Source organism: Prionailurus viverrinus, chromosome A3 (genome assembly GCF_022837055.1).
Source record: "Prionailurus viverrinus isolate Anna chromosome A3, UM_Priviv_1.0, whole genome shotgun sequence".
Classification (NCBI taxonomy): domain Eukaryota; kingdom Metazoa; phylum Chordata; class Mammalia; order Carnivora; family Felidae; genus Prionailurus; species Prionailurus viverrinus.
In genome coordinates this window covers 101524040-101596128 of record NC_062563.1, presented here as the reverse complement: position 1 = coordinate 101596128, position 72089 = coordinate 101524040, and the positions used below count along the sequence as shown (strand labels likewise).

The window sequence follows — 72089 nt, the reverse complement described above, 5'->3', positions numbered from 1 at the left end:
CTACATGCTAAAAAATTGGAAAAACCTAGGTAAAATGGGAAAAGCCTCAGTAACACAGAAACTACTAAGACTGAGGAACTGAAAAACTGAAAATGTATATAGACCTGTAAAACAAGGAACAATCAGGAATCAAAAAACAAACAAAAAACCCCCAACAAAGAACACTTCAGGACCAGATGACTTCACTGGTGAATTTTACCAAATATTTAAAAAAGGATGGGCACCAATCATGAAACTCTCCCCCAAGAATGGAACAGGAGAGAACACTACATAACTCATACTATAAGGCCAGCAATACCCCAATACTAAAGCCAGACAAAGACACTACAAGAAGACTACAAGTATCCTCTGTGGATATAGCTGCAAAAATCCTCAACAAAATACTGGGAAACTAAATCCAGTGGCATATTAAAAAGATTCTATACCATGATCAAGAGAGATTTATTCCAGGAATGCAAGGGTGGTTCAACATAAGAAAATCAAGATAATACACCATATTAACAGAATGAAGGAAGAAAACCATGTGGTCATCTCAATTGACACCGAAAAGGCATTTTACAAAATCGAATACATTTTCAGAACAGAAAACATTTCAATGAACTAGAAACATCATAAAGACCATATATGAAAAATGTACAGCTAACATCGTACCCAACAGTAAAAAACAGCTTTCCCCTTAAAATCATAAAAAAGCCAAGAATATACAATGGGGAAAGGACAGTCTCTTTAATAAATGGTGTTATGAATACTGGACAGAATGAAACTGGCAAAAGGCAAAAGAAAGAAACTGAACAACTATCTTACACCAGACACAAAACCTAACTCAAAATGGATTAAAGATTTGAACATAAGACCAGAAGCCATAAAATGTTTAGAAGAGAACATAAGTAGTAAGCACCTCAGCATAGATTTTGCCAAGGATTCTTCTGAAACTGACCTCAAAAGTAAAAGGAACAAAAGCAAAAATAAACAAAACAAGTGATGAGGGACTTTTTAAAAACCTTGGTATTGATTTCACTCAACCCAGTTAGTATCTGAACTAGTATCTTAGTATCTTAACTAGGTTACTCACCTTGCATCTTCACACTTAAGTCATGAAACCTAGTTTTTCCTTCAGAGGAAGGAAAATAGAAAAAAATCCCAGTCTCAAGTCCTAGAGAAAGAAAAAGAAATCATTGTTGAACCAGACACTGAAAATAAAAAAAGATGGTAAAGAGGGAAACTGTAAGTCTGGGGTAAAAAAGAAGCCTGTCGGATTACAAAGTTAAGTGCAAGAGGAGTCCAGAATTAATCCTCCAGGGGCAACAGCCTTCCTAATTGTCTGAAATGGATAAGAAAGTGTGTCATGAAAATGCAGGGAAATGAGCAAGGGAAGAGCTGTTTGGATTTATTTTAATATACAAGCATGACCAGGCAAGCAAAAAAAGATCACAGTCAAGACAAGGGTTCCTGCATTGAGGTATTTTTATTCAACATGGAACTGGAAGCGCTGACATGAGCAACTGGTAAGAGTAAAAAAGTAAAGGTACCCAGATTGAAAAGGAAGATCTAAAATTATCTTTACTCATATGATCTTTCATGTAGAAAACTCTTAAGTATTCTACACACACACACACACACACACACACACACGCCTGTCAGAACTGATAAATTCGGCAGAATTGCAGGATACGGAATCATGCAAAAATTGGTTGAAAGAAAAATCAGTTGCATTTGTATATATCAGCAAGGAACAATCCAAAAAGAAAATTACAAAAACAATTCCCCTTTCAATAACATCAAACAGAATAAAATACTTAGGAATAAATTTAACGAAGGAGGCACGAGACTTGTACACTGAAAACTGGAAAACAGTGCTGAAAGAAATTGAAGACACCACTAGGTAATCACTTAGGAATATGTAAATTTATCAGATCAACACCTTGTACATCTTAGACAATATATCAATTATGTCTCAATAGAGCTAGGAGGAGAAAAAAAGACACCAATAAATTGAAAGACTTCTCATGTTCATGAATTACAAAGCTTAACATTGTGAAGATACTACTACTCGAACCCATAAAGGTAGTTTCAGTGTAATCTCTTTCAAAACCCAGATGGGTTTTATTTTTTATAAACAGACCCAACTCAACACTCATGTGGAATTTAAAGGGACCCTGAATATTAAAAAAATAATAATAATCTTAACAAAGAACAACAAAGAGGGCTTATGGTTCTTGATTTTAAAACTTGTTACACAAAGCTACAAGAATCAAGAGTGCACCCCTGGCATAAGGACAGATATATAGTCTAATAGATTGGAAGTCTAGTTAGTAAATCCTCACATCTATAGTCAACTGTTTTCAATGGGGAAAGAACAATCTCTTCAACAAATGGTGTTAGAAAACTGAAATACCATATTCAAAAGAATGAATTTTGAACCTTACTTTACTCAAAATAGATCAAACCTAAATCTAAGAGTTAAACTATAAAACTCCTAGAAGAAATCATAAGACCTTGAATTTGGCAATGTTCTCCTAAATATAACACCAAAAGCACAGCCAAAGAAAGTAAAAAATAGGTAACTCAGACTACTAAAATTAAAAATTTAAGAATTTTTTTACATCATAGGACACTAGCAAGAGAGTGAAAAGACAACACAGAATGGGAGAAAATATGTACAAATATTATGTTTGTTAATGGCTTAATATCCAGAATATATAAAGAATTCATAACCACAAAAAGACAACCCAACCCAGTTTAAAAAAAAAAATGGGCAAGGGACTTAAGTAGACATTTCTCCAAAGAAGATACTCAAGTGACCAATATGTATACCCAAAGATACCATCATTAGGGAGATGCAAATCAAACAATGGGATGACATTTTATACCTATGAAGATGGCTACACTTTGACAAAAATGGAAAACAGCACACGTTGGTGATGACATGGATGAATTGGAACTACACCAAGCAGTGCTGGCAGGAATGTAAAGTGGTACCGCCATTGTGGAATGTGGAAAATAGCTTGGTGATACCTCAAAAAGTTAAATATATGATTACCATTTGACTCAGAAATTACACTTTCAGGTTATATTCTCCAAAGGATTGAGAACAGGGACTCAGATACTTGTACATAAGTGCTCATAGCAGCATTATTCACAGTAGCTAAAAGGTGGAAACAACTCAAGTATCCATCATCAAGTGAATGGATTAACACAATGTGTTATACACTGAAATATTATTCAGCCATAAAAAAGTATGAAGTTTGGAAACATGTTACAAATGGATGCATCTTGAAAGCATTACCCTGCAAGTTAAATAAGCTACACACAAAAGCATAGATATTTATAAGAAATATCTAAAATATACAAATTCATAAAAAAATATCTAAAATATACAAATTCATAGATAGAAACTGATTAGAGGTTACCAAGGGCTGGAGGTAGGGAAGAAAATGGTTATTGCTTAATAGGTTCAGAGTTTCTGTTTGGGGTGATGAAATATTTTGGAAATGGATAATGGTGCTGGTTACAGAGATTTGTGAATGCCACTCACTTGTACACTTAAATATAAATCTATGTTGAATTTTACTACATGATTCTTTTGTATATTTGAGATGATCACATGGATTTTTTGCCTTCTTCTGTTAAAAGTGATGAGTTAATGTCTAAATATTCTGATATTAAACCAGATTTTTATTCCTTAATCTTTTCTTGGTAGTGACACACCATTTTTAATTCATGCTAGATTTGAACTTGCCAGTAATTTATCTAGGATTTTTGCCAGTATGTTTATAAATAATATTGGCCTGTAATTTCCTTTTCTTGTCAGATTTTGGTATCAAGTATACTAGCCTTATAAAATCCACTAAATAGTTCTCTCTGTTATCTATCCTCTTGGCTAATTTTGCATAAAATAAGGATTATTTTCTAACCTTGATACAAACTCACTTAAAAAACTGTCTATGCCTGCCGCCTTTTGGGGGTATGGATTGTGCAAAATTTTTAATTAACGATTTAGTTATTTTAATACTATTTATCCAGATTTTCAAGAGTCAATTTTGATAATTTTTCTAGAATACTGTCCAGATTCCATGTTTTAAATAAATTAACAATGATTCATTTAAAAAGATTTTTAAAATCTCTGCCATATTTGTAGTTACATTTTCATTTTCATTCTTAATATTATTCATTTGTACTTTTTCTTCATCAGTCTTGCCAGAAGTTTGTCTATTTTACTGATTTTTTCAGATTCAGCTTTAATTTTGTTGATCATTTCCATTTCATAAATTTCTTTTATTAATCTTTTCCTTTTGTGTACTGTGAGAGTACTTTATTTTTCTAGTTTTTTGAGTTAAATGTTTCTTTTTTCTGGTCTTTGTTTTCTCATAAATGCTTTAAGCTACACTTTTGTGTAATTCTTCAGGTGCATTCTACAAGTATCTTACTCTATGTACAAGCTAACAAATTAGCCTGCCACATTTTCATGGTTGCTAGTAAAGAATTTGAGACTCAATATTCACATATTTGGCCAGTGCCTCAAGCCCCAATTCCCACAGTGATGTTAAGAGGGCCAAATGATACCTCCATCTACAGAGGTTATATTATAGTAGAGGGATACTGGGCTCAGGGAACCCAAATGTTTTGGAATGGGCAGTTTTCCTCCACAGGGATGCAGTATCTCTTGTAAGACTGTTTACTATCAAACAGCTTTGAGAAGATAGTCCAAAACAAAGGGTAGTCAGTGCCTCACTCACAGTGTATGCAAAAACATGAAAGAACCAGAAAGAGTTGTTTTCTAACAATCTATAAATCTACATTGGGGAAACTTATCTGAACAATATTGAGCCTTCTAACCCAGGAGCATGGTGTATTTTCCTTATATACACATCTTTCATTTTGCAGTTGTAGTTTTCAATGTAAAAGTCTTGCATGTCTTTCAATTAAATTTCCTCTGAGCAATTTTACTTTTTTTGCTATTGTAAATGTTATTTTAAAATTTCATTCTAAACTTGTTTATTGCTAATATTTAGAAATACAACTGATTTTTATACATTGTTATTGTGATCTTGCTAAATTAATTTATTCTGGTACTTTATAGATTCTTTTGGATTTTTCATGTACACAATCATGCCATCCAGGAATAAAGACAATTTTACTTCTTACTTTCAAATATTTTTCTCCCCTCATTGAACTGGTTAGGGTCTTCAGTATAATGTTGAGTGGATGTGGTTAGAGTGAGAACATCATTGATTTGTTCCTGACCTTTAGGAGAAAGTACAAAATATTTTACCATTATGTATCATTTTAGCTGTAGCTTTTAATAAATGCCCTTTATCGTATCTAGTTTATTGAGAATTTTTATCAAAAAAGGCTGTTGAATTTTATCAAAAGCTTTTTCTGATCTACTGACAGTTAAGTTTTTCCTCTTTATTCTGTTAATGCACTGAAATACTTGGACTTATTTCTTTTACTTGTTTTAAGTTTTATTTATTTTGAGAGACAGAGAGCAAAATTGTTGGCAGGGGAGGGACAGAGAGAGAGAATCCCAAGCAGGCTCCATCTGTCAGAACAGGATTCAAACTCACAAACTGTGAGATCAGGACCTGAGCTGAAATCAAGTCTGACATTTACCCAATTGAGCCACCCAGGCACCCCTTGGACTGATTTTCAAACATTAAACTAATCTTGCATTCTTGGAATAAATCATGGTCATATTGTCCTTTATATATATCTATATGTAACACACACATAGATTAGATATAATTAATATATGTTAGATTAATTATATAACTAGCACCTTATAAGATATAATAAAAATATTATAAGAGACAAAGAAGGACATTACATATTGATAAAGGGGTCAGTCCAACAAGAGGATATACATTGGTAAATGTTTATGCACTCAACACAAAAGCAGCTAAATATATAAAGCAAATATTAACAGACCTAAAGGGAGAAATAGATGGCAATACAATTGTAGAAGGGGACCTCAATACCCAAGTTACACCAATAGATAGACCCATATTAGACAAGATGTACTTAACAGACATATACCAGAAACTTTCCATCTAAAAGCAACAGAATATACATTCTTCTCTGTGTACATGGAATATTCTCTAGAATAGATTATATGTCAGGCCACAAGTCTTAATAAATTTAAGGTAACTGAAATCATAAGCTGCTTTTCCAGTGACAATGCTATGAAACTAGAAATCAATTGCAAGAAAAAACCTAGAAAATTCACAAATATTTGGAGATTAAGCAACATGCTATGAACAAACAGTGGGTCAAAGAAGTAATCAAAGAGAAATCAAGAATTACCTTGGGACAAATGAAAATGGAAATAAAGCATACCAGAACTTGTGGGATGCAGCAACAGCAGTTCTTTTTATTAAAAAAAAATTTTTTTTAACACTTATTCATTCCTGAGAGAGACAGAGTGCACACGGGGGAGAAGCAGAGAGAGAGGGAGGCACAGAATCCGAAGCAGGCTCCAGGCTCTCAGCTGTCAGCACCGAGCCCAAGGTGGGGCTCAAACTCACGAACTGCGAGATCATGACCTGGGCCAAAGTCGGGTGCTTAACCGACTGAGTCACCAAAGTGCCCCAGCAATAGCAGTTCTAAGAGGGAAATTCCTAGCAAGAAATGCCTACATCAAGAAACAAGAAAAATCTCAACCTGACATGGCACCTTAAGGAACTAGAAAAAGAACAACAAATAAAGCCCAAAGTTAGCAGAAGGAAGGAAATAACAAAGATGAGTGAAACTCAATGAAATAGAGACTGAAAAGACAATAGAACAAAATCAATGAAACTGAAAGCTGGTTCTTTCAAAAGACAAGCAAAATTGGTAAACCTTTAGCTAGACTCATCAAGTAAAAAGAGAAGACTCAAATAAAAATCCAAAATGAAAGAGAAAATGTTACAACGGATACTATAGAAATACAGAGGATCATAAGAGAATGCTATGAACAACTATTCACCAACAAATTTTACAACCTAGAAGAAATGGATAAATTCCTAGAAACATACAACCTACCAAGACTGAGTCATGAAGAAACAGGAAGAAATCCAAACAGACTGAATATTAGTAAGGAGATTGCATTAGTAATCAAAAACCTCCCCCCCCCCCAAAAAGAAGTCTAGGACCAGATGACTTCCCTGATAAATTCTACCAAATATTCAAATTAGAATTAATAACTATCCTTTCCAAACTCTCCCAAAAAATAGAAGAGGGAACACTTCCAAATTCATTTCACAAGGCCAGCATTACAGTGATGTCAACAACAGACAAGTCACCACAAAAAAATTATAAGCCAATATCCCCGATGAACACAGATGCAAAAATCTGAATAAAATATTAGCAAACTGAATTCAACAATACATTCAAAGAATCATACACCATAACCAAATGGATTTATCCTGAGTACAAGGATGGTTCAGCCTCTGCAGATCAATGTGATATACCACATTAACAAAATGAAGCTTAAAAATCATATGATCGGGGCGCCTGGGTGGCTCAGTCAGTTAAGCGGCCGACTTCGGCTCAGGTCATGATCTCACGGTCCGTGAGTTCGAGCCCTGCGTCGGGCTCTGTGCTGACAGCTTGGAGCCTGGAGCCTGTATCAGATTCTGTGTCTCCCTCTCTCTGACCCTCCCCCGTTCAAGCTCTGTCTCTCTGTCTCAAAAATAAATAAATGTTAAAAAAAAATTTTTTTAAAAATCATATGATCATGGGGTGCCTGGGTGGTTCAGTTAGTTAAGATCTGACTTTTGATTCCAGCTCAGGTCATGATCTCATGGTTTGTGGGATCGAGCCCTGAATCAGGCTCTGTGCTGTCAGCAGAGAGATTCTCTGTCTCCCACCCTCTCTGCCCCTCCCCCACTCTCTCTCTCTTAAAAACATATGATGTCAATAGATGCAGGAAAAGCATGTGACAACATTCAACATCTATTTATGATAAAAACTCTCAACAAAGTGTATAGGGGGAATGTACCTCAACACAATAAAAGCCATATATGACAAGCCAATAGCTAAAATAAAATAAAATAAACTAGAAATATAAAATATGAAACCTGAATAGTCCTAGATCTGTTAAAGAAATTGAATCCATAGAAGTCTCTCTAGCCTATATTTTCACTAATGAAGGGCATCTATATAAATATTCAAGAAAGAAATATTAGTAGAGCTGATCTTTGCACAACACAGAGGTTAAGGGCACTGGCCTCCTATGAAGTAAAAAATCTGCATAAAACTTTTTACTCCCCCAAAACTTAATAGCTCACTGTTGACTGGAAGCCTTACAATAATGTAAAAAGTCGATTAACATATTTTGTATATGTCTTATATAATATATTCTTACAGTAAAGTAAGCCAGAGAAATGAAAATGTTCGTAGGAAAAATCATAAGGGAAAATACACCAGCAGTTCTGTACTGTATTTATCAATACCTTAAATTTACGTCGTCTGTTTACAAGATGAATCACTTGTCAGCACCTACGTCAGTATTGTCTTATGTGACATCAAACACTGTAGACATAACTCTAACTCTAGACATAAAAGATGGAAAGAATGTAAGAAAGAAATTCATATATATTTACAAGTATAATGATGTATGCACTGATAATGAAGCAGCAGCAACAGGATTGCTTTATGGTAGCCTAGTGCAATTGATCCAAATGCTTCACAGTAACCTAGCCTATGCACTAATGAATGAATCTCTATACAATTTTTATGACCTAGAGTTAGTCATATTTACAGTACTGGAAATGTTACATTAAAAAAACCCACTTACCTGTGATGATGGGCTGATATGCAGTTTCTCAAATTATGAGAGGCATACTGTACAGTAAGAAAAAACTGTTTTCTGTTTGAAAGCAGAAAACAGTAAGAAAAGTAACCCTTATTAATTTTATGTTAAAGATCACTCACCTTATAGCTATTCTTATTTGCCATTCTTGCCATGCAATTATATTTTCAAATATAGACACATACGTACACAACAGATTAGCTTATTAACTGTATGGCATGATTACTTACTATTTATAAAGTGGATCATCATAAATGTCTTCCTTTTCATCTTCATGTTGAGTTGTCTGAGGAAGAGGAGGGAGAGGAGGAGATGGTCTTGCTGTCTCAGGGATGGAGGTGGAGGTGGAAGGGGAGGCAGGAGAGGCCTCCTGCCTCAGTGTAACTTTATGGAAATACATCATAATGTCTGACTTGTCTTTTTATGTCTCTAAAGATGTTTCTATATGATACCAATCCCTCTTCCCCCATTTGCTTTAGTTCCAGTGCCTGTATCATAGAAGGGTCCATGTTACTTCTTTTATGAAAAGAAGTCAAAAGCAGTCTTGAATGATCGGGAACCCTTCTGCCAGATTGTCTAAGGGCAATTTGTCTTCTGGCACTGCTTTGACTGCATCTTCTTCCTCATTGTCAGGCACCGTTAATTCCTATCAAGTCTTAATTTCTCTGATGCGGTGTCTGTTAGCTCTTGGATTTCTCCGATATCCATACCCTAACACTCTTCAGCCCCCACCCTTTTGCCATATTCACAATCTCTTTCATGATTTCCTTGATTGGCTGTCATAAATCCTATTAAGTCATGCACAGTATCTGAACAGTTTTCTCCAGCAAGAATTTATTTTGAGCTTGGTAGCTTTCACAGCTTTTTTCTGTAACAATGGAGGGATCTTCAACAGTTTAACCCTTCATCAGGGCTCTTTTCCATAGCGTTTACAATCCTTTCCATAGAGTACCAGGTGTAATGAGCCGTAAAGGTTTTTATGACACCCCAGATCTAGAGACCTTGTGTTTGGGGGGCATGTAGACACTCCAGTGCCTTCAATGTTACACTCATGGAGTTCTGAGTGGCAAGGGGTATTTGTCCAATTTCAAAAGAACTTCAAAACACAGTCCCTTGCTGGCAAAGTACTTCCTGACTTCGGGGGCATCAATGTAACCAACCCAGAAAAAGGTTCTCATTGTCCAGGGCTTCTTTGTGAGACCAAAAGTCTGGCGGTTGGTGTTTATCTTTTCCCTTCACCTTCCAGCTTGGAGGTTAGCAGCTTCAAAGATAAGGGCTGTCCTGATCAGAAACCCGACTGCATTTGCACTTAACAGTAAAGTTAGCCGATCTATCCCCTTCCCACCTTAAATCCTGGTACTTGCTTCTCTTCCTAATAAATGTCCTTTGAGACTTTTCCAGAATAGTGCTCTTTCATCTGCTCAGGCAGATATCCTTTCTCCTCAATGATTTTCTTAATGGCTTCTGGGAACTCGTCTACTGCTTTTGGGTCAGTAGAAACGGCTTCTCTTGTTATCTTATTTTTTAAGCCAAACCTTTCTAAAATTAAACTATCCTTTGCTGGCGTTACATTCTCCAGTTTTAGATTTTTTGACTTTTAAGTTGTCGAATGATATTAGTCTATAGATAATGCCTTTCTAATAGCAATCCTGCACCCACATAAATGCTGCATTTTCAAGAAGATAAAATATTTCACAAAAAAAAAATGTTTTGCACCTTCTGGTGTACCACGACCATGACTTCATGAATTTCCTTTTCTTTTTAACAACAGTCCTTACACTTGGGTTCGTTTGTCTTGAAATGGTAGGCATCAGCAGCAGATCTCCATCAATGGTACTCACCAAGCAATTCAACTTTTCCTTATGCCATGACTTTTCTCTGCTTCTTAGAACCTCCAGCACCATTAGTGGCACTTCATGTGGGCCCCCTGTTGTAGTGTATATGGTACTGCACTAAACACAAAAATACATGGCAACTGAAAGAGAGCAGTTTGCAATACAATATGCAATTTACTGAAGATGTGAACTGCTCATGCAGAGAGGACTAGTGTCACATGGTGTTTTACGTGAGCTCACTTCAGCAGCAGGAGGTGGTTATGAAATTATTATGGTACAATATGTACAACTGATTTTATGCAGTTACTTCACACTGCATCTTTGTTTACTTTTCTTGACTGCGAATGGCACCATGTATATAGTCTGTGTTTCTGTTCCTAAGTTTTTATTAAGTTTTAACTTTTCATAATAGTACATTTTATGTAATAAATGAAAAAAGAGCCTAGTGCCTACATATATTTTATACATTTTTGACGTTCCTTTTTCAAATTTTGAGTATTTCCAGTCTACAGGGTTTATCTGTGAGTTTTCAAATTGTTGCGGATCTCCAAAAATGTTTCCAATTATTGAAGTAAACCCATGCATAAATGAACTTCTGCAGTTCCAACCCGTGTTGTTCAAGGATCAGCTATATATAGATAGATAGATATGTATCGATCTCTCTCTCTCTCTCTCTCTCTATTTTTTTTTTCAGCAATTAGATGAAGAGAAAATACTTCCTAACTTGTTTTAGGTTATAACTTCAATATCATAACCCAACATTACAAGTACATTCAAAATTTTAGATCAATATAAAAAAAAAAGGTTTTTTTAGATCAATACCCTTCATTAACAAAAATGCAAAAATCTCCAAAATATATTTTATATTACTTATATACATAGTTTAAACCTTTTTCTCATACATTGAAAATTATACGTTCCTCTCTAAGCACTATTGTAACTGAATCTATTTTTGAAATGTATTTTTATTATTCAGTTCCAATAATTTGATTTCAATTGATGTTTTCTTTGATCAGTAGGTTACTTAGAAGTATGCTGCCTAATTTCTCAACATTTGAGAATTTTGCAGTTATCTTTTTACTGATGTTTAAATTCCACTGTCATCACATCAAGAACGTACCTTATACAATTTCAATTTACATAATCCATTGAAATGTAGAGTCTATGGCCTTTCTGGGTGAACAATCAATACGCACTTGAAAGGAATGTGTGTTTTACAGTCATTGGCTTTAGTGTTCTAATAAATGCTGATTTGGTTGATAGGTTCAATTATTTTGTACTTATACTGGTTTTATGTCTGTTTATTGTATTAATTACAGAAAGAGGTAGAATCACCAACTATGGCTGTGAGTTTCTTTTCCCCTTTAATTCTGTCAAATTTTGCTTCATATTATTTTGAAGCTCTCCTAATTAGGTATGTAGCCAGTAAGATTATTATATCTTCCAAGTTAACCCTTTTATGACCGCTAAGTTTTTTTTAGCAAGAAAAAATACTTCATGATTTCACTCATATATGAAGTCTAAAAAAACAAATGAATTAAGACACAAAAAGCAGAGCTAGACGTATAAACTGATGATCACCAGAGGGAAAGGGGGTGGAAGATGGGCAAAATGGGTGAAGGGGAGTGGGAGATATGCTTCCAGTTATAGAATAAGTCATAGGAATAAGTGATACAGCATAGGAAATATGGCCAACGATATTGTAATAGCGTTGTATGGTGACAGACAGTAGCTACACTTGTAGTGAGTGTATTATGATGTATAGAGTTGTCCAATCACTATGCTGTACGCCTGAAACTAATGTAAAATTGTGTCAACTATAAGCAAATAAAAAATTTTTTCTAAAACAAACCAGAAAAAAAAAAAAAAAACGCTTTTTCTCTCCGGTAATACTCTTTATCTTAAAATCTTAAAATTGGTATCAATATAGCCATACTTACTTTCATATGAGTAGTGTTTACATGGTATAATTCTTTTCTGTACTTTTATTTTTAATCTACAAACCATCTCTTTCATAAGCAGCATATAGTCAAGTCTTTTATTACAGTCAGACCATCTGTATCTTGCATTTGCAGTATTCAGAAAAGTCCCATTTGTTCCTTCTTTCCTGCCCTTCTAATCGGTTTTTTAAAAATAAGAATGTTGTTTTTTTATTTTGGTAAAATATACATAAGAAAAAATTGAGTATTTTAACCATTTTTAAATGTGCAATTCTGTGGTAGCAAGTACATTTACAATGTTGTGCAACCATCACCACCATCCATCCCCAGAACTTCATCAGCCCAGAGAGAAACTCTGTACCCATCAAACAGTAACTCCCACTCCCTTCCATTCCCAGCATCATTCTACTCCATCTCTATGAAATTTGACTTCTCGAAGATTATGATTATTGTTTTTAATATTTGTTTTTGAGAGAGCGAGCGAGTGAGCAAGCCAGAGAGGGGCAGGGAGGGAGACGCAGAATCCGAAGCAGGCTCCAGACTCCAAGCTGTCAGCACAGAGCCCGACGGGGAGCTCGAACTCATGAACCGCGAGATCATGACCTGAGTCGAAGCCAAACGCCTAACCAAATGAGCCACCCTGGTGCCCCTGATTATTTCTCACAGACGTGAAATCATGTATCTCTCCTTCTGTGTCTTGCTTATCTCACTTAGCATGCTTTCCAGATTCATCCATGTTATAGCATGTGCCAGAATTTCTGTCATTTTAAGACTGAAAAATATTCCATCGTATGTATTATGCCACATCTTGTTTATTCACTCATCTGTTGATGAACACCTGGGCTGTTTCCACCTTTTGGCTCTTGTGAATGATGATGCTAAGAACACGAGTGTATGGGTATCTGAATTTCAATTCTTTTAAGTAAGCCTAGGAGTGGAACTGCTGGATCATATATGTTAGTTCTGTTTAACTTTTTAAGGAAATGTATCCATACTTTAAAAAATGTTGCTTAACACTATTATTGTTTAAATTCATCCAGAAGTTTATAATTTCCCTTGTACTCTATTTTTTTCTTGCATGCTCTGGGTTTTCTTTCCTAAGGATATCAAAAGTTCCTTCAGCGAGGGCCTGAAAATAAACTCTGGTTTTCATCTGAAATTTTCCATAACGAACAGGGGAAGAATATTGCTGTGTCTGTATTTCTGTTTTTGGCTATGTTCTTCAGCACCGGAAGAATGGAATCTATTTTCTTCTGACCTCCACCGTTGCTGTTACGAAGTCAACTGTTTGTCTGTCACTTCCCTGAAGATCATGTTTTCCCCACTCTGGCTGCTTTTAATATAAAACCTACTTGTTTGAGTAGTCTTTTAATTTATTAACATACAGGTGGACTTTTAACTTATCTTGTTTGATTTAGGTGGGCTTCTCTAACCTGATGAGGTCATTAATACTGGAAAATTATCTCTGAACAGCATCTTTCTCCACCCCCCCGCCCCCGCCATTCTCTTGGCTTTCACTCACTCATTATCAAACATGTATTTTTCAGTGTCCTGCTTATCAGTTAACACTTCTTTATAGTTTCCTGTTATTCATTGCTGTATTCTTTATTTTTACCAATCTCCCAGTTCATAAAAGAATTTTTTCTGTTTAACTCATCTGCTGAATTTCTAATTTTAACCATCATGTCTCATTTCTATAAATTCTATTTAGCTTCTTTCCATATTTGGTCATTTCTGGAAATCTCATTCTTTCATCGTATTCCAATACTCTCATTTCTTTTAATGTATTAAACAGTTCAGAATATAAAATAATACTGGATCATTCCAATCTGTAAACCTTTGCAGGTTTAATACGGCAATTTGAAAGTTCTTATCGACTCTTGTTCATGGTGGCTTTCTGTTTTCACACTTGTTACAATCTATTTGATTATGAATAACAGTGGTGTAACTATCGGTGGGACTCCTTTGAGGCCTGGCTTGGAGAGAAGCCCAGGGAAATACAGAAAGGTGGCTTCCTGATGAATTCTCTTCCTTCAGAAAGGATTGTTTTAAGATCCTACTGTTCTAAAATTTCTAATAATTTCCTTTTCCTTCGTAAACTCTTATATTATGAAAGACAAGACAAAGTATTTCAATCTCTTTAAAATATTTTTTTAGAAGCATTTAACCAATCATTATTTGATTTCTTGGTTAACTTCCACTTCCAAATTTGGTTAATTGGCAGTATTTCTTTGCAAAAGTGTGACAAGGCTTCCATTTGGCTAAGAAGAAACTTATTTCCATGTTAGCATTATAAATAATCACAAATCACTATAGCATCTAATTTCTTTGCTTTTAAGAGGCATTCCCGGAGCAACCTCTTATACCTAGAACATTGCAGAAAAGTGTGCTGAATCTATAACCAGAGGATAATAATGCCAATGAGTGGAGTCAAAATATTATATGAATACTTTAATGCAAAATGCTTAACACTTAAAATTAGCAAAGCTTCATTTAAATTAAAACTCCATTTAACTAAAGATGGTTAAACCCAAGAATTGTACAGTAGTTGATTTCTGCTATATAATGCCAGTCCTAATGTAATACAGTAGGAACTGCATCGTTAGCTGTCATTTCCTCCATCGCTCATCTGAACCCTAAGGGGTAGGGGAGAGGATACTCAGACAGACACAAAACAAAATACAGCCAAATAAACCGTGCAGTGATTCCTAAGAGTTATAAATCCATTTGACTAAGCTGTCCAACCAAACAGCTGGGAATAACTGCAGGTATTGTTCCAGAGCTGGTAAGAGGTTTTGTTTTTACAGCATGGTAGAAGGTCTGCACTAGGTGAAAAGTCACAGTTTAAGGATGCATGTTCTGTAAATAGTTCCTACATATACACATTTAGTGTGTGTAAACACTAGAAATATACATTAGACAGAGTACCCTTACCAGTTGGGTACAGTTTAAAAAAGAAGATGAGGTAACATGAATCTCAAAGTCCACAGGAATCCTGCCTGAAGAATTTGAACAGCTGCCAGTAATTCACGTCCAATGTACAGGGGTTAAGGCGTCTCTTGGACCCCTACGGTTTGCTGAAACTGGATTCGCTGGCTTTCAGCATAGCAATTGCATCTTTCACTGCATGGTAGATAACATTCTTCACCTAAAAGGACAGGAGAAAACATGGTCAGTTCACCAATAAATCTAAAATCTGTCCCTAAGAGTAAACTTTTCCCTTAGCAATTTTACTACCATTCTCTCTAAATTAAAAATTTTTTTTTAATTTTTAATATTTTTTTAAATTTAGAGTCAGAGAGAGAGAGAGAGGGAGAGAGAGAACACATGAGGAGGGGCAGAAGGAGAAAGAGAATCTCAAGCAGGCTCCATGCTCAGCACAGAGCCTGACATGGGGCTTGATCCCATGAACCGGGAGATCATGACCTGGGCCAAAATCAAGAGTTGGATGCTCAACCAACTGAGCCGCTCAGGAAGCCCCTCTCTCCAAATTTAAAACTCAGTATTCAACATGTCAATACTGAAAAGGCCCCTAGACTCCATTAGGCAGTATTTCATACCTATTTTAAACCCATGCCTTTTCCCCCTCATGCAGGTTTTGATGCCACGTGGCACTGAGCCTGGTGAATACAGGGAGAGGCAAGTCCCAAGGTACAATTTTTCAAAACCTGTATGTTCCCCTAGTTTTCCAAGTATGAAATTATATTTTACATAATTCACTATTAAAAGCATCTTTGAACCCATTCTCTGGATCCTCAAGATTCTGTTCTGCTCTATTCAAGTATAACAACACAGCATTAAGAGTCTTTGTTCAAGACCAATGTCTGGCAGTTGAGCCAGGATCAGATATCAGATCTACTCATTTTCAATACTAAAGCCTTTCTCTTGGGGCACAGTATTTACAATCTAAACAACAGCAAACCAAGGTAAGGTTTCTTCTATGTTTGTTCCTCCTTGGCCTATGTAGACAGTGGAACTAGACATAAGCCAGTTCATCAACTCATGTGCCAAGTGTGATATGGCCAAGTTCACAGACTCTCTTTATAAGGTCAATAATGGGTCATGAAGCCAGAGTCAGAGAACACCAGGAATCAGTAATATTTTTACCTGTAATTTATCTTCATGATTGGTGTGAGTCTGTGACAGATAACGGAATTCCTGAGTAAGCCAGAAACAGTGTTTAACATGCTCTGGAGAAACAAAATCTTCGGCCACTTTGATACAGCTATATAAGTTATGAACCTGGAAAACACAAGCTACATCAGTAACACATATGCAAAAGTTCTTAGTGTAAGGAGAATAAAGAACAAAGTAATGTTTCTTGCCTGATGTGGAGCTCCTGCTGGGATAAATACCACATCCCCAAGAAACTGTACAATAGCCCAGCCTTGAACTCCATACTCTTGGTGAAGACGCTTTCTTAGTGATCGGTCTAAATACCAGCTCTGATCATGAATGGGATCATGGTCTGCTGGGTTTTCTTGACCTTGCTCTTCTGATACCTAGAATACATGTGAAGTATTATGAAACTGAGCAACATATTGAGGCCCAGCGAGGGCACTTCCCCCTCTGAATAGTGTGGGCAGTCAACAGATGTCAGGCCTTCCTTAACAGATACTCTGTTGGCAGAAAGAGACAAGTAATACTCAAAGACATTAATTGAATGAACCAAGAGAAAACTGAAAGAAAATGTGGCTTTCCTTCTGTTATTTCCAATAATCTCTGACTGGCAGTCTGCATATATTTGGAAATGCTATATTTGGACAACATTTTGGTCTAGACTTTTTTAACGTTTATTTTTTGAGAGAGAGAGAGAGACACAGAGTGCAAGCGGAGGAGGGGCAAAGAGAGGGAGACACAGAATCTGAAGCAGGATCTAGGGTCTGAACTGTCAGCACAGAGCCCAACACGGGGCTTGAACCTACACAGTGCGAGATCATGACCTAAGCCAAAGTCGGATGCTTAACTGAGCCACCAGGCGTCCCTAGTCTAAACTTTTGAACATAAACAGGCTCAAGTTCCTTAGAAACAGACTTGCTGTATTGCAGTTATTAAAAATCTATATTCATTTAACAATCTGAAATACAGTGTTACAGATGAGTCCCAAAGATAGCTATAGAATAAATTTGTTTATTCTAGACACAGTTATTTGGCAGCCCAGACTCAGGTTGACACAATCAAAGGAACAATATGGTGACCAGCAGGTTTTGAAAGAGTCCAATGATCCCAAGTAAGAAACAGCTTTGACTCAAACCAATGCTGGTTAAGGACCTACCTGGTACCAGGCAACAGGCTAGGAGTATTCACATTCATTCCTCACGAACTGAAGAATGTCAGTCACAGATGCCTGGGCTGCAATCAGTAGCCTCAGTGGCAAACAGGTTTAAAGACTGAGTGTGTCCATTTTGCCTAGAACTTTCCACACACAGCCCTTGCTGAACAATCTGCCTACTACTAGAAGCCTGAAATCTTAAAAACCCCTGCATCCCTTTCCAATGACCCTTCACAAGCTAATGGCCACAAGCAATGCCTGAGGCTTTCCTGACCTACTACTAGTGAGGAGACAAAACCTACAGGGACCTAAGTAACTCACTCTGAGCAAAGATATCAAGGGCCAAGGAATTTTATATGAACCTCTAAAGTACAGTACTTAGATTTTCAAGGCAATAAAAACAAACCGGTACTGGGGTGCCTGGGTGGCTCAGTCGGTTAAGCGTCCGGCTTCGGCTCAGATCATGATCTCGCGGTCCGTGAATTTGAGCCCCGCGTCGGGCTCTGTGCTGACTGCTCAGAGCCTGGAGCCTGTTTCAGATTCTGTCTCCCTCTCTCTCTGACCCTCCCCCGTTCATGCTCTGTCTCTCTCTGTCTCAAAAATAAACGTTAAAAAAAAAAATTAAAAACAAACCAGTACTAACAGATGATCAGAGGAACTAACCTGAAGGTAGAGCACAAAAATCTCCAAATCCACTATAATGTAAAACACAGTCATAAGGAAAAAGGCAAGGCCCCTCTCCTCTTTTCAAAGGTGTGAGCCTAATCACTTTGAAGTCTGTTCCTCAGCAACCAGCTTCAGCCACGTCAGTCTGACAGGCACAGGTCTAACTTTTGAGGTCGTGATGACTTCCTGGTAACCAGCTAGTCTCAACATATGGTAATTTATAATACTGCTATTCTCCACGCCTCTCTCCTCACATGCCATAGGATAAAGGGCACACCTTTTTAAGGAATTCTCGTATTTTCTCTGTGTCCTTTGCAGCGTATATATGCCAGAGGGCTCCCGGCTTCTCTTTTCCCTCGATAAATCGCTTTATTGTGAGTTCATCAGAATCTCCGTCTTGGATGGTTTTAAGGACTTCTGGAGCAAGAGAAAGCAAATATCACACCAAAGTCTCCAGCTCAGAGAGTAAGCCCAACTTTTATGCTCAGCAGCACCCTACCTTCTTCTTGGTCACACTGTCCTTTGGGAATTCCCACATACACCATGACATTAGCTGCATCAGATACGTCTAAGTGAAGATTTGTTGTTCCATATTTCCTGTCTTCCGGAGTAATCAATCCTGCCAACAGAAAACACCTTAAATTTACTGAGATGTGAAGGCTGCCATTCTCTTTCCCACTCCCTGGGAGATACTTGGTCACAAACTTAAAACCTGCCTCTCTAAATCATGTACAAGACAACAGTATTTAATATTAAATTATCCTTTCAACTTTGAAAGAAAGCAATCTCATCAAATATTTAATCATTAAGACAAAACAAAACAACAACAAGTTCTAACAGTAGGACTTCTGTTTCTAATGACAGGCAAAGTAGGTCCTTGACACACCCTCCTGTAAGAACTAAAACTACTGGATGAAATTATTGAAGAAAATTTTCTTCTAATGAAATCAGTGTGCTGGCAAAAAAAAAAAAAAAAAAAAAAAAGAAAGAAAGAAAGAAATAAGCCAAGAAATCAGAAAGCAGGACTCAGGAATGGTAAAGTGGCTCCTCCAAAAGGACATGTGCTTGACCAGGTGAATCCAAGCCCAGGTTGTCACAGCCTAGAGCACTGTGGGGTAAAACCTAAGGCCCAGGGTCCACTCAGGATGGAGAGTCTAACAGAAATCCCCTTCACATACACATAAAGCTGGGATCTCAAATGACTATACACTCAGAACAAAAGAAAACACTGCCTTGGTTCCTTCAACTGTAAAAACAAAAACAAAAACAAAAACAAAAACAAAAACAAAAACAAATAGGGAGGGTAGGGTGAGCCACAGCACAAGCTCATAGTCTGAGACTTTAATCTCCTATCCCCTGGAAAAGATCTACTTTGCTCAGCACTCACCTTGAGGCTCACCAAGCCCTGTGGTCACCCTGGACAGCCCACCCTGACATGTGGACTCTGCTTCTTGAATGGGCAGTGAAGGGAAGCCTGGCTTGTACTGGGCAAGTGGAAGTCATTTTCTAACCTGCCAGCCCCCGAAACAGCCCTGTTTTGTCTGGAGGAGGCCAAGGACTTCCCTCTGCTCTGTGAGAGCCTACGGTTCTAGGAGCCGCTCTCCACAGCAGAGGGCACCCCATAACGTCCACCTGGGACTGTGGCCCTAAAGCCCTGCTGTGCCTTCCTTTCTTTCCATTCAGTTGACCTATGAGCCCCAAGAGTGGGGAGAGAACATTAGATATTAGGGCAAAATCAAAGGATGTGCTTTAAAGGCGACACATAAAAGGAGATTTGTTTTAACATGGTAAGGGACAAACATAACGGGATTGAATAATGAAACACTCATGGTAAAAAACTGATAGCTACTGTGACTGGGTACTAAGTATATGGGGAGTCACTGTATTAGACTCTGAAGTTCTGAGTGCATTTGGGACATTTTTCTATAATAAAGAGTAAAATTAAAATTTAAGAAGAAAAAGCAATTAATAGGACACAAGAAAAATGAATGAAATGGACAGTAATAAATGATAGCATGCATGAGTATCCAAAAGCCTGATTCTATTTCTATAAAGCTCAAACACAGGTTAAATCTCAAAGAATATTCCGCGGGAATACAAATATATATGGTAGCATCACAAATATGCGGGAACGACAAACACAAATTGCAGGGCGACAGTTAACACTGTGGAAGGAAGCGTGAACAAGTAGGTCTCAGAGCTTCATCAGGCTGCTTGCTCTTGGATCAGTGCCAAATAGGGGAAAACAGCTGTGCCAACGAGGAAGGAGGTGACACCTACCCAGCCATCAGCACAAAGCCCATCCAAATGTGGCCACGGCGACTGCACACTGATAAAACAGTCTCTAAAAGGAGCCTGAACTCCAACAGACTAAAATCATAAAAACATAAAGGTCCCAGGGAAAGGATTCCCAGAAAATAGAAAATCCTGAAACACAGCACCATGGACTGTTACGAAAAGCACGTGAGCGGACACAATCCGGGCTGCTGGGGGTTGGGGGCAGAGTAGAATGGCTCTAGCCTGGAAATTAGGAGACTTGACGTCCTAGGCTCAGACCCGAGAAGGTCACTGTCCCTGCTACTGTCCTGAAGACCTGGACATCTGTAAAACTGCTGGTGGTACAGGAGCTGGAGAGATATTGACTCTCTCTCTCTCCAAAGAACCTTTTCACTCTACTCTGAGGAGTCACAGCTCGATCACTGGACGTTTGAAAATGACTGCTCTTTAATTTTATGAGAAGGTACAAGGTGTTTGAAAACGAACACATTTTCATTATTTTCAATCCCTCACTGCTTATTTTGTCACAGGTAAAGCTTTTAAAGAGTAACACTGCCATCTATCTATGGGTGTCCATGCTGCCAAGCCATTCAAACCAAGCAGACAATTTATTCTGAAAACTTCTCAGATAACCACTTCTACCCCATAAAGCTTCAGGATGTCTACAAAGCAAGGATAATCACTATGCGACATTATACCACTTCCACCATTTCCTTTTGTGGAAAAATACCTTCATTTATGTAAGTTCACCGTAAACCCCCACTGTAAACAGAGTATGCGCTGAGACTCCAACCAACTAACTGCTCCGACGGGCTTGCAGAAAGGCAACTCAACTAGGGAACATGCAACAGCCCCACAGCATATGCAGGGTTCTCTAAACTGAGACCTGGAAAGCAAAGGGAATAGGCCAGGGGACCCCTGCCTGCTGTGTCCTCTCTCCCACAGACCATTTCTCACCATCTCGGGCATCTAGACCATGGGAGCTTCCCAACATAAACTTCCTTCTCGAAATGTTCCCTGACTCCAGTCCAGGTGGATCCCTGAGCTGACTCCATCCTAATGGAAGAACTGTGGGGCTGAGATCCAAGCCCCTGCTCTTCTCCTCCCCCGACAGTCTCGGGAAAACACAGCAAAGGTGCTAAAGGACTCTGTCTTATCTTCAGGAGGGCTGTCACCCTCAGGCCTGAGAGACTGGAGTTGAGAGTAATTATAGAAGGAAAGAATAAAATCAAAGAAGTAATTTCTAGAAGGACTGGAAAAATGGGATCCAAATAGCATAAAAGGCTAAAGCAAATTCAATAAATGATCCAAGAAACTGAAACTTCATTCAACAATCAATGGGTAAATAATTCCTTCAAAACAGCCAACTATCACCAAGACCTAAATAAAGACCCAACATAAAACTACTCAAGATCAGGGGCACACGGGTGGCTCAGCTGGTTAAGCATCTGACTTCAGCTCAGGTCATGATCTCACGGTTTGTGGGTTCAAGCCCCATATTGGGCTCCGTGCAGAGCCCAGAGCCTGCTTCAGATCCTATGTCTCCCTCTCTCTCTGGCCTTCCCCCGCTTGCATTCTGTGTGTGTCTCTCTCAAAAATAAAACATTAAAAAATAAAAAAAAAACAACACTAGTTGGTGACCAAGGAAATCAATCTCTATCTTGTACAGTCTTCCTCGTTGGATAGTTTATGCAGTCATGTCTAAACAATGAAAATCCAATTCAAAAGGTGCTTCCAGGGGGCCTGGGTGGCTCAGTCAGTTGAGCAGCGACTTCGGCTCAGGTCATGATCTCACAGTTCATGGGTTTGAGCCCTGCATCAGGCTCTGGGCTGACAGCTCAGAGCCTGGAGCCTGCTTCAGGTTCTGTGTGTGTGTCTCTCTGCTCCTCCCTCACTTGCACTCCTCTCTCTCTCTCTCTCTCTCTCTCTCTCTCTCTCTCAAAAATAAACATAAAACAACAAACACAAAGTGTGCTTCCAATACTAACTTAAGCAACAAACTACTACTCACCAACATGGATTACTTGCATTTAAGTATAGCTGGTTTTAAAACAGCTGCAATGCTAGCAGACTGATTTTAAAATGAGTAACAGAATTGATTTGATGATATACCATACAATCATTTAAAAAATATCACACTAAAAACAATTAAGCACCACAAAGATTTTAAGATATAATATTAGATGTAAAAAAAAGAAAAAGTAAAAACTGCTATGTCTTACAACTGTAACTACGAAAAGGAAATATACACATGGAAAGGAATGAAAGGAAATACACAAAAATGAAGCCAAATGCAGTGTTCTTATTAGGATTATGAATGTTGTCCATCTCCATCTCCCCCAAAAGCAATTTTCCAAACATTCTGACTTAACTCTATTTCCATTATAAGGTTTTCAACTTAGCCGTTTCTTCCTTACCGTAGGCATTATACATCTTGGGACCAAGATCTGGCCTCACAAAGTAGTTTGGCAGCCTGGAAGCCAAGTTTAGTTTGCCATCTCTCCTTGTGTACTCGGGCAGTGGGATATTGGCCATCAGATCATCAAACCTAGGACAAGAGAACCAAGCGTTAGCAAAATAAGTCTGCCTTTCTAATCCAACATTGTTTGATCTGTTTTGTTCCTTCTTACCAATAGGAAGATAAAGATGGAGATAGCTTTCCTTACAATATTTAAGATGAGACTTACAGTAGTTAGGAACAAAAATGTCTTCCTCCTCTCCTACAGCACACATCTTTAACAAAATGATCTGGAATATTTCAGACAAATGATTTGAGTGATAACTTTCTGATGGTAAGAAGTGACACTCAGGGATGTATTATTAGTTCTAAGCATTCTTTTCAAAGTCCAAGCTCCAATCAGGAAAATGGACCTACCAATTCAGCAGTCTTGCTGTCTAATGCAACGGTATCATAGCACTGAACCCTGATGTGTCTGATCCCAGCACTGCCTCCAGCCCAGAGGCTGCACGCCTCAGCTGGCCTCTTTCTAGCAGAGCACTACAGTTGAAACTAGTGGACCTTTCATTAGTCAGCCAGATCTCAGAGTCAGGAACTACTTCATCTCATTTAAAACACACTTCTCCAAGACTAGAAATGAAATATCAGCACCAGTGGAACTATTCCATATTTCATCTTTCCCTTCTGAAAACTGTTTTCTCACCACCTCAAACAGAATTTATCTTATCAAGTCAAGGACAGATTCATCCCTCACCCCACCAATAATCATACCTAGAAGGCATCATATCTCTAAAATCTTCTCCTGGTGGCCAGTCCTTAAGTTTCAACACCATTGGTTCTTTTTCATTCTTCAAACGGTCTGAAAAGTAGCCAGAATTACTGAATTGTTATTATTCATAACTCAGAAACAGACCAAAATAAATGGCAAATTAGCATTTTATGCTTAACAATTCAATAAAATTTACCTCTGCAAAATCTTCACAATCCGATACGTTCAGTACACAAATATTTTTCTTTAATATTCCCCTCCTGCCAATTGCAATAAAATTGCCTATTTTATTTCCATAGGGCCAAGAAATGCATTCGTACCCAGGAGGTAACACAGGAGTAGCAAAACAAAAATTACGAACTAAGCTTTTCTAGATGCTTATTAAACTGCTGCACACTTACAGACTTCAGCCACCCCCTTTTGCCCTTTACACATAGTTGGTGTTTTGACAGCTGTCTGTTTCAGATCCAGTCTCTTCCTCCTATACAGTGTTCTGGAAGAAGTTAGTAGCTCTCCAACTAATAAACAGCAGTGCACTTTAAAAATCAGAGGCCACAGATGTTTAGTAGACCAGATTTTCTGAGGCCACCATGAAATATAAATGACTTGTTTTGCCCAGCAAGACTGAAACTACCTGATGTTCTGTCCAGGGATAACTAGGGTCAACAGCACCACAGGGTTTTAGTCAGCACTATTACCCATTGTAATGCCAAGGAACCAAGAACCAAGCTCTACTTGAAAAAGATGCTGATAATTACGATTAACAGCAATGACAACTATTATGTCATTTCTTGCTGTGTTCTAGTCTCTGCTAAGTGTTTTAACCATTTAATCCTTACAACTAAAGCCAACATCCCAGTGAGTTTAGGCACTATTTAATATTCCCATTTTGGGATGAGGAAACTGGCAGATGCCCAAGATCAACCAGTTACTAAGTGGCAGAACTGGAACTGGAGCCCAGGTTTGACTTCAGACCCTGTACTCTTGAGGACTAACATTTGTAATAATGTTTTGTAGTCAACCAAGTACTGTCCCATAACCTAGCTTAATTAAGTGCACACTACAGGAGGAAACAAAGAAAAACACAGGGTACAGCGTATGTTCAGAATACCAGCAGTATGTCAGTGTGGGTGGTGAGCTGGGGGTGTGTGCAGCAGAATCGTCAGTAAAGAAAAGGCAAGCTATAGTTGACTCTTAGCTGTTTTTACCATCTGCCGGCATGAGGAAGTTTGAGTCCCAGAAAAATGAAGTTACCAAGCTCATATGCACAAGTACATATCAAGAGTCAGGCTTTGAACTCAGGCCTAACTGGAAAGCTTCATAAGGTCTGCCCTAGCTGCACAGGGCTGCCTCGCCAGATTGTGTCCGTCCTGGGACACCAGCATTTAGAGAATAAGGGAGGCAGGGGAATAAAGACCCTGACAATTTCCAACTGCAGCCTAATCAGAGACAATGGAGGGCAATACTTGCTTCAGAACTCCCCGCAAGATTCACTGAGGCTTTGTTGAGTCTGCATTGCAACTGACTCCTTTGCCTGTTCAGTCCTGCTTCCTCTTCCTTTATTTCGCAGATGTTGATCCCTAAGTAACCATCTTATGTCTGAAACTCCATCTTAGTATGTACTTGTAGAAAACCCATCGTGCCTTGTATTAAATACTTTGTTACAAATAAAGTATGAGCCATAATCTGTAAATATGGACAAAAGGAAATAAGGAAGCAGATTCAAAGATGGAAGTGTGTCTAAAAAAGTGAGGGTGATGAATGAGTGACCTTGAGCTACTGAGAGTCTAAAGAATGAACTGGCCAAACCCTCCAGCAGGGATGGAGGCCTGGTGACAGATGCCTGTGCTGTGAATCCCCAGGGTCAAAGATGAACTTGATGTTCTTGGAAACAGTTTACTACTGATTGGCCAATACATAGAAAGGGCCAAGCCTTAACACCAGACACACAAGCTGCCTTACTGCCTCAATGCCCCCCTAGCCCAGTTACAGTAGGCAGTGACCAGGACACCCGGTGTTAAATGAATTCACATTCCCTGGCATCTTCAGGTCTTATTTGATTAATCAATAATTAAAATTTTTAAACGTAGAAAGGATGTATAAAAGTGAGATACACACAACACCACCAGCCTTGAGTCCCACGCCCTGGCTTTGTGCTCCTCTCCCGCCAGGCACAGGTGGAGGCACAGAATGTCTGTTACAGGACAGACATGGAGCCACCGTAAGAACAGGTAACTAAAACCTCACCTCTTTAAGGAACTACAAAGTGAATGGGCCTCAGGTCAAAAGCACAACCTTTGCAAAAAGAAAGGGGAGGAAGAGAGAACACACTAATTTTAAACTCTAAGATCACAGACAATGCTGTCATTGCCGCTGAAGGGCTTCAGACCCCTGCTACTCCTGTGCTCTCCCTTCACATTCTAACCCCCTTAGAAGGTCTTTAATACATACTTGGAACATCTTCAAATCCATCCCAGAAGTCTCCTACTGTGGCTCCCGTGATGATTTCATTGGTCCTACAGTTAACTAGGTCGACTTCCTGATTCCCAAACTCTTTCCTGAAGGATTCAGGTTTCCAAAGGTCACTGTTCAATTTATGATGCACTCCTGACACCATCACTGGCTAAAAGAGAACAAAGACTTTAGTTTGAACTCCCCCAGCTCTGTCCCCAAACCAGTGGCAGCCCCTTTTCAAACAGCCCCTTGTTTCTCTGTGGCTGGTCCTCAGTGTTAGATCCGAAAGTGACAGCTTAGCGCTCTGAGCTCCCGAAGCATTTGTCTTCACACAGTCCTTGCTCTAACTACATTAGTAATTGTCTACAAGCAAGAATCACATCTTCAACTCAGATCCATTACTTATAGAATATGCTTGCTACCAGGCAGGAACAGGCACCCGAAGAGGCCAAGACAAGCCCAATTTTTTTAATGTTTTGTTTTTTTTTTTTTAATTTATTTTTGATAGCAAGAGAGTGAGAGAGTGAGAGAGTGAAGGGGGGGAGGAGCAGAGAGAGGAGAGAGAATCCCAAGCAGTCAGCACAGAACCTGATGCGGGGCTTGAACTCACGAACTGCGAGATCATGACCTGAGCTGAAGAATCCGTCACCTAATGGACTGAGCCACCCAGGCACCCCCAGGAATCCCGATCTTTATGTGAAATGGTCTGACTAAAATACTGGTGAGTTCAATTTTTTTAAAAAAAATTATGTAATCTAAACAAAACATGGGTGGTGGATCGTATTCAGCCTGTCACTGCCATCATGAACAAATCTTATTAGTATATGGGGTTGAATTAAAAAATTCTTGAATTTTTTTTTTGGTTAAATACAGAACTCTATTTGCCAATTCCCCAAGCCCTGGCCTTGTCCAAGAACATAGCGTTCCTGTAGTGAGGACTCCATTTGGCCCAGAAGAGAAGCCAAAGATCCCAAATACAAAAACCAAAACAAAAACACTGAGGAGTAGGTCTACAAAGCCATGTATCTCCTAAACCATCAACCAAAACCTAAGATTGAACAAGGCTGCCCTTTAAAAACAGGCCCCTGGGAGACTACACACCAATTCCAAGATGATACCACATGGCTCTGGCCCACCTAAAATTGCCTTCAGCATAAGAGTTTTAACTCTGGGAAGAGGGACACATGATTTGCATAGTATTTTGTCTAATCTTCTAAACCCCATCCGCCTATTAGTCATGCTCTCACTTCTTCTGTTGAGAATCAACACCCAAGAATCACTGAGCCCAGAAAGCACTCATCAAAAACCCAGTGATAACTGGTTTGGAAGCAAGCAAAACCTCACTAGTAGAGCGCTCAGGAATGTCCACTGCAAAAAATAAGACTCACAGCTACAGTGCCCTAATTATATTCACCCCAAACAATAAAGTACAAAAGTAGTAGATAAAGTATATACCACTCACAATTGAGAGGTACAGGCCGGGGCGGGGGGGGGGGGGGGGGGGGAGCAGGGCTGTCAGAAGCCTGCCAAAAGACCTCCAAAAGGGGGTCTGAACTGAGTTGGAGGAGTAGAGGCCCCTCTTACCTGTCCTTGTTTCCAGCACTCCCTAAACACATTCCAGTTGCTCTTGTTGTTGGGATCCTGGAGGCATAGCAAGCGATTATCACACAGCCAATAGTGAGGAGTGTCAAAGCCCAGAATGCTAGGCTTAATAGTCAGTCCTTGAGGCCTCTTAGATAAATCAGTGGAAGTCTTATTTTGCACCAAAGAGGCAAAGATGTCATCAAGGATTTTTGGTGTATTCTTGAGTCCATTTTCTGTCTGAATTTGAGAAAGAACACAAGTCTTAAATATTCCCTACCATCAAAAGACCCATTCCTATAATAGTAGGATGGCCATTACATATCCAGAAAAGATTCCAAGTCAGGACCCTGAGACAAACAGGTAAGTCCCCTTCCCTCACTTGACATTACAACTCACAGGAAGCAGGTATAGAAAAAAGTTTACCCAGGAGAAAATGGCCCAGCCCAGTACTACAACCCTGTGAAGCCTGCCTGCCAATGAAACCTGCACCCATGAAGGAAAGCCTAAGATTCAAATCCTTCTTTCTACTTTCTGTTTCAGTTTCTCTAGTCTCTTCCTGCTCTGACTGTATTCATCTTTGTAAGGTGGAATACAAACAATAAAACAAATGCATACCTTTCCTGTAGAGGAATTCAAGAGATTTCGGAGGAAACCAGAATTGTTGTTGCTTACAGGTGTTAAAATTGTGCTGTTAAAGGTGTGGAGGACTGTGCTGGATTTGCTCAAAGGGGGGAGGGGTGGAAGGCATTTGATTTCATTCTTTAGAATTGGCATTGTTGGTTGTTTTTCTAGAAACAAAACGAAAAACATCCATATGAAAAAGCATTCCAAAAGGCAAATCCCTTATTTGTCTTCTATTAGAATTACTTTCGAACTTGGCTTTCATTTACTTTAGAACCAAAAAACTTAAGAGGATAAATACTAATGAAATTACTGATTTAGACAAGGATTTCCAACTTGTATTAAAATAATAAATATCCAACATTCAAGGTGATATTATGTTAAAAAAAATTTTTTTTGAGTATAGTTGACACATAGTATTACTTTAGTTTCAGATGTAGCTACCATCTGTCACCATACAACAGTATTACAACATCAATGACTATATTCCCTATTGCTGTGCCTTTTATTCCTGTGACTTATCCATTCCATAAATGGAAGCCTGTATCTCCTACTCCCCTTCACCCATTTTGCCCACCCCCTCTCCCCTCTTGCAATTATAGATCTGATTCTACTTTTTGTTTATTCATTTGTTTTTTTAGATTCCACATGAGTGAGGGACGCCTGGGTGCCTCAGTCGGTTGAGCATATGACTTCAGCTCAGGTCATGATCTCATGGTGCGTGGGTTCGAGCCCTACATTGGGCTCTGTGCTGGCAGCTCAAAGCCTAGAGCCTGCTTTGGATTCTGTGTCTCCCTCTCTCTCTGCACCCCCTCCCCCAACCCCACCGCTCACACTGTCTCTCAAAAATAAATAAATGTAAAAAAAAACCACTCAGATTCCACATGAGTGAACTCACATGGCGCAAATGGTATTTTTTAGACTTCCCTCTTCTATTTGTGTGTTCCTGATATACAAAATATAATGGATTTATGTAAATTAACACTGTAACTAACAATCTTGGTAGGTATGTTTATTAAATACGGATACTTTTAGATTTTTCACACATATAATCAGATTGTCTAAAATATCGACAACTTTAAAAAAATATATATCGACAGCTTTATCTTTCTTTCCAATCCTTATATCTTTTTGTTTGCCTTTGCAATAGCCAGGACTTCCAGTACAATGTTTAATAAAATAGTGATGGCAGGTATTCTCTTATTCCTGAGCAGAGGAAAACTGTTAAAAAAATGTCAATTAAAAAAACCAATCATTATATTTGCTGTCAGTTTTATTATAGAAACTCATTAGATTGAGGATATTCCCTTTGTTCCTATTTAAGCGTTGTTTTAATCATGAATAGCTATTGAATTATACTACTTTGTGTCTTGTCACATGACTTTTCTCCCACATTTTCAATGTTAAACTACAGCTGCATTTCTGAAGCCCTACTTGGTCATGCTGTAGAATTCCTTTATTCATAGTGTTGAATTTTTTTTAATGTTTATTTACTTATTTTTGCAAGAGATAGAGAGATAGCAAGCAGGGGAAGGGCAGAGAGAGAGAGAGAGACAGAGAATCCCAAGCAGGCTCTGCATTGTGAGCACAGAGCCCAATGTGGGGCTTGAACCCACGAACCATGAGATAATGACCTGAGCCGAAATCAAGAATCAGACACTTAACCAACTGAGCCACCCAGGCACCCCTGTGTTGAATTCTATTCACTGAAATTTTGATTAGGATCTTTGCACAAAAGAAATTAACCTGCAATTTTTCTTTCTTAAAACATGGCTAAAAAGCATAATAGCCTAAACCTAACGAACTACCTGAATCCAAAGCCCATGTTCTTTATACTGTCGTCAAGCATCCTGAGACAAAGCACAGATGAGAAAAATAAAACTGAAGCCAGAACATTCTAATTAGACAAAACAGAAAAAACACACAGGGTAAGGATAGAAAGATGGAAAATCGCCTATTAAAACAAACAAGTCTCAGCCCCCTCCTTTCTTGCCAAACACAATCTCAACCTACAGTTCTACAGTCAGCAAAAGTTCTCCCCTTTGGGGTTGCATTTTAAAAATACTTGCATTTGTACCAGGACTCAAGAGAACTACAGGGAACCAATACTTTCCATTCCACACACTTCTAATTACTCTGTTCTCACAACAACTGAGGTTGCCAATTCCTCCCGTGAATGGACTAAGGTTCTCAGGAACCCACAGGAAAGCAGAAAACACTCACCCTTGTTTTCCTTGTTGACATTCCCGCTGGTCAGATCTGCCAGCCAGTTTAAAGGAGATGTGCTGGCTGGACAGGTGGGCTTCATGCTGCTGGCTGGCTTGGAAGCAGCCTCCCCAGCCACAGGCACTGGCTCCAACACCAAGGGATTCTGCTGGAACCCGGCACCAAGAGTAGGTTTTTCTCCAGCAAAGGAAGTCTGTGTTGAGTATAAAAGAATTTTCCACAAGCTAAAACATTACATTTCCTTTTTCTTATCCTCTTCCCTAACAGCTCACCAGTAAGAGATAAATACCCCAAACAAAACCACCTAATAGTCCTGGACATCACCACAGCTGCAGTAACCTTGCAATAATAGGGCAGAACTATACAAGATAAAAGAGATTTTAATTTTCTTATAGCTTCTAAGTATTACTGGTGAAAACAAAAGACATGTTTCCCTCTCTACCCCTTTACCACCCATCTCTTGCTCATACAAATCCTTATCACTCCCCTTACCATGCTGCTTTAAAATGACTAGTTTGTGTCTATCTTCCCTGTGAGCTCATAATATCTTGAATAGGCACTCACAGCATGGCTGATGAATGAATGAGTGAATGAATGAATGAGTGAATGAATGAAGCAGGGTAGGAAAGGTACAGCTGTGATTTCAGAAGGAAATGGGATGCAGAATACAAAATGCTCTTTTGTTTTAGCATAGCACAGTAGGCTTTAAAATGTGATCAACAGCTCTTAAAAGAACTCAAACATTTAAAAAACTGGACAGAGCATACCACTTATTTTTCTGTTACTTAAAAACTGCCTTGACTCAGCTAATGAGTTTATACAAACATAAGGAGGGAAACAACAAATTCCTGCTGTGGTCCTGATCTTTCTTTTACGTGTGATGGATTTCTGTGATACCCAATTATCAGTATTATTCTTCTTCTGCTATTGATGAGGAAGTGGAACTCCTCATGTGAAACCGTCCATGTGAGCCAAAGTCATGCAACTAGAAAGTGGCAGAAAAATATTTCAAATTCAGTTCTGAATCTAAGGGGCACAGCTCTTCTAGCTGTACTGCCTCTGACACCAAAGCTTTATGAAAATGTGAAAGAACTTCTGATTATCAAACACAATGTGAGAGAATGACACACTGGGGTAAAGGGGAAGAAGAGAGAGTGGGGTAGAGGTGAAGGTGGAGATGAAAGGGATGCTACCAGGAAAAGTCACATGAGCACCACAGAAATGTACATTTTTTGAGGTGAGAAATGGGGATATAAAGGTTCATTTCAATATTATTTCCTTCAACCCCTCAAATATATAGGTAAAACATATTCAGTAATTTTAAAAGATTGTAAAGAATATCTAAATAATCTTAACTCTATAAAGCACAAAGTTTTTTTAAAAACCCACATAAAATTCAATAGCAACTCATTAAGTAGACTACAACAGATAGACGTTTTTGCTTTTTCAAGGAACAAAAATTAAAACCTACTAAAAGAGACTACAGATGAGGTCCACAAAAATAATGTGGAAAGGGAGAATGGGTCTATGAAGTGTCACATGAAATACATGACTTGCCTCTTTCCACGGACCACTGTCCCCATGTTCCTTTCAAATACACTATAGGAATCCTTGGGTTATTTGAAAAGACAGACAACAATCTCAAGGTTGGTGAATCTAGCATAAACAGTAATACCTGTTTTATGTCTTCCTTTGAGGCCGGCTTTGAAAAGAGTTTGAATTGCCTGTTTGAACAGGGACAATTTGCTTTTATTCCCCATTTTGCTCTCACTGAATGAACAATGTCTCCAACATCATAGAGGGCTACAAAAAAAGGGGGGGGGGCAGAGACAAACATCTGAACAAGGGTATTAGGTACTATCAACCTCAATATTACAAAGTAGAAACTGGTACTTCCAACAGAATTACTTTTTCCTTTCTTCCTTTTTTTTTTTTTTTTTTTTTTTTTTTTTAGCAGCATGGTGCTTGTATTTCCTCCTTTTCATCCTAAGTATGCCTTCCCCCACAAAAGCATTATTTTCCTTCCTTCTACAAAATGATTCACAAGACCTTAATCAAAACGTTTTGAGGGCATTACTTAACACATTTTTGGACAATTTACGATACACACTAAAGTGAGTTAGCAGGTAATTATACTACAGAAAGTAAAACCAATCACCAGCCCCCGAGTTAACCAGAACAAGGGGAAAAGAAAACCACTGCATTGCACGAAATACCTTTTCCAGGAATGATCTGTGTAGGCATCAGGTTCTCTGGTTCATGTATCTGACTCTTCACACATCTTAGCCAAGAGAAAGTCTTGTAGGCAGCACCTACAAAGAAATGATTTGTAGTAACTGCTCCCCATGGACTCTGGCTCCCCATGGACTCTGGCCCTCAGAAATCCATCAATCACAAATCAATAAACGGCTTAATTTGTGTAAGGGGTGCTTGAAGGAGAGAATCAAGTCATTTCTAACCTTGTTGGCAATTCTTCCTCTTCATCCGGTAGCAATCCACACACACTCCAAACCCACACCTAGGACACACCCAGTGCAGGTTGAAGATGGTGGTGTCACATACGTCACACATTTCCCGAACACCTTTGACAGCTCGCTTCCAAGCAACCTGTCCTACAAAAATCAATAAATCACTTAGTCCTGGGGAGGAGAGTGCTTCTGAAGTAAAACATGAAAGGGGAGAGAAGTTGACATCATTCCTCCCTCTCACTGGAGTTCTCATCAACTTTGTTTAGCCTTCAAACACCATCTCAAATGCCCCCCCAACCTCTCCACCCTCCACCATGACGCTCTCCTGGATTCCTTCAGCACTCCCATCAACTTGTATTTGTATTTCAGACTCAAGCTTCTTCACACTGTATACAGTCAAGTGTAGTTTTACCTCCTCCTAGGAGACTAAACTCTGTCCATGCAGAATCCCTGCTTGGACTGTGCCTTATACCAAACCCACTCTGCATACCGCTAGCACATAAGTACTGCTGAATAAATCAACGGAAAAAGCATGAGTAATTACAGAAGCTGCAATAAGACACAGGTATACAGAGCAGTGGTTCTTTCACCTTTTGTTTGGATCATGAGCCCCTTTCCGAATCTGAAGACAGCATGGACAATACTTTCTCCAAAGGAAACAAGAATGACTCAGATCCGCCAGCCCAACATAGATTGTCAGGTTATTCACACAGGCCCTGAATCCACTCATACAGCCTAGAAAAAGCCCCAAGGTCTTAGGGAACCTGTTCCTTAGGGAACATTAACTTGAAGGGGGCACAACAGTACACAGTTGGTTCCTTCATTGGCCAGAATCAGAAACTTGATGTTTTTAGTGCCAGTAGTGATGCAGGCATCCAGGTCTGACTCACACTAACCAAATATCCAACAGGTTGATGCATAATCCAAGATTCTACAAACTAGTATTTTCTGTTGCAGTGGCCAAGCCCTGATAACTGGATGGGGCAGCCTTACAGGACTGAGCAGACCATCATTCCCCTCCCCTAGTAAGGAGGAGTGCCAAATCAGGTACCAGAAAGCTTCAGGAGTATATGCAAAAGGAGGACATTTTCCTGGATCACACAAAAGCCCAATGTCTGTTAATCAGAAAACTTTTCTGTCTGTCTCTCTCTTCTGAATAAGATTGGATCAATACTGCCATGTTCTTATTTTATGGAAAATATCTTTTTCCTAATCCAATCTGTGGTTTATTCATTCTTGCTTCTGATGGGCCAAAACATAAATGATCAACTTCAGCTTTTACCAAATTAATCCAATTGCTAAGTGAACTTCTGCCATTTCATTATAATGTCATAGTTCAGTGCACGATACACAGAGCCTTAGGCGTTTTACAAATGAGGTTTTATGAACTTCACCTTGGTCATTCAGGTAGACTGTTTTATTACAGAGTATTCTTACATTTCTCAGCCACCCATTTAATGATTATTTGTCATTGAAGAGACAGGATTAAATGTATAAAGGTTGAGACCTGCTTCCCAATCTCAGGATCAGAGGGTAACCCTTTTTGGAACACCTTGTGGTCCATCTGTCAGTATCACTCACAGTGAGTTCCTCTCTCCAACTGACCAACTTGTCACAGAGAAGAACAGGATGATCAAAAAGGCAAGGAGGAAAGGTTAATCATATTTAAATCTTCAAGGACAGAGACTCTTAGTTATGCTCTTAAAAGAAAACTATCTGTACCTTTTTCTATACATTGTTCAAATGACTTCTCTTGAGCAAAGAAAAAAACATCAGTTGCTTATAACAGTCCTGCTAATTCATGAGTGAAGCTACTAATATATTCCAAAAAAGTGTTTCTATATTCCAATCGTTTATATAATACTTCTAGACTACTAACAATTTTTCTTGGGGCACCTGGGTGGCTCAGTTGGTTAAGTGACTGACTCTTGATTTCGGCTCACGTCATGATCTCACAATTTGTGGGATTAGAGCCCCATTTCAGGCTCTGTGTTGACAGCCTGGACCCTGCTTTGGATTTGCTCTCACCCTCTCTCTCTCTCTACCTGTCCCCATGCATGCACTCTCTCTCTCTCAAAATAAACATTTTAAAATAAAATAAAACATGTTGGGGCGCCTGGGTGGCGCAGTCGGTTAAGCATCCGACTTCAGCCAGGTCACGATCTCGCGGTCCGGGAGTTCGAGCCCCGCGTCGGGCTCTGGGCTGATGGCTCGGAGCCTGGAGCCTGCTTCCCATTCTGTGTCTCCCTCTCTCTCTGCCCCTCCCCCGTTCATGCTCTGTCTCTCTCTGTCCCAAAAATAAATAAACGTTGAAAAAAAAATTAAAAAAAAAATAAAAAAAAAATAAAATAAAATAAAATAAAACATGTAAAAAAAAAAAGACTTTTTCTTTAACCCCACTTTTACTTAAATGTATTTAATAAGGAAACCCCGTTATCTCTACTAAAAATGGAAACCAGTGTCACTTGTCCTAAATAGAAGATTATAGGAAAAACAACTTTAATAAGATCCTTGACTCATAAGAGTCTCTATTATTTCAACAGAACGGAGTCTACAGCTCTCTTTAGTGTGACTTTGGCTTCCTCCTGGAACCCACAATCCTATTCTCCTTCTAGCTCTGAATTCCTCCTGCTTCTTGGAATGCCTCAGTTCCATTCCTTGGACTTGGCAATTTAACAGTATCTGTACCTATCCAACAAACTACTTTGGTGCTGAAACCAGTAGCTTTAGTTTCTGGTAGCTAGAACCAAAATTCTTAAGGCTGGTATATGTGGATGCCAGTACTGAAACATATTTGGTTATGCAAAGTTTGAAAAGATATCTACAGAGAAACAGAAAGGCTTCACTTTTAAACTGCAACCATTTGGGGAAGACAAAATGATGGAAGAAAGTGTGAGACTTAAATAAAATAGCTGCTTCTTGGTGTTTCTGGCGGGATGTCTCACTTCTACAGAGGCATAAAAAAGGGAGGATGTGCTGCTGTTCTCCCAGACATTTTATCTTGAGACATCATGAGGGAGGTCTGGCTCTCATGTCACCCACACCGATCCCTGTGATTTATTGGGCCGCCAGATCAGTGTGAGAGTGCTCTCAGAGAGTGGAAGACACTGGCACTCATCCAGCTGGAACCTCCATATATTCTGTTAAAACCCTGACTCTAACAGAATCCTTTTCATCTGAACTTGTTCCCATTCTCATGCCTGGGACCCAGCTCCCCAGACTCTGATTTTTCAGTCAAGTCTATTTTCTTTGAAATGAATTCCTGATTAAGAATCTTTGCCTTAGGGACGCTTCGGCCGCTCAGTCGGTTAAGTGCCCGACTCGATTTCAGCTCAGGTCATGATCCCACAGTTAAGATCGAGCCTCATGTTGGGCTGTGCATTTGCTGTGTGGATCCCGCTTGGAATTCTCGCTCTCTCTCATCCTCTACCCCTCCCTGCTTGTGCACATGCACTCTATCTCAAAACAAACTTAAAAACAAAGAAGAGCCTTCGTCAGAAAAATAACCCAACCAGAGAGGCCTCATCATCTTTTGATGAGCCCACACTGCTGATAAGGCTGTGCAAATTCCACCACTATTTCACCTTCCTTAACAAAGAGTTCCACTCCTTTGGTAACTACTCCAAAACCAACCCCAACGACAAGTGACTGACTCTGACCAACAGGCAGAACCTTATAAAAATTATAAAAGGGAAAACGCAACCTCACTATACCAAAGTCATCTAAACCTCTGGATGAAAATGAAACCCATGCAAATTAGAACTTAGGTGTCATTTAGGAACAAATCAAGTTGGACTCAAAAATCCTACCCCCTAAGAGATGCTCTTACTGTGTGGCTCAATAGTTGACATAGCTTCCTTTTCAGAAATCACCATTTGACAGAAGTGGTCTCCAATGTTGGCCAGGATATACTTTGCAGTGTCCAAATCAGTCCCCACAACGTTTTTGGTTAAAGGCAACCACAAGCCAATTGCTTCACTGTCGTACTTGTTTGGTGTTAAGAACCCTTCCACCCGCAATACACCATGTTTGTTGAATTGTAACCTAGAGGAAATGGAGGGGGGAAAAGCATGTTACACACATACAAAGAAATGATTTACGCCTTATAGTTACTATTTAAATCAAATTCCTTCCCAGTTTTCTATAATCTCCATGGCTAATTACAGCCAATTGTTACTTAGCAACATCAGTGGAAAGATTTAAAAAATTTTTAAATTTCTAAGTTTTCTCTCAGAAGATGCGGAGAGGGAGGTGGGGGAGAAGTGCTATTTACTTCAACCAAGATATAATCATACTGCCTCCAGAGGCAGGTGTTGAACCTTCCAGACTTGGGACTTAATAGCAAGGACCATCACAAGTCACCACAGAAGAAAACGGAAACCAAACAGCAGGTGACAGATAATCTGATCAGATTTGAATACAAACACTGCTTCAAGAATAATGCTCAGCAAAGGAAGGCTAACTCTAGACAGTCACTGAAGCCATGCCCACATAGATCCTTGAGGAATTCAGCACCCATATGAATACGAGCTACAAATTATTATGTAAGCTTCTGGAATGAGAGGCAGTGTTAAGACAGACCTAAGTACCTGAAGGTGAAGCAAAAGGCAGACTACATTCTCAGGATTTTCTTTCAATATCTTTAGCACCCGAGTGTGTTTCCTAAGTGTTAGTTTTGAATTTTTCAAAATTTATTCAAAATGACATTCTACATCAATTGAGTTGGAGACACAGAAGTAGACATAATATACACAGAGAAGTAGGATATGTTAGGTATCATAACAATCATTAAATCTTATAGGAGCCAGGGAAGGAAGTACTGACTGGGAGTTTTGTGGGGCTAATATTAAGACTTTGTGGTAGGGATAGTGATTAACATTGGCCTTTAAGAACAGGTGGATATTAGGTAAGAGAAAGCACGTCAAAGAAACTATATTTCATACAAAAGAAAAAAAAAATGAAGGATCTTGATTTCTCCACTGATCACTGGGCACCTATCAAAAATCTCTGAGTCCATGATACATACCTAATGTTGTATTTTAGAAAAACCATTTGTCCAGAAGAGTGTAGAATGAACTGGAAGGACACTGAGAGTCGCTTAACAGAGGCAAATTTATTTCAAGCAGTCCAAAGGAGAGATGCAAATTTTTAATTGATCGCCCAAATTACAGATAGTCATAATACTAAAAAATGAATCTGAAAAGCTCTTCAAAGGGGGAGATGGCAAACAGGATTTGGCAACTGGGCCTTACTACTGTAACTCTAACCCTCCTATTTTATCTGCAGGAAAATTTAATGAGAAACAAACTTGATGAGGAAGCTAATGACAGCCTCAACTTCTCTCTAAACATCAGCGGGGGGGGGGGTCGCCTGGGTGGCGCAGTCGGTTAAGCGTCCGACTTCAGCCAGGTCACGATCTCGCGGTCCGTGAGTTCAAGCCCCGCATCGGGCTCTGGGCTGATGGCTCAGAGCCTGGAGCCTGTTTCCGATTCTGTGTCTCCCTCTCTCTCTGCCCCTCCCCCGTTCATGCTCTGTCTCTCTCTGTGCCCCAAAAAATAAATAAACGTTGAAAAAAAAAAATAAATAAATAAACATCAGGGGGAAAAAAGACTCTGTTCTCTAAAGTATGATACTCTTTCTAGCAAAGAGGTGGGTTTGTTCTAATTTCTACTAGACTGGCTTCTACCATGCAACATTAAGCAAAGGCACTTTCCCCTTCAAAGAGGTCAAAAATAGGAAAACAGCTAAGTCATAAAATGAGTGATTTCTAGATGGTTACAAAACAGTGGTTACAAAAAAGCTCCAGGGGCACCTGAGTGGATCAGTCGGTTAAACATCTGACTTTGGCTCAGGACATGATCTCACAGTTCGTGGGTTTGAGCTCCGCATCGGGCTCTGCTGACAGCTCACAGCCTGGAGCCTGCTTCAGATTCTGTGTCTCCCTCTCTCTCTTGCCCCTCCCCTGCTTGCATTCTGTCTCTGTCTCTCTCTCAAAAAATAAACAAACATTGAAAAAAAAAAAAAGCTCCAGTAATATTCAAAAGAAAAAACTATCCCCTCCCTATAAGGCCTCTGCAACTTATACCAAAACCTGGGGAGCCTGGGTGGCTCAGTCGGTTAAGCGTCCAACTTCGGCACGGTCATGATCTCATGGTTTGTGAGTTCGAGCCCTGCTTGGGGCTCTGTGCTGACAGCTCACAGCCTGGAGAGTGCTTCAGACTCTGTGTCTCCCTCTCTCCCTCTGCCCCTCCCCTGCTCACACTCTGTCTCTCTCTTAAAAGTAAACATTAAAAAAAAAAAAAAAAGGAAATACAAAGATCTGTACAATGCATATTTTGTGTTCTCTAAAAAATATATATCAGAACCCACTGCATATGCATCTTCACACACTTACTTGTATAAAAAAACTCTCCAGACAGGAAGTAGAATAGAGCTAATCTGTATTAAGAACTTATTCTGGGCCAGGTGTTATTTAAAGTATACACTAATATATGGGTATGGTAACATGCTAACAGTTATTACAATCCTAAATACTAGACACACACTTTATCATGGTGCTTTTGCAATTTACTCGGAACAAATGGGGCAAACTACCACCTAAAAAACGCTAGAGTTCATTAAATAAGACTGAATCTGAAAGTTACCAGAACAGATATAGTCAATGACCTGAAATATCTGTGCATTTAATTCAGTTATTCATCACTCTTTAATCTTGATAAAACTAAAGAGGAGGGGGTGAATAGGAAGAAATACAAGTCAACACCTGTTTAGGATCAGGACTAGTTGAGCCTAAGAGCGTCTACATTTCTGAGAAAGTGAATCCTACCTAAAGTGAATCTACATCCAGAACAACACTGCTCACTGATATATCAAGAAGAAACAGCCTTTTTCTTCACTAAGGATAGAAAAATTTAGAGAAAATTAATTTGACTTAAAAATACAATGTCAAAATAAAAGATTTTGCCTATACAATTAGAAAAGATTTTTTGAAAAGATACACCTCTTCCTGCTGGCAAAACTGCACAGAGATAGGAAATCTCAACTAATGCCATGGGGCATGGACACAGGTGCAGCCCTCTTGTAGGGCAATTTGGCAGAACATACCTATCAAAGTCTTAAACACACACTGCTTCTGACCCAGTAATGCCACTTCCAGTAATCCTTCCAAAGTAAACAGTGAGAAATGGGGCCAAGGAGATGATTGTTACTGTATTATTTTCAGTGGCAAAAACCACAAAATGATCTTAATGCCAATAAGAAAACTGGTTAAGTGAATTTTCAAACACTGTCACACCCACCTATTTTTTCAAAGATTTTGTAAAAAAAAAAAAAAAAAAAAAAAAAGCTAACACAATCAAGTGGTTCCTACTACATGCTGGAAAACTAAGATTCAAAACAGTATCTGCGATATACCCAAGTAGATAAGCTCAAACATATTTTATGACCACATCAAATACTAAATTGCACTGGAAAGTAACAGTGGTTACTTGTACTGGTTTTTTTTAAAAAACTTCAGCACTTTTCTATAATGTTAGTGTTAGAATAAGAATTTTTTTTTGAGTTTCTCTACTTTAAAAAAAATGGAACGGGAGATTGAGAAGGAAATAACGTTCAGTAAGATCTAGATGCTCAAACCCAAAGACTAAAAATACAATCTGCACTCTTTTTAGTTCTAGATTTACTGTATGCTATCGGGCCCAGATTATCTGAGCTTTTCTCCAAATGCCTCACCTCCTGAAGTGAAAGAAGCGACAAAACACAGGTGAGTCTTTCTGTTGCTCCTTATCCTTGCGGAGACTGTCCAAGCGACACTCCCGGCACTTAGGCAGTTGTGCAACAATGTTCACGCAGGAGTCATCCTGTACAAAGGCCTCACCACTCTGCTGCAGCTTCTTGACTTTGGCTGGGTCTGTCAAAACCGACTTCCGGGATGGGGCTAGGAAAACACAAGATTAAAAAAATGAGCCCTCAAATTTTTAAAAGTGGCCAACATTTGACTGAAATCTATTCCAAAGACCAGTTTCCCCAAATGGAGAACTCCTTAAGTTCTGGTTCAACTGTAATTTCTAAAAATGGCTTAACATAAGATAACTATCAGAATAACTGGAAAGTTTTACTATCTTTATAAAACAATCCTCAGGGCTCCAGGATGGCTCAGTCAGTTAAGCCTCCAAATCTTGGTTTCAGCTCAAGTCATGATCTCACAGTTGTGAGATCAAGCCCCACAATGGGCTCCACGCTGAGTGTGGAGCCTGTCTGGGATTCTCTCTCTCCCTCTGTCCCTCCCCCACTTACACTCTCATTCTCTCAAATGAAATAATTCTCATTTGGTAAATCAATTTGGCAAGGCAACTTAAAACCCCAAATTCACCAACTAGACTCATAATTCCAAGTTAGTGTGTACTTCTATTCACAACCCTAGATCAGAAAACTATTTTAGGAAGACTCTTCCAAATCAGATACTTAAACTCATTCCATTAGCAATGCACAGAGACAGGTTCACCTCAACAGAGGGGTCTGTGTGCAAGTCAAGTTTGTCACTTTTCACACTCAAAGACTGGTTTAAGTGTGTTTTCCAAAGCACCGTGCAAAAGCTAACCATTCTAAATATAATAACCAAACAGCTTTCCCACACAGGTCCCTGGGTCTATAAAATAGGAGCTACCTTCTAAATGCTTCCAAGGGGTGTCACTTGACCTTTGATAGGTCTTCAATTTCCTTCACGTGTATGTTCCACTCAGGATTAAGAGCAGTGACTACAAACAGGATGATGATTTTAAGTAAAAGCATTTTTTAAATTTTAACTTGTAGTGGGCAGGATAACTTAAAGGAAATGTTAACACAGTTTCTAAAGAAAAGGGGAGAGGGGCACTTGGCTGGCTCACTTGATAGAGCATGCAACTCTTGATCTTGGGGTTGTGAGCTCAAGCCCTGCGTTGGATATAAAGGTTACTTAAATAAACAACCACCATAAAGAAAAAAGGGAGAAAAAGTAGAGATTTGACAGGAAAGAGTGATCTTTGTGTCCACTGCATCAGCCCAAACAGCACAGAAATGAACCTATTTATAAATCAAGAGCCTTGAGGAGTATTTTATATGAAACTGACAGACATGACCTTTCTGAGGGCACCTGGGTAGCTCAGTCAGTTAAGTAAGCATCCGACTTCAGCTCAAGTCATGATTTCAAGGTTTGTGGGTTCGAGGCCCTCGTCGGTCTCTGTGCTGACAGCTCAGAGCCTGGAGTCTGCTTCGGATTTTGGGTCTCCCTCTCTCTGCCCCTCCCCTGCTCACACTCTAAAAAATTAAAATAAAATTAAAAAAAAAAAAAGAAAGAAAAGACCTTTCCTCAGGATCCAAGGGAGCAGGGAAGTAGATTCTTTGGCAAACAAACAAAAAACAAAAACCAAGAGACAACTTATGGGGAGCCAGTTGAGAGACAGCTGGGAGAAGTTAGTAGTTGTGGGAACAAACCATAAGATCTCAAAGCAAAGATGGTTTTAAATAAAATAAGCATCTCTAATAACGATCATAGAGGTGTTCCAATCTTACCTCTCTTAAAGCCGAACCAAAGCACACTGTAAAATGCTAAATGGATGCTGTCAAGCCATGATCCCTTAAGCATTCTTATTCAGTTATAGTAAAGAGAAGGTACAGCAAGGAAGGACAGAAAATAAAGAGATCAATAGTTCAAGGATGGAGTTTTAATTACTCAGATACTGAAAAAACATCATCCTTTAAATTGGGCCAGTTTTTCACAGATCATGGGCAAAGAGTCCAAAGGTTATCTGTTCTTCGCTGGCTTATGAGAGGAAATACGTAGAAATAAGCAAGATGAACTATCTATATCTAGCTCTTTAGTGAGGAGAGCAATAATAGTTGACCCAATAACTGATTTCCTCAATTCAGAGCACAGCTAAGGGAAAAAGGCAATGCCAACTTCTGAGGAGGCATATAAATATCTAACGGAAAAAAGGGAGCTGTTCTTGCACTCAGCTTGCTTTTGTTTTCTAGTCCCTAAGCGGAGAAGGAACGCAGGGGACAGAAGAACTTCCAGTCAGGTTTTTCCATACCCACAAGCAGTATCAGTGGACACAGTGGAGAGATCCTGATCACAGCCTCTCATTCGTCAACCAAGAGTTCCAGCAGACAGTATGCACTGGGACACTTAACTAGGTTTTTCATTTCTCTTAAAATCACTTTAGCTGGTGCACAGTTGTACAAATACTAAGACAAAGTGAGACTCCATAACTCATTAATATACTTACAATGTGCTTATCGATCTAGAATTGTTACTATTTCTTCACATAATATTAAAATAATTTGCCTCAAAAACTAGCTGAATGTAAGGCCTGATGACTCAAAAAGAATAAAAAAAATAGAACAGAAATATGGTTATGAATATTCACTTTCTTTGGGGAGTTACATAACTCAAGAGGAAAAGTATAATATTATGCAATTAATTTTATGCAAATCAACAGTTCTATCAACTTAAACCTCAAGAACGTGGAAGCCGGGCTAGAAGTATCATTAGTCAAAGACAGGTTTTCCCACTCCTCCAACTCGGCATCCAAAGACCAAGTCAAATCCACCCATTTTCTCTCTAGCTTCACAGACCTGAAGTAAAAGCTAAATTGTGGATATATTCATGTCTTACTTATCCAAGTGAATAGTGTTTCTCATTAAGTTTTTTTAAAGCTATCAAAAATTCATGCTCATTTTCCCACACAGCTGACAATTATCAAAGGTATTTTTAAATTGTAATAGCTCTGAACTTTCTGACATACTGAAGCCATTTAGTTCTACTAATTCTAATAAGGGAACTTCTGCTAACTACCGTCAGTGGAATGCATCCTCCAACTTAACAGAAGCTGTATGAAATACAGTGTATCATTTTCTCTAAAGAGTACAGGCATACCTTGGAGACACAGTGGGTGTGGTTCCAGACTACCTCAATAAAGCAAATTATTGCAGCAAAGCAAATCAAATGAATTTTGTTTTCCCAGTGCACATGAAAGTTATATTTACACTATACCGTAGTCTACTAAGCGTGCAACAGCCTGGATCCATTAAAAAAAAAAAAAAAAAAAAAAAAAAACATTATCTACGGCAGCTATAGCCTTACAAAATATATTACTTAAGTAAGACTTGCAAGTCAAAATTATTCCTTGATCCATGGGTTGCAGAATGGATGCTGTGTTAGCAGGCATGAAAACAACATTAATCTCATACATCTCCCATCAGAGCTCTTGGGTGAACAGGTGCATTGTCCATGAGCAGTAATATTTTGAAAGGAATCTTTTTTTTCGGAGCCGTAGGTCTCAACAATGGGCTTAAAATATTCAGTAAACCATGTTGTAAACAAATGTGCTGTCATCCAGGCTTTGTTGTTCCATTTATAGAGCACAGAGTAGATTTAGCATAATCTAAGGGCCCCAGGATTTTCAGAATGGTAAATGAGCACTGGCTTCAACTTGAAGTCATCAGCTACATTAGCCCCTAACAAAGGAGTCCGCCTGTCCTTTAAAGCTTTCAAATCAGGCATTGATTTCTCCTCCCTAGGTCTCAAAGTCCTAGATGGCATCTTCTTCCAATCTGTTTAGTCTAGCCACCTTCATTAATTATCTTAGCTAGATTTTTTGGCTAACTTGCTGCAGCTTCTACATCAGCATTTGCTGCTTCATTTTGCACTTTTATGTTATGGAAATGACTTCTTTCCTTAAGCCTCACAAACCAACCTATGATAGCTTCAAACTTTTCTGCAGCTTCCTCACACCTCTTAGCCTTCAGAGAATTGAAGAGAATAATGACCTTGCTCTGGACTTAAAGGAATGTCGTGGTTGGTTTGCTCTTCCATCCAGACCACTAAAACGGTCTCCAAGTCAGCAATAAGGTTGTTTTCCTTTCTTATCATTTGTGTTCACTGTAGTAGTACTTTTCATCGCCTTCAAGAATTTTTACTTTGCGTTCCGCAGCTTGCCTGTCTGGCACAACAGGCCTAGCTTTATCTTGGCTTTGAGCATGCCTTCCTCACTAAGCCTAACCATTTCTAGCTTTTGATTTAAATGAGAGACGTGTGACTCTTCCTTTCCCTTTAACGCTGAAGAGGCCACTGTAGGGTTATTCTTGGGCCTCATTTCACTAATTTTGTGTCTCAAAGAATATGCAGGCCTGAAGAGAGGAAGAGAGATGAGGAAATGGTTGGCTGGTGGAGCAGTCAGAACAAACGCAACATGCTGTCAACTAAGTTCGCCATCTCATATGGGTGCAGTTTGAGGTGCCCCCAAACAATTACAACAGTAACATAAAGATTACTCATCACAATCATAACAAATATGGTAATAATGAAAACGTCGGAAATACCACAAGAATTACCAAAACGTGACATAGAGACTAGAAGTGAGCAAATATTGTTGGGAAAATGGTGCCAACAGATTTCTTGACACAGGGTTGCCACAAACCTTCAATAAGTTAAAACTGCAGTATCTGCAAAGTGCAATAAAGCAAAGTACAAAAAAATAATAATAATAAATAAGGTATGCTAGCATATAGTTTTAAATTGTAGGTGCAGCAGGATTTCCCCTTAGGCAAGGAGACTGCCCAGTGTTATAGCCCTGTCCTTAAAATCTTTAACCAAAAGTCCCTTTTCTAGAGGTGCTGGTATAAATTCTGTCTTTAAAAATACATTGCAGATCTGAATTACCTGCATGAGCATAAAGTGCTATTCATCTCTAACACTCCATGTGGATGCTACCAAAAAATCAGTGATAAGCTTAAGATAAAATAATCATCAGATTACTTTGGGTTGTGTTTCAAAATTATTTTCTTACAACCAGAAATTGGGAACCGCCTAATTACCCATCTAGTAGGAACGAGTTAAGTCATCTAATAAATGCATATATAATGGAACCCTTACAGCCTCTGAAAGGTTGATAGACACTTACACTAATTCACAGGACAAAATTGTTGGTATAAACCCATTTGTGTTATAGTTTATCTGTACTTCTAATACACATGGAACCAGGTACACTAAAATATTAATAGTAATTATTTCTAAGAAGATTTTAGGATGCTACTTTTCTCCTTTAACTTTCCCAATTATATGAACTTTTGCTATAGTCACTTTCATATTATCTTCTCATAAAGTAAGGAGACATATATGTACCCACTACCATCTCTCAGCTTCTACCAATAAAGACATGTAGAAACACTCACCATTCTGGATTTTACTGTTGTTTCTTGTGCAACAGCTTTCATTATCTAGTTTTACTGAAGATTCCTTCAAATTCTGTGACCGGCATCCTAAAGTTGAAGATTCTATCTTTTTTTCCACACAACTATTAAAGCTATTACCATTGACACCTGCTTTCTCCTCTGGCTTATCTGAAAGGACATCAGATGTGGAAGGCATATATTCTAGGTGCTTCTGCAGTTCAGGAGTATTGGCAATTTCCAATTCTGCCGTAGAAGAAGGCTTTGTAGGTGAGCACTCCTTAGGAAGGCCAGTCGATGATTGAGAAACAGATTCCGACTGGTTTTCCTGATCAGTGCTAGTCTTCAGCTGGGTACAGCTACCTTTTGGTTCACTAAGGGGTTTTAAGTCTCCAGTTCCAATCTGAGAGAACTTTGAAGACAGCAATCCTACTTTGCAGACAACATCTGGTTTTGTTCTCAGTATTTCAGGCTTTGTATTTAGACAGGAAGAAAGTTCTTCTGGTAAAATCTGTTTATGACATCTGAAAAAGAGAATACAAAAAACTGGCATCTAGGTCTCTTTTATCGCTCCTCTACTGCCCAAAAACAATTGTTTGGTACCTTAAGGCAACCACTATTGAGAGAGAAAAGAAACTGCTTATTTTAGAGAATGAAGGATAGGTTTCTGTGAGCTGGAGTTAAAGGTAATCAGTCATTGGCTCTGCAAAAATATCCTAAACACTTAGAAAAATACAATCCTAAATCCTATCTGTACGTGCTCATAAATCTCCAACTACTTCAGGATAGTTCTATTTATCACAGTATAACGAAACTTAGCTTTCCCTTAAAGCACACAGTAGCTCATGGAACCAAAACCACCAGCAGCACAAAACCCAGTCCAGCTACAAACAGCATGTCACTGGCTCTGACACTGGATAATTCCATTCCTGTTTGGTTAGTGATCAAGATCCAAAGCAACTGAAAAGCCAACTAATTACGTGCTTGCTGACAAAATGATGGGGTATTTCTCCTATCCCCTACCTTAATAGGAAGCATCCTTAAAGAACTTTTGTTTCTCTGAAATTCATCTTAAAGTTTTTTCCCCAGCAAAACATAAAGTGCTTTTTTTCCTATTATACTTTTTTTTCTGTCTCTAACACAGGATTTCCTCCTTGAGAAGATTTTCTTTTCTTTAAGTAAGCTTTACGCCCAACGTGGGAATTGAACTCACGATCCTGAGATCAAGAGCCACAGGCACTACTGACTGAGCCAGCCAGGTGCCCCAAGAACTTCTTCATTTAAGTACTCACATGAGACATTTGGCTTGGGTAGCACCGAACTTCTTACTGTTCCCTTTTTCTACCCAAAGACTGTTCCTCCTTCCATCTGACTGCTCTGTGGCCACCTTCCAAGCTCATCCCAGGCAGCCCACTTTCCTCCCAAGGATGCAATGTGCTCAACCAGTCTTCCACCTTATTGCAACAGTCTTCCAAACCCACCTTTCTACATCGTTGTCTCTCTGACCTGTATCTTAGGTCTTTATCAGCTGCCTGCACAGGCCGCCACCCCTTCTAAGAGTCTTCCTTTAAAACTCTTTTCTCCGTAACCTTGTAGCCACTTCAACTCTCTGATTACACTTTACATTTCTTATTCATTTTTTTCACCTATAAACTAGTTACCTATTCCTCCTACAGCTAGCGCATCCTCATTTCTATGACTTAATATTTTATCTGCCGCCGCCTATACTTGAGGTCTGGACTGGTAAGAACTACTCTCTATCACCATGTCTCTGTGTTCTGCACACTCCCACTGACCTCAGTCTTCCACATACAACCACTCCGCTCCCTCTGCAACTGTCTACAGTATTTCAATTGACCATTCTCACTGTATCAAGTGAAGAAAGTTGCCCTTTCCTCACATCTTCACTTTTTAAAAACGTTTTCCACATTGTTCTACATGCCTATTTCCCTTTTCACCTCCAAAAAGGCACCTGACCGATTTGAAAACTCTAATGAAAAACCTCTGTGGATAACCTGAGATGTGAGGAACGGCAGGTCATGACGCCGAATGTAGCTGTACTAACACCCTATGAACCACGGAATGCAGGTTAAGTCTTGCCACCAGAGCAATGGTTAAGCTCAGACACAGCGAACTACGGCTGAAATCATTTTTCTCCTACTATGACTACACATCTTTAACAAATATCCCTACTTACCCTTGAGGAATTTTTGCTCCAAGATTGGGTGGCGAGTTGGCAGCCTGAGGAGTGCTCTGCTGCCTCGGGTCCTTACTAGGTGGGGTTGCTGCCGTACAGCCAAGCAGGATCTCCTTAAAAACCGTTGTGGGCACAGACTGTACAGGACACATACTAGGAGAAGCCTAAAAAGATAGCAAACCAACAGACATTAAAAGGAAAGTACCTAGTTGGAGAATTGTGAAGTCCTAGCAAGATTCACATTTATTTGCCTGGTTTAGTACTAAACAAGCACAACACCATTTCCAAACAAAAAGCACAAAACAGTAAAACAACTGAAAAGTCACAAAATTAAGGACTTGTATCTGAAGGCTGTTAAATCATCCCAGCTTTTCATAAAGCTAGAGTCTTCCGATAAAAGATCACCGGCTCATCTTTTACAGACCTCTGAATCATTATGTCAGGAAAATGCAGCCATGTGGCAATTACTTTAAAAATGCGATGCACAAAAGTGAGCTTTCAAGTGACAGTCTTTAAACGGTGGCAGCTTCACATGCATTCAGTTTCGCATGACTCAAGCGCCTACCACGCACTTACTGCACAGGCTGGCAGGGGACCAGACCACTAGGACTCCTGTAGGCAGTGGTGCCTACTGGGTACCAGGGTAAGCCTCTACAACGCAATAAAGGTTGAGAACATGGTTCTTGCTCTTATGTGGCTCTTCAAGTCACAAAGGCAACCGTAAGCTGCAAAAAATATCAAGTCGTGACAAGCCTGTGGGACAAAGTTGGGACACCTTCTCTTTTCAAGAAGTTTTATCTTCACAAAAATATAATAATGGACCCTCTTCTTTCCAGTTTCTACTATCCACACACGTCAACTTCCCACCAGGGAAAAAGGAAGGGATTAAACTCAACTTCCCGTGACCAGTCTTCAGCAAAACCAGGGGAAATTATTCCGCTTACTCACCAGCCTCTTTGCATGGGCTTTAAACTTTAAGTCCTGTGCCCTTCCCCAGCACAGCTCCTTCATTCCACAATGACCTCTACATTTATCTTACCACCAAATCTAAACCGCAGGAATCTCCAAAGTTTCTTCATCTTCTAGAGGTTAGCTTCTAAAATTTGAGGTACAACCTCCCTTAGTTTTTAAAACTTCACAATTCTGAATATATTGATTTACATTCAGTCTACTCATGAATCTTTTTCAGACATTTAACTCTGGCAGCCTCAAAAAAACTGTCTAATATATGCTAAACAGAAATATCTGAAAAATAAAAATCTACTGAATCACTGTCAAAGTTTTGGCACAGTTTCAAACTATATGAAAATATAAAATTATCTGCTCGTATATTATACTACTTCAGTCAACTCAATTTTGGTTAAGTATTAACTTAGTGTTCCCCAGAAAAATTTCTTTGGAGGTGGGGAGGCTTTGGCTATTCTAAGAATATTCTTGGGATGGTCAACTTTGGCTCTCTGAGCCTCAGTTTCCTAATCATTAAGCTGAGGAAGTTAGAGAAGTCCTGAAAGTCCTTTTTGACTCAGTTTCATAATTCTCTAGTAATCACCTATAAAACGGTTACCCTCCCAAAGTTTAATTGCCAAGTCATTTCAAAATGCTTACTCGAGGCTCACTTTTACCAAGGATCTTCCCTCATACCGCCTTCCTTGTTCTGAATTATGTTTAGAGTTGATATGCTAATACATACCTTTTTTTAAACTACTTTCTTGAGAGAAATTTTGATTGCAAACCTAGAGTAACACACTGAAATTTAGATTGCATAAATTTTTATTCTGTACAACAGCCATTGAGCTGCTTAAGTAAAACAAAAACAAAAACCCTCCATCTCATTTCCTAAATCCAATCAATGGACCAGTAAATCCTGCCTCTATTTCCAAAATATTTACAGAATCTAACCAATTTCTTTACATTCCACCACTACCACCATTTTCCCCCCACATGGGATTACAATGGGTCTTCTAACTGGCCTGACTTCCCTCCATGTTTGTCCAAATGGTCTGCCTCCTACCCAAAATGTATTCTACCACAGACCAATCTGTAACATATAAATCAATCAGATCATGGCACTCCACTGCCTAGAAGAGTTCTGTGTGGTCTGGTCTCTACCAACCTTCCCGATCCTCTCATTCTAGTTGTTCACAGTGTTCCAAATACATTGGCTTCCTTTCCGCTCTAAACTCTTTCTTGCCTGCACCTTCTTACTTGCCATTCATTCCCTCTGCATAGTTTTCATGCGGCTGACTGGTTCCATCCCTTCACTCTCAAATCTGTTCTATTGTCACCTCCTCAGAACCTCTGATTACTCTTTCCAAAGCAGTGCCCCAAAAAGCATCCCGCTGTGCTTCATCATATTTCTATGTTTGTTTGTACCCGCCATTGCTTTAGGACACTGCACTGTCAAAGTTCATTTAAGATACTTTTTTATTGTCAGTCTTCTCACAAGGAATCATACACACCTACAGGCAGACCCTGATCTTGTGTCCACTGTTAAACCTTATAAAACAAGGCACACAGCAGATGCTCAAATAAGACTGGTGGAATGCATGAATGAATGATGCCGTTAGGACTTAATATTTCAAAACAGCTAGGTCAGTCCTATGACTGACAGTAATACTCACCAATGTCTAGCACATATTTAGTATTCAGTAAATATCTGTTGGAAAGACGGAGGGAAGGACAGAGGGAATGAAGCAGGAATCTGCTGTTTTACAGTGGTGACTCACCACACCAAGGGAAAGATATGGAGAGGAATGGCAACACCAGCACAGTGCCTAAGGGTACTGGGCTTTGGTGGCAGACCTTGGTCTGAATCTGGTCTCTGACACTTCCTAGCACATTATTTAAGATCTTCGAGTTCAGTTTCCTCAACTGTAAATGTGAATAATGAAGCCTATTTTACAGGGCTGTCCTTCACCATGATGCCTGGCACACAGATTAGCTGACTGAAAGGAGAAAGATGAAAATTTTCTCAGTGCAGTCACCATGTATTACAAATACATAACTTAGGAAGCTTTTCCTTTTAGAAACTGAAATACGCTCAACAGGGATACGCTCCAATTTCAAAACCCATCTTCACGTGCACACCACTGCACTGGCCTCTGACTTGACAAGGGTCAAGGTTTCTTCTTACCTGAAGAGTTTTCCCTGAAGGTCTTCTATACCAGTCATGGCAATAGTTCCTCCCTGCCAGCAGACGGAGATAATATAATTGAGTGTATGATGGTATTCTAAAAAGGACACTGCTGGCTCACACTACTCAGCAGACTCTCTCAATTAACCAAGCAATGTCCTAACTCTGAGGAATAGTCTGCTAGGCAGAGAAGACCTTCAAGGAGCCAGCTGTTACTGGCAAACAGGTTTATTCTATCCAAAAGTATTCACCAATGCAATCCAGAGTCTCGTCTACCTAATCCCAAACTCCTGTTTTCCAAAGACCACCCTAAAAGTAAACTCTGTGCCAGTCCAACACATCTGGAAAGTGCAAACACGGTGAGATGCGTGCCAAGTATGTTACTATACTCACCTTTCACTCCCACATTTAAGTGAACTCTTTCTTTCCTCACTTCTTCCTATACCTCTCTAGCGCTCTTAAAATCTAGCCCCAGCCACTGTTTCCAAAATTTGCCTGATTACAAGAACCACCCAGAACAAAAAAGAGTATTTACAGATACGGAAAAATATTCACAACACACTGGAAAGGAATCAAGGAGGCTACAAAACGCTATGGTTTTTAGTTTGCTTTGTTTTGTTTAAAGGCCTCCATGATTATACAGGAAAAATGAAAAACAAAAAACAGTAGAAGGACAGGTATTCCAAAATGTGAACAAGTGACATTTCTTTAGCGTTTTTCTGGGCTAACTAAAAAAAAGTTAAATAACTTTTTTTTTAACGTGAGAATCTTCATTTGACAAATAAATGCAGTATGAGGGGGAGAAAAAGTGTTACAATAAAAATAATAAAAAGCCAATACCCATCTCCAGCCAAATCTATCATCCCAATTTCCTTTAAAATGAGAATTTGACTAGTACAAAGTTTAAGAGCTGAAACAGACATTTTTAAAACATCAAATTTAGTTTTTCAATTTAGATGCAGAAATTAAGCTCAAATAGGTTATGGGAACTTATCTCCTAGCCAACGTTCAGGCTTTTTTCAAAAATAGCCTGTACTGTGCCCAACAATCAGTTCAGCAGCACACAAACCTACTGAGCTGGACAAAATGCTAACAGAGATCAAAAAGACATGCTTCCTGCCCTTGAGCAGTAGGAGTCAGGCAGACAGGATCACTTATAGACATATATGTTACCACATTTTACAGGTGTCTCCTTGAAGGCTATACATCTACTTGCTCACCTATCTGTCCCATCACTGATAAACCTGACATTGTTCAGAACTGGCACCTTCTTCCACAGGAGTTCCCTACTGACCCCAGTCCTCTGCCTGCACCCCAGGCTGATTCTTCAATGATCTGTCAGGATGCCATTTCCTATTCTCTGGCCTCTCCTCAACACAACATCATGTGGTTCTCCTTTTCATCTCACCAACTATTTATACTGATGTATTCTCCATGTCAGGCTACACCCAATCAACTTCTCCAAACTGGCCTTTATTACCTCTGGGACCCAAGACTGCTAATAACCTCACAGGTTCTACTCTGTTTCTCTCTCAGCTGCTGATACTGTGGATTACTCGACAATATCCTCTGTGAGCTTAACTCTAAGATATAATAATCACTCCCTACTACATTACTTCCCCCTTGTAAACTTAAAAGCAAAAATGAAAGTAGTAATACTAATTTCCAATAATTACCTCTTCATTGTTTCCTCAACAACCTAAAGTCAGGCCTATACACTTGGAAGGAAGACAATATTATATACCTTGGTTTACAAAGTTTTTGGTCAAGTGTCAAAGTTCCTATTGCCTGCTCACAGGCTTAAGACTCAGGAAAGGCAATCATCCTAGCCACTCAGATTCTTAAATTTTTTTGTGTAGCACAGCACTTGCTTTGGTTCTACTTGATCTTGTTGTAGTCCACTGGGCCCTGATACAGAACCCTGGATGCATTAACTGACTCTGGCCCACTGTCATGCCATTTCTTCTTGCCTTACTCCTGCAGACCCCAAAGTTCCCTCTAAAGTGCTGCCAACAATCTTAATACCAACTTGGTCCATTTTCAAAATCTAAGCTCCAGCCTGGAGCAGAGCATCACAAAGGTGTTTTTGTCCCTGTAACATGAGTGCATTTGGATACACAGCTGTGTAAGCTTTTACCTAAGCTGTAAAAAAGTTATGTGTATTGTAATAGGTCCTAAGGATTCAACTCACCTCAAAGACAAACAGTCTTAAGTTTCTTGATCTAAATCCTTACTATTTCAGAATAGAATTAAATCCAGTACTTGAACTCACAGTGGCATTCATACAAGCCTATACTTTTCTGGGCAGAAATTTGTTATGGCAAACCAACACTTCCTTTAAAAATCTAGCATGTCTGTTTAACCAATCATAAATTACCAATCAAACCTATTACTGAGGAGGGAGGAGTCCTATTTCAACACCTACTCAGAATTCTAAGGTTCCTCCCCTTCTCTCGTGCCAGGCCTTCTTCCAATTTGATACACACAACTCAGCTTACCCTCAAAAACACTCCTTATGGATGAAAACTGTCAAATCTATTGAGCATTTTCAGCAAATATCAAAAAATAATACACGTTTTACACAAAAAATAGTTAACCAGAAACTTATATTATCTCCATCTGCTTGAGTGTAGAAATTATGGCCAAGATCTGGAACCAGCAAAGAAGAGCAGACAACACAGTGCAGAACAGCACAGAAGAAAGCTTTATAACCACCAAACAAACTGGCCACGCACCATTAGAGTTCAGGAAACTTTGACACAAGTGACAAACATAAGGTTACCTCAGAGCAAGATTTTGCTTGTTTGGAAACTAGGCTTCCATTATTCTCAGAAGACTTGCGTTTTATGGCTCCAAGTTTTGTGGAATTACCTAAAATATTTAAAAATAAGTAAGTTGGCTTCCCTGTTTCTCTTAACATGGAAAGGAGAAAGAGGAAAGGTCAGAAGGAGAATAAAGGCTTTAATCAAACAGTATCTTACCACATGTCCCAAAGTTATCATGCACAACTTCAACATGAATCAGTGATGGATCAACAATTTTCAGTGCTGGAATCTTAAAAATAAATAAAACAAAGATACTGCAACTTAAAAATGCTCAGAAACATACCAGAAATTAGTTCTGTTAACATACAAGAAGAGCTTCTTACAAATAATTTCTTTTAAAAACAATCATGATATTTCTCTTTCTACTCTAATATTTTAATACAAAGATAATAAAACTATTTAACTCCTATAAGATATTATAATTCTTTTTTAGAATTATCTTTCTCTGTCAGGTTATCTTACATGCAATTAGCATCCTCTTTTACCTCCTCACAGTTGACTTGCAGAGTTTTTGATGCTGGGTTTCCGTTTACAATTGTTGCAGAAAACCACTGAGTCGATGGGTCCAAGCTATAAATTTTTACTTCTGAACCAACTAAGTTTTTGTCACCTGAAAAAAAAAAAATCCTTAGAGCAATCTGCATTATCTCCCAACACACCAACATCCAAGATAATCTTTTCTCAAGTCTTTAAAAAAAAGCAGGAGACAAAAACAGTAAAAGATACTGCTATAAACACGAGAAGACAGACATTTCAGAAAAGCTAGGAGAAATTTTTAATTTTATTTTAAACTTTTTATTCCCTTTTCCTATTAATTTACCTAAAAGTGGCAATATACTTATTCTACCATTTGTATGAGACCAAGCAGAATCCAGGTAACTCACTGAACCCAAACTTACTTTCCTGTGCAGAGTTTTAGGGGATCCAAATTCAGGAACCCCAACAGAACTGCCTAAACAGAACTTAAAAAACTGTAAAATTGACCAGGAAACTCAGTAACAGTATATAGGAAGATCAGGATTTCCACATTCATGTTTCATCAATTTTATAAGACTGAAATTTCAAACATATCAAATTCCATGTCAAAATACACCTGAGCTTTTTTAATACCTACTTTACTAGTTTTCACATAAGCCCTGAGCTTTCCAAATTTCAGAGGCTTTTGGATATATAAAGTCCTTCAATCATCTAGTTGATGAAGAAACCAATTACTAAAAAATTAGAAATTTCAATGAATGAGGACTAAAATGTAGCTTCTTACAAACTAATTATTTGTCAACTCCTGAACTGTCATCAACAGATAATCTATATACCTTGTAAAAGATGGCTTTCATCCAAATGTTTCACAATCAAAGCTTGAAATTCTTTACTGACATTCTGATTATCCATAAGGGAAAGTCGAAGATTGTTTACATCCTGAAAAATGGAAGATTTTAAGGTAACAAATAAGAAGTGTTAAATTCCAGTGGATATTTCAATCAGCTTAATCTTTAAGTACTGTCAGTAGCCATTTGATGGCACCAAACCACTGCAACTCCAATGAACTGAAACGGTCAAATAGTAGGAATCCATCAAATGATCACAGGTATAGGGAGACTAAAGTGAAGTCACCCCAAGCTAAGAGCATGACAAATACTAAGGAGTGGCTCAAAGCATAATTTTAAGTATGACACAACTTTGACTACGGAAAATATAATAAACTAGATGGTCAATCCAAGGATTTCCTAGGGGCAAAAGACACACACATAGAAACACACGGATATGTAGAGTCAATTTGCTGAAATTGTTTTTAACAAATCACCACACAGATTGATTTAACCCAACTAAAATTCCAAATGCATTTTTGTTTACAAATGGTAAAGGGAGGTATGGGAGAAACAAAATCTGAATGAATAGCATTAAGTTTTCAGCAAGCCAGTTTTGAAACACTCAATTCTTGGCAGCAGCTCCATTTTGGGCGCTATTCCACAGTCTTCTGGCTTTGTGTGCACACTAAGTTATGATAAATGTATACAGAAAATGTCAATACAAATAACCTGCTGAACACAAACTATACAGCACAGAAGCTCTTCTAATATCAGGGCTTCACACTTTTCTGACACTGAAATGGATACACAGTGGCCAAAATTAGTTCATCCATTCCTCCCACTGGGAAAACTAGTCTTTTAGAGAGGCCATGCTGGAAAAATGCATTTCTTAAGCCAAATAACATTAGACTTAACCTAGGGTCTTCAGAAGAGCTCAACATTAATTATCAGAATGAACCATTTACGGTTGTTTTTTTTTTTTCCCCTCATGCTGCTGCAGTTTCAAAAAAAAAAAAATGTAAATGTGTGCTCCAATTCTTATTAAGAGATAAAATGCACATTACTAGGGACAGTCACAAATGGCTCTTAAACAAGGTAGAATAATTCTACTCTGCCCAGGAAAGTGTTAGTGCCAGATGACTAACCTGGGTATTTTGTCTTCTTACCCACAGATAAATAAGTCAAATTCAATCCAAAAAACAGACCTTAAGTTTCAATTCCAACTTCTATATATGCCAAATGATTTTCAGGTTCTCTGTGTACTATATAGGGCAAGCATTGTACTGCAGTAATCACATCTCCCAACACAGTTTCATACAGTAGCAACTGGATGTAACTACCCACATCTACAAGAGAATGCCCTGAAGCACTAAGCTTGGGCCACTATTATCACCAGTAAAAGTCAAGAGCACACATCATAATCTACCTCAATTAATATTACTAGTAATATTCACAATGATAGCCATGGTGTACCTTCCTGAGAATAAAAACTCACTGATCTAGATTTTGCTTTTTCCATCTTAAGAAACAAAATTATGAGTTCTGCTTTGACTAAAAAGCTTGGATATACAAAAGATGCAAAACACAACTGTCCAGAAAACAATGCTGAGAAGTAAAAACTACTCTATCACTAAGTAAAGCAAGATACCCAAAGCCCCTCCTGTATGTTCCTTGGTCCTTAAGAGCAAGGCATTCTTCCTTTTAAGGCAGATAAAACATCAACATGGCTATCTGAACATCACGAAGGTAACCTGCATCTGAAGTTAACTTAAGCAAAAGCACCTTTTTTTGTTCTGTTTAATCACTGTAAAATAAGGTTCAGAATGTGGACCTTGTTTTCACTCACCTTCAGGATACAGAAATGGGACTTTAGTGAGAAAGCCCGTGCTTTGGGTTTTCCAACACAGGCACATCAATGGCAATGACCATTGACCCTGTCTTTTAACAACAGTTCACAGAAACAAGTCAGGTCACCAAATGGATGTGGATAAAGGGGACTGTTTCATAAATGACCTCTAAAAGACAAATGATATGACATGACCAACTCTATTCCCAAGGCAGTAATCTGGAAATAATCTGTATGTTCTTTCCCCCTCTCTGCGAACATTTTCATGAGGAAAATAATCACATATAAGCAAGACCCAAGAGCCTAAATGTTGTGAAGAAAAGGGTGGGGGTTTTGCAAGCTAGTTGGAAAGAACACACATGCATGTGCTCTCAATTCTCATTATTCATTGTAATTATGTTTATTAAGTCCACACAAACACTGGAATAGTGAATAGTGAACCACTGCTCCTAGTGGAAAGATAAGGTTAGGTTCCTTTGAGCCTCTGGGCCACAATTTCATCAACCGACCTATATATATAACCTTGTTTTATGTGTGTGTGTGTGTGCGTGTATGTGTGCTCACATGCGCGTGCTAGAAAACACATTATTTAATATGTTACTGCATTATTAACTTAGAAATCACAGCCAACAGCATTATAACTCATGGCTGAATAAAACTTCTCTAACAAATGTATTTCTTCCCTAAGACACATCACAGCCTTCTTGCACTTAGGAAGACTAGACAGTACTTCAGCACTATAGTTGGTGTAGTAAAACCACCAAAAAAAAAAAAAAAAAAGCATAAAAATTCAGCACTAATTAGACCTCAGGAAGGATACTTGTTTACAGTATAAGAGATGAAACAAGAAAGCAGAACATCACTTTATTCAACCTCAGTTGGGAACATTTGTCAGGCAACTCAAATTTTTTGCCACCCTGCCAATGTCTGATGACCATGAAAGTGCCGAAGTACTGATCTGAATGTTACAAATATATTTTAGCAAGTAGACAACTTCCCAGATAATACAGGATACATAAAATAACAACTGCCATATATGGATATATATTTGTGTGTGTGTGTGTGTGTGTGTGTATATATATATATATATATATATATATATATATGAATGAGAGCCAATCTTTTTAAAATTATTTTTGTATCACCTAGGTGTTTCCATACATATGCGCGCATGTGCGCACACGCGCGCGCATACACACACACTCCAACCATAGTTTCTCTGTCCTTCCAAGACCAAATGGATAGCACCAACTGAATGGCTAACACTGAGGGATGATGTCTAACAACTAACTGCTGGGATGGGTCCTTTTCTGTTAGATAGGTGTTCGAATTAGAGCAATCAACATCAATATTTTAGTTCTCATCTTAAAAGACTCTGTATTTCCATCTTGAGAGTTTAATATTGTTTTTATGTTTTACCTGTATAGGCTTCAGGAGGTCTTTAGAAAGAAATACTCTTTGTTGATCTCCCAGAAAGCGAATAGAGGTTATGGATCCCAAACCAGCTTTGTCCAACAGAGACTTGTACACCTATAGCAAAACAAAAGAAAATGTTTTGGCATCACAACTGCTATCAGCATAACTCTGAAAATGGGGACTAGCAATTTTCCACACATACAGAAAGAGATAAAACCATTAAGTTTTTTTTATTTACTGCCACTAACCCAATAACGACTATTTATGCAACCATAATATCACATAATTTTTATCCAAAAGTCAATCATTTAAACCAGATACACATTTGGGACTCATTAACATAGAAGTCTGGGTCCAAAGATATACAGCTTCTCTAAAATTTATGCAAAAAATTGTGTGTATACATTTTTCTAAGGATACAGAACCATGTTTTTAGCCAATTCTTAATAGCTGGGGTGGAAAAATACAAAGACAAAATACAACTTTAACCAAAACCGTACATTACTCAAAAACCTCCAGTAGCTAGCTGTTCTCACCTACAGACAAAATCTTAACTTTGCTAACACAGCAGACTTGGCTCTTCACAATCTGGTCAGCCTTTCAGTCACCTTCCTGGCCTTTCCAACTGTCTAAATCTGACCCTTCCACCATTAAGCCCTATGTCTCACAAAACCTGAACTGTCTTCTCCAGACCCTGTGATCACACTCGTATTCCAACTACACCAGATTTATGATATGGAAATGGTACTGACTACCAGTACCTTCAGAGCCAAAGAATATTATGACTCAGTGAGAACCTTAGGGATCATGAGGCCAAGACTGGCAACTCTCTACAGGAGCCAGGCAACAGCCAGATTTTAAGGTATACTCTCCCCATTTCATAAGCAGACAACTAATTCAGATTTTCTTAAAACACTATGAGGGTCAAGCCAAACAGATCTGTATGTCCATATACAACTGCTGATTTCTGACTTCTGACCTAGACATTACTCATGTGACCATCCCCATTTTTCAAGTGAAGAAATAGAGCTGAGAAAGTCAAGGGCCTAGACTTCCAGAATTCCTCGCAGCGGGGCTGACAGGAGATCCCAGATGCTCTTCTAACTCTCCTACGCTGTCATGTTTCTGCACTATTATTCTCCAGACGCCAAATATAGGCACTACATATCCATTTCCCTTGTTTCACACATAACCAATACCCTCTTCTCATAAGCCCAAGTTCTACTCACTATTGCAGGCCACTGAACAACTCGTTCAGAAATTTCAGGAGACTTTCGTTCAGCCAAAACCAAGTTATGTTCTACTAAAAATGCTCTCCTTAGAAGGCTGTAGACTTCTATCCATCTTCTCTTCCTCCAAGATTCCCCGTCAAACTCTACGCACACCTAGACAAACAGAAGTTAAAAAAAAAAAAAAAAAAAATCAGATTTGATTAACAAAAATAAACACGAAAAACGCCGACTTTGAATTATGCCATGATTCTACTTGAATCTTTAATCTGAATATCTGAGTGTTTGCTGTCCTTCTTTCCCACTCTTACTTCCCTTCGCAGTCCACATAAACCAGTCCGACATGTTAATCTAACCATCAAGCTCTAGCTCCCAAATCACTTTGGGAAGCAGCAGCCAAGGGTTTTGGAGGCCAATCTCTGCCCCCCAAAGTAACTTCTAGGAAGCCCATACATACAACAAAAACCCTCCATGTGGAAAGTTTTTACACATGTTAGACATCAGAACTTTAAGAACCAAAAGAAAGAAATTTGAAACCCTAAAAAAAGTACTTACTGCAGGTCATTGTAATTCTAAATTGACGCTGCTTGTGGACCTAAGATGAGTCCCCCCCACCCACTCACCATAATCCACAACTTGCTTTTCAATCCCTTTGGTATTCACAGGATTTAACATTAGGCCTAGTAGAGAGCATATCCTCAATATCCCTTTCAGTTGAATAAACTGGGAGTTTGGAGTCAAAGACTACTTTGCTAAATACAGAAGCAAATAGTTGATAAATTGACCCCAGAGTTAAACTTCCTCAATATGTGGTGTAAAAATCACTTTTTAAAATTTGATTTAAAATCCCCTCTCCTACTAAAGCAGCCTCTTGTTTTTGGTTTCAAAGAACTAGTTAATAAACATGCCAACTCTGTTCATAAGTTCACAGATAATCATATCTCCCTTTTCAACTTTTAATCAAAAAAAAAATTTAGTTAACTTCCATTCGTCTGTCAGAACCCGATTAAAAAAATCCTTTCCTCCAAGAAGCCTTACCTTACCTTCAAAGAGCCTCCTCCACCCCTCAGAAGAGAGTTCCCTTGTTCACTGCACTCAAAGCCCTATACTTTTCCTTCCTAACACTTACCCACACTTTGAATTATTTACTTGTGGCTGACTGATTGACATAAATCCTAATATGTCAAAGTCTGCATCTGTTTTTACTTAACTGTTGTATTTCACTGGTATCCAGTCCCCAGTCAGTACTCAAATACTTGTTGAATGAATAAATGTCTCTCTGAATTGGGCTCTTACCTTCTGTTTACTCTAAACCACTTAGCAGGCAGGACATTCCCAACTGGTATTCCACTATAGCCCCAATCCTAAACCTTCTCCAGTTTCACGGCCTTAGAATATCAATCTTTAAAAATCAATGAAATTTAAAATCCATCCTATCCTCCTCCCCCAACAGTAAAATCTGCATCCCTAACTTCCCAGGCAACTTCTCCTGAGGAGATGCATATCTTCTTGGCATGGCAGACTTTTAATCTTGCAGTTATCACAGAATACATCCAAATGTGTGAACACCTACTATGTGCCAAGGCCCTGTGTGTGTACTCTCTCTTTGGTTCTACCCACCCCATCCATCACTATACCCAATCAAATGGTCCTTCACAGAGCTGTTCAGAGACTGCTCATCTTCCTGCCTCCCCAGCCACCAGAATCCAGGTCCTCTGATAGCTCCCCTAAATTGGATAGTCTTTCTGCCCCACATCACATCAACTCCAAACCCAAACTAGCTTTAGATGGCAGAGTTTTCCCATCAATGTGTAAGAGGAATGAGCATATATAAACTACAGCGCCAGAGAAATCTGGGTTTGAATCCCAGCTATGTTGAAGCTTTCTTAGAATGATTTTACTTGCATAAAATAAGATACATAGTATTACAAAGAAAACCAATTAACCTGCCTGGCAGGTTAAGAACCCTTACTAAAATCTAAGCTCTTTGAAACTGGTTTTGCTAGCTTCAAAATGAAAGTGCTAACATCTACCCATCACTGAACTTTAATATAGATTTTTAAGACAATGTATGTAAAGCATCTGCCACGGAGACTAGGTAGCCTTAAAAGCTCCATGGGAATTCAAATCTTAATTTATCAAGGTATCAGTTCACTTAGTAGTGGTGGAAAGATCTTAAATATGATTATCCGGTATCTATTCAGCAAAAAACTAAGAAACAAAGACAAAAAAAAGTAAAGGATTAAGATACTCAGTGGCTTCCCAAAACTTAAGCAACATCACAATTCTTATCCAACCACCACCTATAAAGCTTACAATCAACCTTAACCCAAAATTTAGACAGGGCCCCTCCTAATTTTTGACTAATTAAAAAATTAAGTTTAGCTCCTTAAAAAATAACTTACTTTGTGATTTTGGAGTGTTAGGTTACATGGTCAAAAATTCATATTAACTTTAGTTTAAAAGGTGACTTAAAATATAATGAAACCAGTAAGTTGTGAGCTCTTTTCAACATTTTTTCAAAAGTTTCTTCTCATAACCACATATACCTTTCATTTGTGCCTTGAAGCTTGAGGTTCTCTACATAAGGGACCTTCTACCACCAAAGCCTCCTAAGCAAAAATTTATATAAAAAGACATACCAATAAAAATTCAAATTTGGGGGGAACTAAAGTGACTTGACCAAGCTTCTGCAAACTTATCGACATAACTAGTTATTTATATTGTTATTCCCCCATGTTCTTTTGGTCCACAAAGGAGATGTTATTTATGCTATCTGATTCCAAAAGCCAAAAAGAGGCCTATCAGTACTCACTACAAATCATTAACAAATTTGCTCTTCTTTTAATTACGACATTTTGTAAATGTGTGCCTTATTCGTCTATTAAATATCTGGACCAGAAACTGGACTATTTCAAACTAATTATTTCAAGTTAATTTTTCCCCAACAGAAAATCTCTTTATATCTAATCAAGCTAATCTCACCTGAGTATATGATTCAGAAAACCATCAGAAAGGCCAAGTGAAATATTTCTAAGTTAACGGTAGGTACTATACAGAATGGCATGGTTTATAGGCAAGTTTTGACATATCTATTCTACGCCCAGCACTACAATGCAGAATACCACTTATTTCACTACTCCACAAATTAGAAAATTATTTCATTACGCTTCTGATTAGGTCTTCTTACACCTAAATATAATACTTGTCTAAAATCTCAGAGTCTAGGGGCGCCTCGGTGGTTCAGTCAGTTAAGCGTCTGACTTCGGCTCAGGTCACGACCTCACAGTTCATGAGTTTGAGCCCTGTGTCTAGCTCTGCACTGACAGCTCAGAGCCTGGAGCCTGCTTCAGATTCAGTGTCTTCTTCTCTCTCTGCTCCTCCCCTGCTGGTGTTCTCTCTCAAAAATAAATAAATAAGCGTTTAAAATCCCAGTCTAGCGCTCAATTATGGGGGATAAACAGATTTTATTACACTACTAGGACTTTCTCATTTTACATGGTTTGACTGGCAGCAGAATCTATCAACATGCAAATTCCAACTGTATGTAAGGATGAAAAGGCTAGACACTGGTCAAAGCACCCAACTGCCAAAAAGGTTTAACAGCAGGAAATAGTATATGGAGATGGCAAGTACTACTCATCTGCTAAGGATATCCCGAAGGACTAAGAGCAGAAGACTCAAGGATAAGGTAAGTTCAAAGGAAGGAAAAGACCTAGACAGACAAGTTGGGGAAGGAGGCCATTCCCAACATGCATAATGAACAAACCCAAAGCCACCTGTAGAAATAGTATAAAAAGAGGTTCTTATAACCACACCTAATAAAGATTTGTTGTTATTCCAGAGAAAGAGAATGCCATTGCTCCATTAGTACATTTCTAAAGCTGCTTTTCAGTGTAGAATAGTTTTGATTCCTTCCATATATTCAAATATTTCAGCAAATATTACATGCCAAGCGAGCTAAGTGCTAAGGATAGCAAAATAAAGTGCTTTAATCTCACTCTATTAACTGCCTAGTGTTTAAGATCTAGAGACAAACTTGGTCAAGTTATTTAACTTCTTCAAGCCTCAATTTCTAACACTAAAAAATGTGGTTTACCATCTAGGATATTTGTGAGGATTCAATTAGGTGCCACATACTAAATATTTACTCCTTGTTATGTCTTCACTTTGACTCTATATAATCAACAACTAGACATAATGTACCCAAGTGACTTTGTTATAAAGTCTCTCTCTAGGTGAAACAAAGTTAACAAGCCTTGGCTTTATCATCATCCTCAACTAACAGCAAATCAGTCTAGACAAACTATTTCTACCGATGCCAAAACAGTTGCATACTACTTGAATCTTATTCATTTATATACATTTTAGCCCCCAGTCCCATTCCACCGCCCCCCCCCCCCCCCCACCAAAACCCAGGATCCTTAAGCCCAAGTGTAAGCATGGTCATAGCTACTTACTAGTTCCTGCCTGTATTTCCCCAGCACAATTTGGTTCCAGTGTTCTGACATTCTGTGTTTGCTAATACAATATGCCCTGAAACTTAAGCCATCTGCTACTCAATTAAGGAACATAATGATGAATTATGACTAGATAAAAAAAAATCACAGAATTTGTACCTTACATTAAAGCTGAATTACGAAGTCTGCAGGTAAAGCAAAAATCAAATATAGTTAAAACTGTTCTTGAAATTAAAATCCCTGTTTATCCTCAGGTGAGGCACTTTAGTGCAATGGAAAAGACACAGCCAAACCTAGATTCAAATCCTCCCTCCATCATTTAGTAGCTAACTATGCAAATCTGGACAAGACTCCTTTCCCCAATCTACTTTCTCATTCTGAAAATGAAGATATTACCACCACCTCAAAGATTTGGGGTGGCAGGAAGGTGGGAGATTAAAAAGAACACATAAAAATGACCTCCTGGATTGCCTTCTTAATCCAACAGGTCTATAATTGGGTCCTGTGGGGGAAGGGAACACCTAGTCTGTCATCATCTGCCAAAAAACTAAGGACTTAAATCAAATCTTGTTTCCATTCAAATCAGATAAAAACAAATGCACTAGAGAACATTTTACCTGGCAAGTGAAATAAACCACAACAATTATGACTGAAATCTGGTACACAAAGCCCACTTTATGGAAAAAGGTTATTAGCCTAAAGCAAATAGGTTGGCCATCCTTGTGCCACTCTACTTTCTTTCTATAAACAGCAAAACCCAGTTTGCTAGGAGTAATGAAAAGGAGGAGAAAAAACAAACTCCACAGTGTCTGAAAGAGTCCTTTGGTGGCACAGGGAACATAATGGTAAAGAGGGTGGGCTCAGGTATCAAAACTTCCTGGGTTAGAACACAGGCTATGCCAATTTCTATGTGACCTCTGTGACTTAATCTTCCCCAGCCCTGATATTTTTGTCCGTAAAACGGGGCAGTATTAGTACCTACTCCCACAGAGCTGCTGTAAGGATTAATCAGATCACGGCTATGAAGTGTTCAGCATGATGCCTGGCACGTGGCTAAGTGCTCAACAGTCATCCATTTCAACATGAAGCCAAGGCACCCTGGAAGCTTTAAAAATACAGAACCACACACACATCCAACAACCCTCTGCAGACTAAAACTGGCTTGCACAGGCACGGTCGCCTTAAAGTGTTCAAATGAACGGTGTGTCCGAAATCAACATGTATTCAGCTGCTGATGCTAAAACCTGCTTCCCAATTTGAACATCGTTCTCAAGAAAAAGCAGTGACGACCAAGTGAAGATACTGAAACACATCCACTACCCAGGGTGGAAATCTCTTGTCTTCTAACAAGCTTCCTTCAAGTTGCCACCACTTTGGAGTCTTTGTTAGGGACCTTTCTCCAGTTATTTTTGCACAAAGGAGTCTTTGTTGGTGGAATGGCTTCTTTACTGGTTGTTCCCAGACAATCCTTTGCCACCAATACTTCTACAAGGGAGTATAGTCAAAATTCAACTCTTTTTGAAATGATCTAACTGAAAAAGATTCTGAGCGTCGTTCTGATTAAAAGTCACTGTCCACACTTGTTCTCCTTTCTCTCCCTCCCCGCGAACACCGAAGTGTGCTTCTAAGCCATTCCTCTGACACACCGTATAAGGGGTGGCTCCACCCCCGCCCTCCATATACGGTCATAGCCCACACCTACCTACAAACTCATCAGAGGACCAGGAACCCACTTCCACTCTGACCCGCCATATACGGGCAAGTACCCACCCTAATATGCCAAACAGAACTAAGCTCCTCCCTCTTCACTCACACTTCATTTCCAACACGGCTAAAAGTTTAGCAAGTTGGGCGAAGAAATTAGGAGGAGCACACCAAAAAATCCACCCGAAAGCACTAGCCCTCAATTCCTAATGATTCCTAACGTCACCTACCTGGCGAATCCAATATTACCCATGCTCCCCCTTCGGAGAAACACTCCTACGGTCCTAGCAGGGCACGGGCGCGGGCAATAACGAAGCATGTCTGAGCAACCCCAAGGCCGTCATTAAACACGGGCAACTGGAGGCCAAACACACCTCGGCTCTACACGGCCAATTTCAAAGACTTTCAAGGTCTAGTCTTCTGCACCTTCAGATCAGATGCCAACTTGCTGGTCGCCCTTTGCTGAAAAGGGGAGTGGGGCCGCTGGCTGTCTCGTTACCAAGGTAACTACAAAACGTCCGACAGCTGAGGCCCGGGAGCTGGCTTTACCTTCAGATCCTTCTTGGTAACGTCGGTGTGGGAGACGGCTCGAATGGTCCCAGAGAGCCAGGGCCACTCGGCGACGCGCTCCACGTCCCAGCTGTCGTGGCCGCCGTCGCTGCCGTCGGCGGCGGACAGACTGAGGAATCGCTTCCCCACCAATACTGGCCAACTTTCTCCGAGCGTGAGCACCATGGTTTCCACGCCTGCAGGAAGGGCTCCTCCCTGCAAAAATACAAAAACAAAATGCAACGGGGGCTGTCGGTGGGAGGGGGCCGGGAAGAGAGGACGCGGGGGAAGCGAGGGCGGAGGGAGGGAGCCTAACCGCGCTCGAAAAGACGAGACCCCAGACGGCGGCGGCCGGTAGGTACCAGGCAAGACCCCAACACCCGGGCTCTACACCCGCGTCCTCCCCCGCCCCCCGGATCCCTCCCCCGCCGCAAACACGGGCCCAAGCGCCGCGTGACCCTCATTCTCCCAAGTTTCGCTTTTCCAAAACCTTAAACCTAAACGCAGACAGAGTGAGGGGAGAATTATTTGCAGCTTACGCGGATTTTAAAGTGTTCGCCCCCCCCACCCACCCACCCCGGGGAAGAAAAGGCCCGAAGCAAGGGCCCGTCCCGGGCGGCCGTGTCCCCGCCCCGGGCGGCCCCGCGGGAGGGGCGAGCCCGCGGTTCCGCACTTGCCCCGCCGCCCCGCCCCGACACCGCGCTTTCCCGGCCGCGGACCCCCGGGCGTCCGTTGTCCCGGCGTGCGCCGCGGCGCGGGGGCGGCAGGGCCGCGGGCTCCGCGCCTTCATCTTTCTTCCTCCTCTCCCCTCAGCCGAGGCCGCGGCGCTCTTACCCCGCCTCCTGCCTCCCTGAGTCACCAGCGGCGGCCGCCGTTTCCAGCCGCCCAGCTCTAGCTCTGACTTGGTTCAAGAGCTCTCACAAGACACGCACAGCCTCTCGGAGCCGCCCCCTCGGAGCCGCTGCCGCCGCTCATTGGCCTAGTTCGAGGAGCTGGGCGAGGCTCGTGGGTAAACAGCCCGCCGCCATTGGCCGGCCTGGCGCAGGCGGGGCGAGAGAAAAAAACAATTCCTTGGCTGCCTCCTCCCTCTCCCCTCCCCCTTCCGACTCCCGGACGACCCCCATTAGGTTAAAGTACACAGAGCGTAAGCGAGAGATCCCTCCGCCACAGCCATTCTTTCCATTTGTTGCCCACGGGATGCAAAAAAGTCCCGCGAAATCGCTTATCAACTTTAGGGGCCAGAGAAAAATTGCAGTGGTGCATTGATAAGACTGAATGACAGGCCCCAGGGCTGTAGGTGCCTATTGGATTGCTCTTCAATTGCGTAGGCTGTCGACGGAAGGTGGACTTTCCACTTGGCGGAAGAATCTCACAGGAAAGGGGTGAGGGCGGTGCAGAGTCAGCGGGGGAGGGAAGGGACGGGAACGTGCGGTTTCAAGCGTACTCAGCTAGAGGGAGGAGCCACTGTGCTCTGAAGGCTCTCGCGCAGGCGCTTCGTGGAGCAGGGGGCTGGAGTTTGGGCTGCTGGGCGAAATGGCCGCGGGAGGCGCAGGCGCACGTGGTGCTATTCGTGGAACGTCTAAAGTCCGCCATTTTGAAGGAAAAATGAAGAAAGGCATGGAATCATTGGGAAATGACGTTCGTTAAACTAGAGCAAAAGAGTCCATTCAGTACAATGCAGAATGGGATTTTTTTTTATGTAGAGGGAGGGTGAGATGATATTCTGAGTCTTATAAAGCAATTGAAAGACTAGAGGAAGGCCATAATGGTGCAAGAAATATGAAGAGGTGACTTTGAAGGACAAAGGAGATGAAAGGTGATTGTGTCTTTTGGACCTGAAGTTTTTTGGTTGAATGAAAAGAAATGAATGAAGGAATTGAAGACCTCTTACTTAATAAAGGATGGTGCTTGACATGGCATCACATTTAATCTTTAAATGAAGATTAAGTGAAGAACTCAGACTCCCAATTTTACAAGTGTGAAAACTGAAAATCAGAAAAAGTTCAGAAATGTATTCAAAGAAGTATAGATACAGGTTAATTCCAGATGTCAATTTTTAATATAGATGTTCTGAATATATGACATTAAGTTTTTAAATTTAAGTATAAACACTGAAGAATTAAATTGGGTTTGTAATTTGCAGACCATTAAAAAGGGGGGAAATGGAACAAAGAAAACTTATCCAGTCCAACAAAAGTCAGAAATGAGAACAAGAAAAGAAAAGGAAGCAAGATGAAAGTATAGTAAATAGAAAAAAAAAAGACGAGAGAAGTAAACCCAACATCAGTATTTACAATAAATATAAATGGGCTAATTTTTAAAAGAAACACTGGATTAAAAACAAAATCCAGCTATAACTTCACCTCAAGCAGACTCAATAATGACGCAAAAAGCTTCAAAATATAAAGTGAAAAGGTTTACAAATCAAATAGTGATAGAAGGAAAGCAATATAGAAATGTTAATGTAATTGGAAACAAAAGCTTCAAAAGAGAAAAGGATTTTATATTAATAAAGGATAAAGTCCACAAAGATAATAAACACTCTTGAACTAGTATCACTCCGAGAACATTGGTAAGACTAAATATCAGAACTATGGGAAAATTTTGACAATTTGTAATAGAAGCAGAAGATACAAATATATCTACCCCAGAAATAGGCATCTCAGAGTTTTAAAGTAAGTGGGGGTAGAGAGGACCTTTATTACACAGTTAACTATTAATCTGGAAAACTATCCCTAGGGATAACTTAGTTGTACCAATTTTCAGAGAACATATAATTCCTATGTTATATTCATGGTTCCAGAACTCAGGAAAAATGGAAAAATATCTGAAGCATTTTATAAAACTTGCAAAAACCTATTATCATATCTGAACCAAGAGAATACAAGAAAGGGAAAGTATACATAAATGAGGCTCATGAACATAGATGGAAAATTCTTATATAAAATATCAACAAATTAAAGTTAGTATCTTTAGAAAATAATCACCAGGATTAATTAGATTATCATATAAATACAAGGCTATTTCAATGTCAGAAAATTACTATAATTCACCAAAACAGGTTAAGAGAGAAAAATCATATGTTAATTTAAGTAGAGGCTAAAAAGACTGTGCATTCACACTGAACACTGAACCACCTAGAATGTTAGGAATGTAAAGATACACTGATACTCATGTTTTGTTTTGTTTTGTTTTGTTTTTTAAAGTTAAACTTCCTAGGAACCTTTGAATATAACACCCACATATTGAACTAGGAGACATCAACAAATTTGTTCATTTCAGCATTGTTTGTGGTTGTGAAAATTTCATAATAATCTAAATGCATTTCAGTTGGGAAATGAATAAATAAAATTAATAAATGGAACATGATACATCTAATAGAAAGCTGTAAATCATTTGAAAATAAATGAGATATATTTAAATGTACCAATAAGGGTATTTTAGGGTATTTCACATTTTGGATGAAAAAGAAAGTTGCAGTTGGTAGTATTTGAAAATACACACAAATAACACCATATATGTTCTATGAAACATATATACTTAAACTCATAATTATAGTGACTGGTTTGGGGGTGTGCACAATAGAACTGGGGGTATTGGTCGAAGGTGATTTTGCATCATTTGTAATTCTCTCGTTTTTATAAGGCAAATGTATTCTTATGTTACTGAAAGTTAATTTTTAAATCCTATGAATGGAATCTACTACATTAACACCCAAGAGCATTTGTGACAAATTGTTAGAGCTAATATGTGTCAAAAAGGTGGTGAAATAAAAGATCAAATGAAAATCAAAAGAATTCCTATTCCTTAACAAGCATCAGTTAGAACATACAATAGAAAAAAAGAAACCGTCTAGGATCCTAAAAACTCAGAATCCTAAGAAAAGAGCATAATGTGAAATCAACAAAATGTATGTGAAGAAAACTGTGAGACTTTGCTGACGGGAATAGAAGAAGATTTGAAAAGTTCTGTCTCCTTATATGACATGATAAAAATGTTTCTTCTTAAACTATAACATCAATGAATGAAAGAATCAAAATAGGAATATAAAATTGTTGAGAATACAGAAACAAATCCATGTATATATGAAAAAATAGTTTATAATTAACAGCATTTCAAGTGAGTATAAATAATAAACTATTCAATATATACTTTATGGTCTTTTGGTTGTATGGATCAAAGAGCTAAACAAAAATCTACTAATTAAGATTCCTTTCCCTTTTCTTTCTCCTTCTCTTTCCCTTCCTCTTCCTGAACATTTTTAGTCCTGAAGGCAGTAGGAATGCAGAGCAAAGGATAGGCTGCCTGGCATGGAATGATTGAACTAGAAAAAGTAAGGAGTAGTAGCCTGGCATGGGGAGGGAGAGCCCAAGTGGGGTGAGAAGGGTAGACACACAGAAGATGAACCCAACAAGGAATAGCTAGAGACCAAGTGAGGTGAGAAGGGCATCCATGAATGGGAGTTACCTAGTGTGGTATATTAAAAGTCCAACAAGGTGAAGAGACTGCTCGTTTGGGGGGAAGCCTGGAACAGGGTATTAGAACGTAAGGAAGGTGACCTGCAAAGGACACTGAAAAGGCCAAGAGAGATGTTTCAAGCAGGAGGAGAACCAGGAGAGAGGTGCATTCTGGAAAGAAGGTAGGGGAGAATTCCAATTTGGAGAACCATTCAGAGAGATCAAGGTATGCTGAGGTCAAGACAGACAAAGAACTGAGCATCAGGTTATTGACACTTCCAACAAATATATTTTAGCTTGAAAGTATTGTTAGACATCACTTCTACTGGTTAATAAGCTCCAGCATATGCATTCCTGTCAAAATCCTGCCACTAACTAATCAGTTGAGTTGACTTT

The 72089-nt window shown here is 39.3% G+C and overlaps 1 protein-coding gene across 3 annotated transcripts; it reads right to left on the bottom strand.

Moving 5' to 3' along the window:
- Positions 1 to 15002: 15002 nt before the first annotated feature.
- KDM3A (lysine demethylase 3A) lies at positions 15003 to 68202 on the bottom strand. 3 transcript variants are annotated; one of them, XM_047852768.1, is made up of 26 exons: positions 68071 to 68202; positions 67237 to 67452; positions 60524 to 60679; positions 59298 to 59408; positions 56039 to 56141; positions 55211 to 55335; positions 54882 to 54954; positions 54683 to 54771; positions 48768 to 48931; positions 46574 to 47094; positions 41093 to 41297; positions 37191 to 37405; positions 33353 to 33505; positions 33110 to 33205; positions 32569 to 32696; positions 30891 to 31086; positions 28662 to 28834; positions 28047 to 28283; positions 26460 to 26631; positions 24011 to 24098; positions 23199 to 23329; positions 19004 to 19123; positions 18782 to 18921; positions 16892 to 17068; positions 16674 to 16808; positions 15003 to 15714 (listed from the first exon to the last, which is right to left on the bottom strand). In XM_047852768.1, exons 2-26 carry the CDS (start codon positions 67420 to 67422, stop codon positions 15634 to 15636), a joined length of 3975 nt encoding a protein of 1324 aa, XP_047708724.1. In that variant the 5' UTR covers positions 67423 to 67452; positions 68071 to 68202; the 3' UTR covers positions 15003 to 15633. The 3 variants fall into 3 exon arrangements, with proteins under 3 accessions (XP_047708724.1, XP_047708725.1, XP_047708723.1); XM_047852769.1 differs by lacking the exon at positions 68071 to 68202 and adding an exon at positions 67813 to 67830; XM_047852767.1 differs by lacking the exon at positions 68071 to 68202 and having other exon boundaries at positions 18782 to 18918.
- Between the last annotated feature and the right edge of the window lie 3887 nt (positions 68203 to 72089).

Bases quoted from the DNA above. Each gene is read 5' to 3' on its own strand.
- KDM3A (XM_047852768.1), bottom strand. From the start codon at position 67,422: ATGGTGCTCACGCTCGGAGAAAGTTGGCCAGTATTGGTGGGGAAGCGA. The intron at 59,409-60,523 runs GTGAGTAGAACT...GTTTTGCTATAG, and splicing joins TTGTTCAGTGGCCTGCAATA to GTGTACAAGTCTCTGTTGGA. The intron at 37,406-41,092 runs GTGAGGCATTTG...CATTTCCTCTAG, and splicing joins CGCTTCTTTCACTTCAGGAG to GTTACAATTCAACAAACATG.